We start from the raw sequence: 71,712 nt of genomic DNA, 5'->3' as shown, positions 1-71,712 counted from the left end.
TCTCTTTAATTGATGTTGTACGTTTGTGTTCAGTCTCATTATTCGGTCTTTTATGATATTTCTACTGAGTGGTAACTCAGATATTCTCTTAATAATTGCATCTTTATTCTGCATATCGTGAAATAGAACTGGTGCACATCTTAGGAGAGTTTCTTTAATAAATTCTCCCTCACTGAGTGCTTTTCCATGCTGAGCTATGGAATGAGCAATGCTCAAACTTGCAGATGTTAAATTTGTAGAACCTTTTACAAATTTAAGGATGGAATTAGATTGGCTCTTATAAAAGTGTAGCTGCCTGGAAATGTATTCCTTCCTTTCATCCTCACTTTTTTTCAAGAGCTGGGAATGATTAGTTTCAAAATGTCTATTTATATTCCACGTTCTGCTTACTACCGTTTCAGTACATAGAACGTAAAATGATCTGCCATTTTTTTTTCTATAATGCCATACATCTCGGTCCATGTCTCTTGAAAGGGTCGGCTACTGCTACTACCACTTCCTTTATTTAACCTTGGTTTTTTATTTTTTGGGTTCTCCATCAGGGGGGCAGTGACAGAAGATAGAATTATAGATAGCCTGTTAGCCCTGCAGGCAATTAGGGGTTAACTAGCCTAACTGACCACCTTATGTAAATTAAGATGGCTGCCGCTATTTCTAATGGCGGGAAACGGCACCCATAGCACATGCCCTCGCCTCTCCCAGCCTCCCCCTCACCTATCTCAGTAATGATGGTCAATTAGAAATCCACGACACCCCAGAACAGTAGATTGGATGATGGTTGCTGTGGTTATGTGGTTGCTGGTAATGGCGATCACAGGGCCCCCAGAGATGCGTCCCCCACGGCATTCCGCTGCTCTCTGCTCCGCCGGCCGGAAGTGAGGTCAAAGATCTCCTAACGGCCGTGCAGGAGCCAGGGCAGAGGAAGCAGCAGGGAGGGAACGAGCAGAGGACTCGGAGGGAGCCAATAGGAGCGCACACGGCACCCCCCCCAGCGGGTAAACATGCACCGGGGGGGGGGTGTGAGTTTGCCGGGGGGGGGGGGGAGGTCACGCTGCACCTGGGGGGGGCGCATCGGCGATCCGCCCCGGGTGTCAGCAAAGAACACCACTGCTTCTCTGTATGCGGCCGCGTGTCATCGAAAATGGCTACGCGTGTCATAGGTTCGCCATCAGGGGTTTAGAGCGTGGTAACCTTATTTCTGGGCTTCTGGCCTAGTCTGTCCCTAGGGTTTAGGAGCCATGAACATTTATTTCCCCCTTTCATCTCATCATGTCTTAGTCATCATTACAGCACAGGCGTAGCCAAGGGTGGGCTCAGGCCCACCCAGTACCAGCACACGTATGATGTGGCAGGCAGAGATTCCCAACCCCCACCAGCTGAAAACTCCCAACAACTGTTCCTCCTGCATACCTTGTAAATAGCAGATCTTCGCCTGCCGCAAGCAATGACTGATACATACTGCTCGCACTGCCCCCACAGCCTTCCCTCTGACGTTGCATTGCCCCCCTCTCCCAGTCCACCCCTGCAGGGCTGGCTACACCTGGAGAGAGAGCCTGTTGTTAAAAATGTACCAGCACACCACCGTTAATACCAATCACATCGAATACAAATACTACCCCAGAATATGCAAGATTGATTAAAGCATAAAATAGAAATAATTCTTCTCTACTTAGTTCCTCTTCTGTATTTGGCAAGTCAGCAATACACCTCTGAAGGTTCTTATTCCCCTAACATCCAAGCAGTCCTAAGCGTGTAGTTCCTCATCCTCATACACTTCTCAGTGGAAATGTCTTTATCACCAATTTATACACTGTGGCTGACCTTTCCAGCATATTTTTTGTCTATTATTTTGTTATTTTGTAATTTTTTATTTTATTTTATACACCACCCTGAAGCCCAAAAGCTTTATTACATTTCTCCTTTTCTCAACGTCCACAAGTCACAAGGCTAATGAAGCTGAAAAATGTTTTAACTCTACTGTTCTGTTGGCAAGCAGCTATGCCTAGAAAACCTCCTTATCCTCCAGCAGCACCGTCAATATTTACAGCTTATATAAAGAATACACTCCACTGTTATTACATGGAATATTTCCTTACAGGTTCTTGCAGGTTGTTAGTTATATAACCAGGAAAATATTTAATCTGCAGGCATTCTTGCCCTTAATTAGAATGTCTCCAGGTTAGGAACCTTGAGATAAACATATCTGAGCAGCCTTCATTCCCCCATGCAAGCTGCACTTGCATTGCCTGTGTTATTTTTAGTGCCTGCTCTGCACAGTTACGCCTAGTCCTGGGCTGCTTCTGGTGAATGTGCACAAACAGGTCCTGCTACCTACACAGAGCAAAGAGCTACATCCACAACCATGAAAAACCAGGCTTTGCATATCAGGACAGTATCATAGCATGAGGGAAGGGAGGAAGCTTTGTGTAGCAGAGAAAAGTCACAGTACATTTATTTATTGATCGCATTTGTATCCCACATTTTCCCACCTATTTGCAGGCTCAATGTGGTTTACATAGTACCGTAAAGGTTTTCGCCTAGTCCGGTAGAGAAACAAGGTGGTAGTGTGGTTGAATACAGGTACATGTGTATCAGGTACAATGGGGTTTGATGAGAGGAAAGGTTATAAAGTGTCCATTACGAGCTTTGGTTTTGTTGTGTTGCAGAGTGTAGGTATCTATGTTGGGTCGGTGGGGTATGCCTGTTTGAATAGGTAGGTTTTTAGTGATTTCCTGAAGTTTAGGTGGTCACAGGTTGTTTTCACAGCTTTTAGCAGTGCGTTCCATAATTGTGTGCTTATATAAGAGAAGCTGGATGCATAGGTTGCTTTGTATTTGAGTCCTTTGCAGTTTGGGTACTGGAGGTTTAGGTATGTCTAGATATGTTTCTGATTGGTAGGTCAATGAGGTTTGTCATATATCCTGGGACTTGGCCGTAAATAATTCCCTGTATAGGGGAAAGAGAATCATTGTGCCATCAAGCGTATGGGGACGGACTTAAAGATCTCAACGTGTATAACTTTGAAAGAAATGCAGGAGAGGGGAGATATGATAGATACATTTAAATATCTCTGTGGCATAAAAGCACAGGAGGTAAGTCTCTTTCGGTTGAAAGGAAGCTCTGGAATGAGGGTCACGGGCAGGGGCGTATCTGGAATCCGGCGGTAGGGGGGGCCAGAGCCAGAGAGGGGGGGCACATTTTTGCCTCCCCCCCCCCCCCGCCGCCGCCGCCGCCTCTCTCCACCCCCTCCCCGCCGTCAACCCTCCCCCGCTGCTTACTTTTGCTGGCGCCGAGGTCCCGACCCGCAATCTCCGTTTTTCGTCTTCCTCCGTGGCCATGCTTCCAGGAAGTAACGCTGCAGTGCTGATTCGTTGACTCCAGTTCGACGTCTGACGTCAGACGCCGAACTGGATTCAACGAATCAGCACTGCAGCGTTACTTCCTGGAAGCATGGCCACGGAGGAAGACGAAAAACGGAGATTGCGGGTTGGACCTCGGCGCCAGCAAAAGTAAGTAGCGGGGGAGGGTTGACGGCGGGGAGGGGGGCCAGGGCGAAATCTGCGGGGGCCCAGGCCCCTGTGGCCCCACGCAGATACGCCCCTGGTCACGGGATGAAGGTGAAAGGGGATAGACTCAGAATCTATAGATTCTTTACGGAGAGGGTGGTAGAGACCAGGGGCATAGCCAGACACCCAATTCTGGGTAGGCCTGAGGTCACAGCAAGCAGCGACTCATACCTGCTGCTTGCGCCGGCCCCATACCATCCCTCTGATGCAACTTCCTGATTATATTTTAGACTTTCTAAAGAAACTTCATATCCTTAACACATCAAATGGGACACAGCCAGCAACTAAACAATTGTTTGCACTATTGTAAGACAGTTTTCCTGAACCACATGCTGTTTGACATATAGAGCTACTCACACGGGGTTGGCACGGCCTTGCTAAGATCTCCAGTTTACATTGTGCCATCTGGTTAACAAACTTGGGAGAATTTCATGTTGCATGCTATTTTTGAGATAATCTTTTGAACTTCTAGTACTGTCTTATAATGTCTTTTGCTTTAACACCATCATGTAATTCACCACCATGTAACACAAACCCTCCGTAAACCTAATGTATATTCACTTCTATTTCCAGTACCCATGATGTATTGTAAGCCACATTGAGCCTGCAAAGAGGTGGGATAATGTGGGATACAAATGCAATAAATAAATAAATATACAACGTTAATATAGAGTCTCCTGTTCGGAACGCTTTTGAGTGTTTTATTAAAGGTTTTTAAAAACCTTCTATACCTATTGGTGTTTAGAACTGCAGGGGATTTCCTGCTAAAGCCCTCTGACCAACACATAAGTATTAAGAGAAACTATTGCGTTATTTTCTGCAATTATACATTTTATTAAGGGCCCTGTTTACTAAGGCGCGTTACCGTTTTTAGCGCATGCTAAATGCTAGAGACACCCATGGGTGTCTTTAACGTTTAGCATACGCTAAAAATGCTAGCACGCCCTTAGCACAGCTTAATGAACAGGGCCCTACATGTATATTAAGGCACATCTCAGCTTAGTTCTGTGGTTTTGCAGCCAATATATCATGAACTGTTGTGTTAATATAACACAACAATTTGTGAAAAAGGATCTGCAGAAGCTAGAAGAATGGTCTAATGTTTGGCAATGAAAATTCAATGCAAAGTGATGCACTTAGGGAGTAGAAATCCACGGGAGACGTGTTAGATGGTGAGAGTCTGTTATGTACAGGCAGGGAGAGGAATCTTGGGGTGAAAGTATCTGAGGAGCTGAAGGCGAAAAAACAGTGTAACAAGGCGGTGGCTGTAACCAGAAGGTTGCTAGGCTGTATAGAGAGAGGTGTGACCAGCAGAAGAATGGAGGTGTTCATGCCCCTGTACAAGTCGTTGGTGAGGCCCCACATGGAGTACTGTGTTAAGTTTTGGAGGTCGTATCTTGCTAAGAATGTAAAAAGAATTGAAGCGGTGCAATGAAAAGCTACAAAAATGATATGGGATTTGCTTTACAAGACATATAAGGAGAGACTTGCTGACCTGAACATGTATACCTTGGAATAAAGGAGAAACAGGGGTGATATGATACAGACGTTCAAATATTTGAAAGGTATTATTCCGCAAACGAACCTGTTACGGAGATGGGAAGGCGGTAGAACAAGAGGACATGAAATGAGGTTGAAGGGGGACAGACTCAAGAAAAATGTCAGGAAGTATTTTTTCACGGAGAGAGTGGTGGATACTTGGAATGCCCTCCCGCGGGAAGTGGTGATGAAAATGGTAGCGGAATTCAAAAATACGTGCAATAAACATAAAGGAATCCTGTTCAGAAGGAATGGATCCTCAGAAGCTTAGCGGAGATTGGGTGGCAGAGCTGGTGGTGGGAGGCGGGGCTAGTGGTTAGGAGGTGGGGCTAGTGCTGGGCAGACTTCTACGGTCTGTGCCCTGAAAATGGCGATACAAATCAAGGTCAGGTATACATATAAAGTAGCGCATATGAGTTTATCTTGTTGGGCAGACTGGATGGACCGTACAGGTCTTTTTCTGCAGTCACTTACTATGTTACTAACTCATTATTTCTGAAATGTTGATCGCATTGTTTTATAATATTCCATAGAAGCTAATTGCTATTTAATAGAAACGACTTTACCTGCATATTTATTTGTACTGTTTTCGTCCATTTTAAATTTCCTATCCCGGAATTTGCTATTATTGACTGATTTTTTTATTGTCTCTTTTCATAGTATGTGGATACATCACCATTGTGACTGGGAGATTGACTCAAGAGTCTTGTACAGCTGCCAAATATGGTATCCATATATTTTTTTGTGAATGTTTTTGTATCGTTTGTCCTTGTATTTGGCATGAGATTTTAATTTTTATCATTGACTGTAATCAATTTTTATGTTTTGTCATTGATGGCTTTTTATTATTATTATTTATTTTTATATGTGCAGACCCCTGATGCAGACAATAGCCAAAACATGGGCCATGTCGGGTCGTTGATAAAATTTGAATCCTCCAAAATGTGGCCTCCTCTGTTTTTCCATCTGTGGCGCTCTACACATTTGTTTTCCCTCCTTTCACAAGGAAATACAGGAAGACTGTAAAGTCCCACACTGCAAGGGTAATTTGGTTATTTAAGCCATAAGTAAGCCATTTAAGCCATTGTCCTTACTGAATCAACAAGGAACATCTTAACCAAACATTTCAAGGATTTGCTTCCTCATACAAAACTCGAGAACTCATAATACATCTTCCAAACGGTATTTTCAATATTTATCTTCCCCCATTTAGTATGTTATCATTCTTAACCCCTCCCCCATCCCTGTTGCCCTCACTCTCTATGCCAACTAAAAGAGAAGTTGATAATCTCCAGTTGTCTCTAGGTCTGTAGTCGGGTCCACTAGCCAGTTCTTAGCGTACTGAGAAGGGAACTGCGAAGTCCAACAGTCAATGTTCCCACAAAAGGCTCCCATATTCTGACACACGTATTCATCATGTTCACCCCTTGGCTTATTTGATTCTTCCACAGGTTAACCATGGGAGCTTCTACATGTATCCACTGAAATAATATGCATTTCTTAAAGCAATTACATAAACTTTCTGAACAAATATCATTTTTTCTAAGGAGTCCATCTCCAGCTCAATGTTCTTGAGTTCTGGGGATGGACTCTCCCATTATTGCTCTTAAATGAATCAACAGATCAGTCCAATACTTACTAATCTTAGGACAATCCCACAAGCAGTTCAGATCTTTACATTTAACACATTCTCAGGAAGCGCCTCTTCATATTTTACTGACCCATTCAGGATGCATTATATTATCTATCTCCTACATATACTGCATGTCTCTAAGCTGTATATATATATATATTTTTTACATTTGTACCCCGCACTTTTCCACTCATGGCAGGCTAATGCAGCTTACATGGGGCAATGGAGGGTTAAGTGACTTGCCCAGAGTCACAAGGAGCTACCTGTGCCTGAAGTGGGAATCGAACTCAGTTCCTCAGGACCAAAGTCCACCACCCTAACCACTAGGCCACTCCTCCACAAGCAAGTCTCATCCCAATGACCCCTCTAATAGACCCTCCTGTGTATATTCTTGATGTGAATCCTTAGCTCATTTTTGTACTGTTATTATGAAATGGGTTGATGGATACTGCTTCTAATATGTTCCTATGAGGCTCCTGTCCACTGCCTCCTGAGACCGCATTTTATCAAAAGCAGTAGTTTTCAGGCTATCTGCGTTACATTTTTAAAATGTGAGACACACACTCCCAGATTCTATATATGGTGCCGAGATTTCAGCGCCAAAATTTGCACGCAGATCAAAGATCTGTGCACAAATTAGCTTATGAGCGAACAGATGTTAATTATTGCAGTTAATTGGCAATAACTGAAATTTGTGCATGAATCTCCCTGCCCCCTATTCTATAACCCCGTATTCCTAAATCCCCTAGCACGTAACTCAAAAGGGGGCATGGCCAGGAGAGGGGCATGGGCATTTCTAAAAATTATGTGCCAGGTTAAAGAATAGCTCCATTTCTGTGCCAAAATGCCAGGAGTTACACCAGGTTTTAGTTGGCATAAACACCAGTGGCCAACTTTTGGTGTGGAAATAGGCTTTAAGAACTATTCTGTAAGTGGTGCTCAACCTGCAGCGTTGTTCCAACACTGGCAGCGAACTATTAGGAGGCTGATAAATATGAGGAAAGGCTAAACAGGTTAGGGCTCTTCAGCTTGGAAAAAAAGACGGCTGAGGGGGGATATGATTGAACAGAACGGGTTAAAATGAATCGATTTTTCACTCTTTCAAAAAGTACAAAGACCAGGGGGCACTCAATGAAATTACACGGAAATATTTTTTCACTAAGCTCTGAAACTCATTGCTGGAAGATTCGGTAACAGTGGTTAGTGTATCTAGGTTTTAAAAAAAGGTTTGGACAAGTTCCTGGAGGAAAAATCCATTGTCTGTTATTGAGACAGACATGGGGGAAGCCACTGCTTGCCCCAGGATTAGTAGCATGGAATGTTGCAACTATTTGAGTTTCTGACAGTTACTTGTGACTTGGATTGTCCACTGTTGGAAGCAGGATACTAAGCTAGATGGACCCAGTATGGCTATTCTTATGTTCATATGCTAGTATTTACAATAATTATCTGGACTTTGGGTTGTTATAGCACCCGCTTGAAGGTACAGAAACTTACGGTTTGTTACAAGTTCTTCTGAAAGACACAAGACAGTAATTTAATGTTGGTTCCATTTACTATTAACACTCTACAATTTAGAAGTATTGAGGCCTAAAAATACTATTTGTTATTACACATTTATTACAGGATACCTCTCATGATATTTTGGGAATCACAGAGACCTGGCTGCAGGGACGGCTCAAGGGACTGTGGCACACTGAGCTGGTTTGGTGCCCCCCCCTCCAAAAAAACAGCGTCCCCCTGTGGGTTCAGCATCTCTCCTTCCAATGCAGAACCTCTCTCCCTCCTTGCACTCCCCTCGCTGCATAGGGTTACCATATGGCTCCAGAAAAAGGAGGACGGATTGAGCCAGACGGGTTTTACTTCCATTGCTTTCCATGTAAACAAATGGACAATTACTTCCATTGAAAGCAATTGCTTTCCATTGAAAGCAATGGAAGTAAAACCCGGCTGGCTTAATCCGTCCTCCTTTTTCTGGAGCCATATGGTAATCCTATCGCTGCAGCACCTCTCTTCCTCATTGACCCCCTCCCCATACAACACCTCTCTGCAGAGCCTTGTAAAGGGATGGTAATTCTGAACCCCAGCAGATAGAGCATTCCGAGAGGTTCTCCTGAAGACAAAAAGAGCAGCAGTCCTTGAGAGCATTGCTTGAGGCAGAGGCCTGTGGGAGCAGTTCTGAGCAGAACAAAATAGCCTGCGAGGGCACTATTGGTGCCTAGGGTCGAGAAAAGCAGAGGTAACTCTCTAGTGGGGAACCCTGGTACTGGTGGTTACAGAGCCTGAACTAGCAGCTCAGCAAGGCACAAGGCCTCCGGGGTACGGTCAGCAGTAGGGGCCTAGCAAAGGGAGAAGGCTCCCTGGTTGTGGCCAGCAGAGGAGAGCAGCTCTTGGGAGGACAGCCAGGCCTCAGAGCCCAGGGAAAGCGTCCAGAGAGCCACAGCAGGGACAGGCATAGCTAACCTGGAAGTCCAGTACAGCAGCCTAAAAGACTATAAGCTATTGGGCTAAAGATCTGAGTTATAGACCAATATTATTGGTTTCAGTGCACAAGTACTGGACAAAGTACCAAGACTGCTGAAATTTGTTTGTGTTTGCTTATGATAACTGAATTGGTGTGATAAGAAATCATCATTTCTTAGGTGAACAAGACAGTGTATATAGAGGTCTATGTAAATAGTTCAATAAAACCTATTTTAATTTCTCAGTCAGCCCTGTTCACAGCAGTTTTTTTTAACTTTTCCTGGGGTGGGGGGGAAGAGAAGAGGTTAATCCCCCCACTAATACTTTTCTTCCCCAGGTGGAGGCACTGAGTGCCAAGTGAGTAAGTGATTGATGGAACTGCCCTCAGGAGGCTCCAGCTAGGTTGGGCCCCAGATCCGGAAGCGGGCATTACACTAGAAAGACCTGGCACAGGCAAATCAAGACTGAAGCAGAACATAAGTACTGACATACTGGGACAGACCGAAGGTCCATCAAATACTTGGCAAGATCCCAAAACAGTACAATACATTTTATGCTGCTTATCCTAGAAATAAGCAATGGATTTTCCCCAAGTCCATCTTAACAATGGCTTAAGGACTTTTCTTTTAGGAAGCTATCCAAACCTTTTTTTAAACCTTGCTAAGCTAACTGCTTTTACTACATTCTCTAGCAAAGAATTCCAGAGTTTAATTACAGCTCCCCCTCTGCATAGAGGACTTTACTACAGCTGCTCATGACTGACTGCACTGGAATAGCCTTGCTAAGGATGCCCTTACCATGGCTGTTATAGCAGCTGAGAGACTCTCCTGCCAACTACGGTTCCACAGTACTGGGGCTAGAGTGTTGGCTCGATTTGACACATTAATATAATGAGTTTCATACTGAAAGATCTCATACGTTTGGGGTCACAAATTGAGCAGTGCTCAAAGCTTCAGTTTCCCCAGTTTAGGGGCAAATGCAGTGCCCTAAATAAAGCGGTACTGTCCCCTATGTCCTAACTATGAAAGTAGGGCAACTCTACTGGTCCCTCCCAGTCTGAATGCATTCCTGCGTGCATTCCTGCTTGCAAGAGAATGCGACTCAAGTTATGAGGAAGAGAGAAGTGTTCAGGAAAAATTACAACAAAAAAGAAGCAGCTGATATGAGTAATAAAATAAATTTCATAAGTGAAACACCACAATTCAGTATCATTCCTGTTCCTACCAGAATCTGAAAACCTGCCTGAGGAAATATGTTAAGTAAACAATGGTGCACCTGAAAGTAAAACTAGAAACTCCAGAAAGTTCCACATTGACAGTGGTGTTGTTCTTTTGTTGCATTGTGTCGTTTCATTAGCCAAGAACTGCTTTCCACATCCACCTGACAATGGGCAAGCAGTAACATGACAGGCAACTCTCATTGGCTAATCTGCTGTAGGTCTAATAAGCTTTCAGATTTTTGGCTCCTTCAGACTGGGTACAAAGGGTAAGTAAATGCCCTGTACAAACTTACCACGTAGGTCCCCAAGGGAATGAGAGCCTTTCAGCACTTAAGAAGAGGAAATTTAACAATAACCATAAAGATTTCTTCCCACTTCATTTTTTCACAGGTACTTGTCATTATTTTGGGTAGCTGATTGAAGACTACCTAACAATCATTTACAAGGTTAGGGAACTATGAGGGAAATGGGACTTGATATACCACCAGCTGAGGTTTTTGTAACTACATTCAAAACGGTTTACATATATTCAGGTACTTATTTTGTACCAGGGGCAATGGAGGATTAAGTGACTTGCCCAGAGTCAGAAGGAGCTGCAGTGGGAATTGAACTCAGTTCCCCAGGATCAAAGTCCACTGCACTAACCACTAGGCTACTCCTCCACTCCACATGAGGAACAACTGTATTTAAATTTGGCATCTATATTGTGCATTTAAATAGGACACTGTAATAAATTAGAACAGCACCAAATGAAAGAGAAAACGGTCAGACTGCGTGTGAGAAATAGAGAGGGTGGCAGTCTGGACCAGTACTGAGAATGGGCTTCTTCTGTAGTGGGGTGGGGATCTGTCCACTGGAATCCAGACTGAGGCGGCTCATTTAAAGGGGCCGTCAAGAGCTGCAAAACCTTTGCCACTACCTAAATCATATTTCAACTTTTCTACGAGGTGGAAAGTATTTAGCTCACACCTGGTAGTTCAAGATGAGTTACATTCAGGTACAGGTGGTATTTCCCTGTCCCCAGAAGACTTAATCTAAGGGCCTCTTCCACTAAAGGATGTTTTAAGCCATAATGCACGCTTAGAGCAGGAAAAATAGGCCACTGCCAAGCAACTGAAGCATTTTGCTGTTTGTGTGCATTAAGAGCAGGTTAGCTATTTTTAAAAAGATATTTTTCAAGAGGGGGCATGTCACGGGCAGAGAGTGGGACTTCCCACGATATTCCGCTAGCACATTCACATTAGCACATGCTAACTGGATATAACACAAGGTTAACGTGGGAGCACTTGGTTCCACCTAAATAGGTGGCGGTGGGTGCTCTCACGTTATTTTTATGCAGTTGCTGTGCGCTAATGGGAACATTAGCACATGACCTGCAAAAAGAAAAAGAAAATGCCTGACCTTAATGCCACAGTTCCCATGCAGCCTGGTCCTCGAGGAACTCCAGCCAGTCAACAAAAAGAATCACTTAAACATATATCAATGTAACAATGTAAAGACCTTTTGCCTTGATATTTCATCGAAAATACAGGAAATTATAGCATTTACAGAACCCTTGGCTTTTAAGCACATTGTTTGGAAATCTCTTGTAATGTCTTATTCTCTCTCTCTCTCTGTTTGACCTCCTTAACTCTAAAACTGGTTATTCAACATTGGAAAGATCATTCCAACTTGTCCATTTTTTTTTTTTAATGTTGGAATAGTGTATTATGAAGACATTTCTCTAAAGTTCATTCCCCAATCTGTATAAATGGCTTAAATTTGCTCATTCTTTATCTAAACACTCAACAGCCTCCAGTGTTTCCTCTCACCTGCTCATTTTATATGCTTCATGTTTGAAGCGTTTTGTTCCTTATTATATGCACACATAACTTGTTAATAACGATTACAAATCGGCTCTATATGATCTTGTATTATTGTAACGTCAAATAACCTCAATAAATATAATTGAAACAAAAAAAAAAAAGAAAGAAAAATTTAAAACCTAAACTGAAGAATTGCGGCCCAGCCCAGCATGCACTGCGCACCCAAGATGGCGGCGCCAGCTTTCCCCGGCCCAGCATGCATTGCGCTCTAAAGATGGCGGCACCCGGCGAACCCAGCTTTCCCCGGCCCAGCATGCACTGCGCAGCCAAGATGGCGGCACCCGGCGACCGCAGCTTTCCTAGGCCCAGCATGCACTGCGCTCTCAAGATGGCGGCACCCGGCGAACCCAGCTTTCCCCGGCCCAGCATGCACTGCGCAGCCAAGATGGCGGCACCCGGCGACCGCAGCTTTCCTAGGCCCAGCATGCACTGCGCTCTCAAGATGGCGGCGCCCAGCGAGCGGCGACCCCAGCTTTCCCCGGCCCAGCATGCATTACGCTTTCAAGATGGCGGCGCCCAGCGGCCGGCGACAGCCCGAACTTTTGCCGACTCAGGAACCGGCAGCTAGCGGCAAAGAGAAGCCGGAGAGTAGCGAGCAGCGATACAAGAAACTGTGTCGGGCCTGTACTGATTTCAGGAGTTGGATCAAGGAGCAGCGAAAGCACACGGTAGCCTCGAGTGCGAGTGTACGAGAGGAGAGACAGCTCTCTGCTCATTTATATAGACTTCTGTAGTGCCCATCGCATATAACACCTGCGATTCTCTTCTCTTTATATATATATATACTAGTAAAAAAGGCCCGTTTCTGACACAAATGAAACGGACACTAGCAAGGTTTTCCTCAGAGTGTGTAGTGTGTGAGAGAATGAGTGAGTGTGAGAGAGAGAGAGTGAGTCTGGGTGCGAGTGTGTCTGAGAGAGAGAGTGTGTGTGTGAGAATGAGTCTGGGTGTGAGTGACTGTGAGAGATTGAATGAATGTGCAAGTGTGTGTGAGAGTGTGTGCAAGAATGAGAGTGTGTACAAGGGTGTATGTGAGACACTGAGAGAGACAGAGAGTGTGTTTCACACAGAAACAGTGTGTGCGAGAGAGAGAGAGAGTGTGTGAGACGCAGACTCTCTGTGAGACTGAGTGTATGAGACCAAAAGAGTGTGTGAGTGGCTGTGTGACACATAGAGAGTGAATGTGATACAGTGTGAGACATAGAGTGTGTGAGAGTGAGAGAGAGAGAAAGACATTGACTGTGAGAGAGTGTGTGTGTGACAGAGATACCTCCCCCCCCCCCCCCCCGTCAGGGCCCCTCCTCCCTCTCTCTGGTGTCAGCCTCCCCCCCCCCCCCCCTCTCTCTGGTGTCTGAGTGTTACTGTGCAGGACGCTGAGCTCTGGCTGTGCTTCAAGGAACTGACCGATCCTATTTAATAGAATGCACCTCCAACATTCTGAAGCCGAGAAACCTCGTGTGGTTGGTCACTTCTGCTTGTGACGAACCCGGAAGTACGTGATGTCAATTCAGGAGATGGATACAGAGAGCAGGAATGCCTCAGCCATGCAGTCAGCTTCAGAATGTTGGAGGTGCGTTTTATTATATAGGAAAGGAACTGACCAATCCTATTTAATAGAATGCACCTCCAACATTCTGAAGCCCAGAAACCTCGTGTGGTTGGTCACTTCTGCTTGTGACGAACCCGGAAGTACGTGATGTCAATTCAGGAGATGGATACAGAGAGCAGGAATGCCTCAGCCATGCAGTCAGCTTCAGAATGTTGGAGGTGCCTTTTATTATATAGGAAAGGAACTGACCAATCCTATTTAATAGAATGCACTTCCAACATTCTGAAGCCCAGAAACCTCGTGTGGTTGGTCACTTCTGCTTGTGACGAACCCGGAAGTACGTGATGTCAATTCAGGAGATGGATACAGAGAGCAGGAATGCCTCAGCCATGCAGTCAGCTTCAGAATGTTGGAGGTGCCTTTTATTATATAAGATAGGATATATAGATTAAGATAGAGAGAGAATATGAGTGAATCCTGTCAATACAGGTATCTCACATATAAGTCTTTGCTCTCTCTATAATGTCCATCGCATATAACACCTGCAATTTTTTTTCTCTATAAACCTTTCAGTATAGATATATATCACATATAACTCATTTCTTTCTCTCTATATTGCCATGGGCAGTGTGAATCTGGCACGGATTAGCTCTCGTTCCCTATGTTTCTACCAGTCATATGCAAAAAAAAGAGTCCTTCTTGGGAGTATGAATCTTCTCCCAATCACAGGGTGCTTTATTATAGTTTCCAAAACATAAACCATAGTCTTAACTTTGGCAGATATATTCTCTTTACAGTTTTCCAAACATCCAACACTGTCTTAACTTTAACAGATATATAATTTCTGTAGTAGCTCAACTAAGTCAAACATAACTCTCTGTTAAGTCCACCATTTTCTTAGCACAGTTCAAACAAAAAAAAAAAACACAGTTGGCTTTTTTTAAATTCAAAATCATTTTTATTGAAATTTTCTTTGATTCGTATTAAATTTACTACTTTGTAGCTTCATCGCATGCCCCTTAGTCCTAGTATTTTTGGAAAGAGTAAACAAATAATTCACGTCTACCACTCCACTCATTATTTTATAGACCTCTATCATATCTCCCCTCAGCTGTCTCTTCTCCAAGCTGAAGAGCCCTAAATGCTTCAGTCTTTCCTCATAGGAAAGTCGTCCCATCCCCATTATCATTTTTGTCGCCTTTCTCTGCACCTTTTCTAATTCCACTATATCTTTTTTGAGATGCGGTGACCAGAATTGAACACAGTATTCGAAGTGCGGTCGCACCATGGACAGATACAAAGGCATTATTACGTCCTCACTTTTGTTCTCCATTCCTTTCCTAATAATACCTAACATTCTATTTGCTTCCCCCTCTCTGTATAATAAATAGTAATCTAAGGTGTTGAGTGCTGATTTTATTAATAGATGGATAATATAAATGTGCTTGGCTCTCATCGCACAGAGGTGAGGACACAAGCACGTAGGTGCAATAAAAGATATGGTCACCTGCACAGAAGCTGCCCTCTTCTGCAGTGGCACAGAGGCAGGGGACAGTTGCAGGATTCAAACCAGGGATCCCATTCCTGTTAGCTTGATTTGATAAAATATGAATAGGAAAAGAAGCTGCTTTATCCCGGCATCGGTCATAGCCACTGTTTTTCTGAAACAGGATGAGGAGGTGACAAGACCCACGGAGTGTCCCTTAGACAGAGAAGAGCTCGGTAGAAGCACCTGGGACTTCCTGCACACAATGGCCGCTTACTATCCAGATAAACCAAGCACCGCTCAACAGCAAGAGATGAAGACGTTTATTAATTTATTCTCAAAGTTTTATCCTTGTGAAGAATGTGCAGGAGATTTAAGAGAGAGGTAGGTGGTTGTATTTTTCACTTACAGAAAACACAGTGGTAAAGTGGTTAGCTTAGCGGAGTTTTAAAAAGTTTTGGACGGCTTCCTAAAGGAAGAGTCCATAGACCATTATTAAACGGACTTGGGGAAAATCCACTATTTCTGGGATAAGCAGTATAAAATGTTTTGTACTTTTTGAGGATCTTGCCAGGTATTTGTGACCTGGATTGGCCACTGTTGGAAACAGGATGCTGGGCTTGATGGACCTTTGGTCTGTCCCAGCATGGCATTACTTATGATTACTTGAGGATCATTGGAACCTGCAAATGTTGAAGTCTCCTCACTGTCTTTCCTTCAGAAAGATTCCTTTTCTCTCCTGATTTCCTCATTTTGCCACAGCCCGATCTTTACAGTTAAATGCACCTGTTATACTTTGGGGATTTATTGAAGATATTAATAACAACCTTTTGAAATGGTAAAAAAAAATGTCCAGGGATATTTTTGAAAACAATTTGTCTCATCCTGGAACATAGGACTCGGAATAAGGGGTAATGATAGTGCTGGGGCCGTTTGAGAACAGCAATTGTAACACGATCAAATTTGGCATAATCGCTCCACGGAGGACATACAGGAAATCTACTGTTGGGACATTTAACTATAAAAATGGGGCCGTGGTAAAATGAGGAAATTAGGGAAGAGGAGGAATCTTTCTGCAGGCCAATTCTATTTATCTGTCACAAAGATGACCTTTATTTAATAAACAAAGCAGATCTGTCAAGGAAACAGTTTCTCCTAGAGGCTCAAAGCAGGGCTGATATGTAGTGTACAGACGTGCGTTAGTTCGCATTGTCCCTGACATAAGGCTTTGCCTCGTTCAAGCGGTTATCAGAAACAGGTCCATATGAGGTAAATCACAGTCACAGGTTACAAAGCAACTAGAGAGCTCCCTCTTTCTTTGTGAAAAAGCAGGATAAGGCAGCCACACATAGGAGATGATGTCGGTACAGATCTGTTCCCAAATTGTAGTAAAGGCCTCATTGGGAACACTAAAAGGAGCGATTGGAAAGGTTAAAAGTTTCTACGCAACATGGACAATGTTTAAAAATACTACTAGGGGCGCCGTTGAGCAGGGTATGAAATAAGATGCAGTTTTTTTTTAATGTTTTTATTGATTTATACATATATAAAAGACAATAACACAGTTATACATCAGTAGTGCTAATGAATGACAATGTATGAGATAATAAAAAAAATAATCCAAACTACAAATAAGCTATATTACAGAAGTTAGACTAAATTAGGAAGCAGATGATTCTAGAGATGTATCAAGGGTTTTCCATATTCACAGTTTTTTTGATAAAGGTTGTGTAACTATCAGTTGTAAAACAATTGAAAGTAAAAAATCAAATAAAACTTTGGGGTATGTTTACTAAGGTGTGTTGGCGTTTCTAACGCACTTTTAAATTGAAGGCGCGTTAAATGCTAACGCATCTATACATTTCTATGGGCGCGATAGCGTTTAACGCACATAAACCATTTACGCACGTTAAAAACGCTAACGCGCTCATAGCGCACCTTAGTAAACTTAGGCGTTTGTCGTCTTGAAATTTAGTTTGAAGTGCTAAAGATTTCCAAATGAGATGTTTCACTGAAAGTTGTTCTTGAAATTTCAAAATTTGTGTTAACACGTACCGTATGTCCGGCCAAAGGATCTGGAGATCAGCACATTGGAAGACGATATGAACCAGAGAACCCACTTCAGTTTTACAGGACTAGCATGTATCTGAAGAAGAAGAAGAGCCACTTAGTAAAATGCTTGGTGTAAAAGAAAAAAACACGGATTGAGTAACGGATGGAGAAAGTGAGGCTCAAGGGCACCTTGACCATACCAGTTGCCACAGTTCATCAGAGATGTGATCCTGGATGTCAATTTCCCAAACCTTCTGAGTTTGAGTATTATAGTTTTGTTTGTTTGGTTTTTTTTACAGTTTTGGAATGATTTGTAAAAAATAGAAGCACTATGTGAAATAAAGCAATATTTTGCAATGAAATAAGGTGTAGTTTTACTGATATTTCCACTGATCCAGTTATTTGATTTGAGAGCATGTGGCAGCTGGAGCTGTTGCGAGTGCTTCTTCAGGCCACATTGAAGATTGCAGCCATCAGCAAGTCCTCGGTGTGTAGCAGGTTATGTCTACAAAGAAATCTCACTCGATGTTGTTTTTGCCAAGGCTTCAAGAAGATTAAGCAACTCCTGCTGTCCCCGCACACGATGGAGCATGGGAAGAGAGGGCAGTGCCTTGGCAATTGCAGTACTCGGTGAACTGCATAAGATTAAAGAGATGGTAGTGACTATTGATCATGTATTTATTATTTTGTTGCATTTGTATCCCACATTTTCCCACCTATTTGCGGGCTCAGTGTGGCTTACAATACATTGTGAATGATGGAATTACGATTTGTTACAACTCAGTTATGGATTACATTATGAGAAGTTATGCGGAGACAAAGTCAAAGTATTAAGGGAATAGGACAGAGGAAAAGAACAATGGAACAGTGGAAAGAGACAGCGGGAAACTGATAGGGTAATCGAACATTAGCAAAAGAGCATTTGGTATAACATTTTCTGTGAGTAACGGTATAAATGTGATAAAATTACGGGCGATGAGAGTTCAGAAGAGAATGTATTGGTGTATTTCTGAAACAGTGAGTGTGGACCGTGTGTTTTAATCCTTACAATAAATTTTGTTGAAGAGATGAGTCTTCAGTAGTTTGCGGAAGTTGGTTAGTTCGTGGATCATTTTCAAGTTGCGTAGTAGTATATTCCAGAATTGCGTGCTTATGTAGGAAAAGGTTGATGCGTGCAGCGCCTTGTATTTTATGCCTTTGCAATTAGGGAAGTGCCATTTAAAGACCTGAAACGTGAAATGGCAAATCAGACAGTCGTAACTGCCACAATAATTTGCCCATATTGGTCATTCTGGAAAGAGGCGAGGGTCAAGATGTGGCCTTCTTGAAAAAAAAAAAAAAAAACTACTTGCAGAGCTGATGGACTTTCAAATTAAGACGGCTAACCCTGGACTGTCGCATCATTTGCAAACCTCTTAAGGATCCACATTCCTAAAATGGCAAGGGACTATAATTATGATCCGGATGTTGGCAGCCTGTACTATCCACAGATGAGGATGTGCATTGACATCTTTGAGGACCCGGAGGCCCTGGGCATGTTCCTGTGGAACTCTTCTTCCATTGAGCTGGATGGCTCAGCCCTTCCTGTTCTACGTGGAACATGCAGAGACTCATTTTCAAAGCACTTAGACTTAGAAAGTTCCATAGGTTGCTATGTAACTTTGTAAGTCTAAGTGATCTGAAAATACACCTCTACGTGCTTTGAAAATGAGCACTTCATATCTTAAATTGGTTAAAACCTGGTGCAATGTTATGCCCGAGTTATTATTGCAGTGTGATGTTTACTCTTTTAAATAGGATTAAGACGAGTGGACAGTCCATGAAATTAGTACACAACACGTTTTAAAAAAAAACAGAGAAATTATTTTTCCACTCTGCTGTAATCCATCTTGAGCCGTACTTGGGTTAAGCAGAATAGAAGTGACCATATTAGATTACAATTAAAATCTCTGGAATTTGTTGCCATGGGGTGTGGTGAAAACAATTAACATAGCTTGGTTTAAAAAGAGGTTTAGGCAAGTTCTTGGCACAGATGTTAATAAACCATTATTAGCCATTCAGACTTGGGAAAGCCACTGGGTGTACATAAAGACTGGATCCTGCCAGGTACATTTGACCCGGACTGGTCATCGTCAGAGACAGGATACTGGGCTTGATGGACATTGTTCCGACCCGGTGTGGTGCATCGTTATGTCAGAGACCAGGGTACTAGGCTTGATGGACCAGTCTGACCTGTACAGTGCATCATTATATTGATAGGTGCTTTTAAGAGTTTGTGAACGTTGCTCAAGAATGATAAGAAAAGCCAGTCTGAGTCAGAACAAGGTCCATGAAGCCCAGGTCACAATTACCCAGCACATCCTGCATAGTAGATCTGTTTCTCATAGTGCATTTCAATCTTTTGTCTCGGTGAAAAATACATTATTCGGTCCTCGATCTTTCTGTTGCTGTTTTAATACCTGTGTGAAAATAACCTTAGCACTAAAAAAAAGCACATGAAGTGCAGGGCATCGGATCCCCTTTCTTTCTCATGTGTTCTCCAGTGCTCTGCGTCCTTTTCATCAGATCCCCTCTCTGCCTCGTGTGTGTTCCCCAGTCCTCTGCATCCTTAACTTCATGGCACTCAGGTCCCCTCTCTGCCTCGTGTGTTCCCCAGTCCTCTGCATCCTTAACTTCATGGCACTCAGGTCCCCTCTCTGCCTCGTGTGTTCCCCAGGCCTCTGCTTCCTTAACTTCAGTGTTTTTCGCTCCTGGAGATTTGAATTGCTGTCAGGGTTCTGTCTAATATTCTCTGACCGTCGCTATTTCTTTGTTCCAGATTAGTCAAAGCACAACCGGATACAAGCAGCAGGAGCAACTTCTCACAATGGATGTGTCTCCTGCACAATGACGTCAACCGGAAGTTAGGAAAAGCCCAGTTTGACTGCTCTAAAGTCGATGAGCGATGGCGATATGGCTGGAAGGATGGGTCGTGTGATTAGAATCAAGACTGCCACAATCAAACACTGTAACGAGATTTGGCCTTGATTGTTGTGTAAAAAAATGGTGCAATTTTATTTAAAAGAAACTCGAAATGAGTAGACTCTGCTTTTTCTGCTTTGTAAAATGAAAGATGAGTTCTGTGCTTGTGCTGAGCAAAAGCTTATTTCTAAGAAATTGTAATGAGAAATGTATTTTTGTATAACGGCAGTTGTTAAAAAGCTTGGGGGAGGGGATGCAAAGTGCTGATGTCATGTGATGCATGGGGAAGGTCACTGATAACGTAGTTGGCCACCAGCTGAGGACAAGAAAGCTGCTGATCCTCTTTCTCTGACATCATGGTCCCCTGCACGTGACGCTCAGGAATGAAGTGGAACATAAGGGCCGTGGATCTGGGGGGGGGGGGGGGGGTCAATAACAACACTATTGTCTTTGGAGTGCTGCTGGATGTACACAGTGCTGTGTTATATACAATAGTAAGTTTCAGCTACAAGTCCCTGCCTCAAAGAGCTTACTCTCTGAGGACCCAGGGCAGTAGGCAATAATGGTGATTTTTTTTCCCCAAAGGTCAGAAGGAATGTATGTGCGAGAAGTGAGATTTGAATTTGGTTCCTAGCCTTCTGCTCTGAGCACTGGCTCTCTCCTCGTCCCATTCCCTTAACTTTATATGAGACGTCTACTGGCTCTCTCCCCCCAATCACACGAGCTGGAAACTACAATATTGAAAATCACAAGTGTTTCCAAAAAGAGTAACCACAACTTACTCTGTCGGCACACAACCCAGTGTTAATAACGAACAAAAAGTGGAGGGGAAAAAAAAAGACCTCAGTAAGCAAACCCAAACTCTTAAGAAACATCTTGAGCTAGGGAGTACAACCGGCACTGGCCAAAAAAAACCCTCATACAAACAGGAAATATACAAAGGGCTGCAGATCAGAAGCATATCTTCCAAACAATAATAAGTCCATCAATCTGTACCCGACAGGGAAACCCTGTTTCGCATAACTGCACCAGGGGAAATAGTTCCTGTAACCAGGTCTCCACATACTTTAAAATGGCAATCGACATAAAGATAAGACTACTTACTGTTTGGAAGATATACAAAGGGCTGAAGATCGAAAGTATATTTTCTGTTTATATGATTGCAGCTTCACTCTGCATTTGTATTGTGGAGGTTTTTTGGCCAGTGTTGGTTGTATTCCCAGCTTTATACATTTGTGAGGAGCCTGAATTTACTTACTAATGTCTTTCCCCTCCCTCCCCCCCACACACTTTTTGTTAGTTCTTATTAACACTGGGTTCTGTGCCGACAGAGTGAGTTGTGCTTAGTCTTTTCGTGATTCCGTATTTCTGTTCCCATAACTTTATATGAGACTTCTACTGGCTTCTCCCGTTCCTATATTGACGTCCGCTGGTTCTCTCCTCCCATTCCGATAACTTTATATGAGACGTCCATTGTATATGCATTCCCTCAAAAGATGGGGCCCCCCCAAATGTTTTCACAAAAGCCAAATCTGACAAATAGAGGCAAACCATCAAAACAATGGCACAAGGCCAGATGTGTTGGAGGGCTTTATTGAAAATATAGAGCTTTTGGGAACGGGGCAAGACGGCATCAGAGTAAGACATGCTGAGAAGTCGCTCCTGCTAGATCTAAATATTCTCTTTAAATCTTCTTTTCATGCTGAAGCGTCGGGGCAAGATGAGAGGTTTTCCTCCTCCCTACCTTCTCTTCATTCTCAGCACCAGACTGCTATCACCAGCTTTGCAGTTCCTCTTATTATGGGTGAAGCTGCTGCCACAGAGCTAGGAAGAGCCCCAAATTGGCGAACAATGTTTTGCTTAGCCCAGCCGGTCCTGGGAATAGCGGCATTGGATTGCTATGGCCTAGGGAAGAGTCCGGAATGAGGTTTGGAGAACAGAGTACACCGGTACAATCAGTCCCCAAGGTAATTGATCTGGCTGTGCCATCTGGGAGTCGAAGGGGAGGCACTGTGGAGACCTATCTAATGCGGTTCAAGCTTTACCTTCATTTAGGCTGGAATCCTTGGTGAAGACCCATAGTGGTAAATTTGGTGCTTTGATCAGCCTTTGAAAACTTCATTTATTACCATTACAACTTTCTCAGTGAGTCAGCTGGAGGATATGGAAGTGAAACTACAACAACGTTCTCGGATTGATAAGCTGGAAAAGTCAGTGGACAATTTAAAAACTCAGGATAAGTTTTTATTCTTGAGGAAATTGGAGAACTTAGAAAATTCTAATTGAAATCTCAGTTGGATGTTTATCAGCAAAAGAACTTTGAACTAGGTTCCTGACTACTGTACTGGGTTATCCTGATTGTGCATCAGTGTCTACACCAAACATTTGCTATTTGCCGCAGATTACTAACTCTGATAATGGACAGACATCTTTTAATGTTGGAGTCGTCATCTGAGGATATTAAATTCAGATCTACTTTATTGGTTTTGTTTGTTTTCTATCAAGACAAAGAAGCTCTTCTGACACCAACTTCTATGGGGAAAAAAAGTCCAGGTATTTCCAGATGTTTCTAAATGGACTCAGCTTCGGAAAAAAAACATTTTTGGAATTATGACAGCATGCGCTTTCACTGGAGCCACTTTTTAGCTTAGATTTCCCTTCAAATGTAAAATTTATTTTCAGAGTAATAGATATGTCTTTCTTTTTGGAAGGGAAATGTGTCTCTGATTAGTCCCATCTCGCATTTGTTATTTCAGCATGTTAAAAGTTATGTAAGGGGCAGAAGCTGTTTATTTCTCTTGTAAATAGATACCATCTTCCTATGGGTTTCCTGATTCTTCCCCCCACTTTTTTTCAAATAAATTATCTTCTGATGTAAATATTAAATTTAATAATAAAAAAGAAATATAGAGCTGCTGAGTCAGGTTGTTGCACAACAGTGACACCCAGTGGCCAAATTTAGGACTCATTATTGCAAGTTCTTGAAGGAGTTCAGCTACATGGCCTCTGTCCAGGACTGTGACTGGACTAAGGAGACAGGGAGAAAAAACAACAACTCCTGGGCACTCATGATGTCAGATCTCAGTTCTGAGTGAGTCCAGGGCACCAAATATGTATCTGTCTAGAGAGAGGGACATGCTTGTGAACTGTGTGACTGAGCCTTACAAAATGAAGGTGAGCAGTATTCATCCTCAGGTTCTTCTCTGCTAGACTGCTCATAATCTGATGTCCTGACTTTTAAATGACAATATTCCACAGTGATACGTGCGTGTCTTTCTGTTGATACATCTATAAGACACATTGAGGGGCATAATCGAACGAAAACGTCTATCTCCATGGGTGTTTATCTCCGAGAACGGGTCCGTGAAGGGGCGGACTGAACCGTATTTTCGGAAAAAATAGACGTCCATGTTTTATTCGACAATTTGTGAGCTGGGCGTTTTTGCTTTTCAGCGATACTGGAAAATGAAAGCGCCCAGCTCAAAAACGAATAAATTTGTTTGTGGGAGGGGCCAGGATTTGTAGTGCACTGGTCCCCCTCACATGCCAGGACACCAACCGGGCACCCTAGGGGGCACTTTTACAAAAACCAAAAAAAAGGTCAAAGAGCTCCCAGGTGCATAGCACCCTTCCCTTGTGTGTTGAGCCCCCCAAATCCCCCTCAAAACCCACTGCCCACAAGTCTACACCATTACTATAGCCCTAAGGGGTGAAGGGGGGCACCTACATGTGGATACAGTGGGTTTGGGGGGGTTGGACGACTAAGCATTAAGCAGCACAATTGTAACAGGTAGGGGGGGATGGGCCTGGGTCCACCTGCCTGAAGTCCACTGCACCCCCTAACAACTGCTCCAGGGACCTGCATACTGCTGCCAGGGAGGTGGGTATGACATTTGAGGGTGAAAATAAGAAGTTGTGAAACATCATTTTTTTGTGGTGGGAGGGGGTTAGTGACCACTGGGGGAGTCAGGGGAGGTCATCCCCGATTCCCTCTGGGGGTAATCTGGTCATTTAGGGCACTTTTTGGGGCCTTATTCGTGAAAAAACAGGGTCCAGGAAAAGTGCCCTAAATTCTAGCTACAAACGCATACTTTTTTTCCATTATCGGCGAAAGGCGTCCATCTCTGTTCGGGTGATAACCATGCCCCAGTCCCGCCTTCACCACGCCTCCGACACGCCCCCGTCAACTTTGTACGCTTCCGCGATGGAGTGCAGTTGAAAACGTCCAAAATCGCCTTTCCATTATACCGATTTATTTGTTTTTGTGAGATAAACGTCCATCTCCCGATTTAGGTTGGAACTTGGGCATTTTTCTCGTTCGATTATAAGCAGGATTGTCCCATGGCCTGGCATTCCTGTTCATGGATCTCTAAACAGGAGAGAAACTTGGGGCCGAGTTATAGTTTGAAAAAAAAAGAGAGACCAGTGTTAATCATTCCATTCACTTCTTTCTCTGGGTGTTAGGAAGTTTTCGTTTTTCAACTGTGTTGTTTGAATAAAAAAACCAATGCAAAACTGTACAATCCCATTTAATACTCTTTTTTTACAGTCTCGCTTTTTGCTCTGTAGATTGAGCTGTAGTTAAACAGGATAACTGGTGTTTGTTGGTGGGTCAGGTTTTGGTGATGATTAGAAATTGCATTAAAAAGTGTTACTTCTCTCTGGTGCATTAGATTACATTAAAGGCTTCCGTTCCTCAATGACCTACACAGTTCCATGCAGATCACACAATCATAAAATATACCAGAATATACACAATAGAACTTGATCTAAATACAAATCATTCCACATATTTCTCAAACAGAACGTCCTTAAGCTGGAACGCACCGATAATGATAAAGCATTCCAAATTGTTGTGGCTTGATAGGGAATAGAAACCGATAATCGTTTTAGATATTTAACTGGGGAAAATAAGGGTTTTTTTGCCCTTGTACTAGCTGTCTTACTACTACTACTATTTAGCATTTCTATAGCGCTACAAGGCGTACGCAGCACTGTCTTTAATACAGAGAAAAGTCCCATCGAATTGGAAGGCGCGTTTCCTTGTAAAGTTTGATCATTGTACACAGCTTAAAATTACATCTCGCAGAAACCAGTGTAGTTTAAAATAATAAGGGGGTGATAGATACATCCATCTTTAAAGAGAAAATCACCGGTACATATAGATTCTGGATTGTCTGCAATCATTTCATAGCAAAGGGGACTCCACAAACAGGTACCCTGCATTTTAACTACTCCTCAGAAATGCCTTAAAGCATTCAGAGCTATCAAGATGGTGTGATCTACAAGGTCAAAAGCACTTGATAAATCCAACTGACCACCGAATTTTGACCTTTAATCAGCATGTTCCTTCCTTGGGTAATCAGTGCACCTAAGATATTTTTAAACCCTGATTGAGAGTAATGTAGAAGATCAAACCTAGACACACAATCCTCCAGCTGCAGCGCTACACAACCCTCCGTGATCTTTATTAACAGAGGAATTGAAACCTTTGAGGGGTAGGTATTAAAACTATACTTCCCCCTAATTCCGGGAACAAGCCCCTATTAAAACATAGATTTGAATCAATCTGACAACAGAATGCAGAAGAAGCACTTCTTGTTAAACTATATGGACAAACAGGAGGGTTTTTACATGAATCTAGCCATATTACAAGCTATACTATCAAAGCTGCTCCATCTCCTATCCTAGGATTTATCCAGCAGAGGCCAACCAGGAAGATAGTGTAAAAACTGAGCTGTGTGATCACAGCTGAGGACTGTTAACAGCTGGTTGGGAGTGTTAGTGACTGTTGTATGTAAACCCTTTTGCTGTGAAACCTAAGTGAAGGGGCTTCCCAGCTTGTCACTGTCCTGTGGGTATTTCCATCTCTTACCACGTGCTGGACCTGCAGAGGGTAACACTTTCTCAGATTCCTGAAAGATACTCCGGGGTTTTTCAGGTGTGCAAATTTCCCCTAAAAGAGTATATCAGCTTGTGAATAGTGTGTGTGTTTTTGGATGGGGGGGGGGGGGGGGGGGGGGGTGGAGACCTCACAGTTTTATTCAGCATTATCTAAGGCAACTCTTACAGGTACCAATGAGTGAATTAGCATCTACTGCTCCTAAGATAACGGGATTTCCCAGTCTTACTCAAAAATAAATCAATTAGAGCCTGATATTCATTGCCAGGGACATTCGTTGCTCCCGGCATTGAGTATCCACCAACCCAGAGGTTAATTGGACAATGTCCGATATTCAAACCAAATCAAGTTTTGTATACCGCTCATATCCCCTTTCCAGGGTTTGCTGTGGTTTACATTCTTATATTCAGACTGGTGCCCAGTTAACTTTGCACATAAAGATAGGAAAAGCTTTTGCAGTTACTTAGCTGATTAGCAAACTGAAAATCACCACTAATTGACTTGTTTCCACTCCTCCCTGACTCTACCCCCCAACCTGCCCAAAAACTAGCCAGGTGGGCCGAAGGGATATTCAGCGACACTATTCAGTAAAGTGTCACTGGATAGCCCCACACAAACATATTTAAATCGCTTTGACTATCAACCCCTTAGCCTTGACTTGCCAAATCTCTGCTTTGCATATCTTCAAAACTGAAAACTGGCAACTTGCATTTCAGTAGTTAACCTGATACTGATACTAATCTACTGATCTTCCTGAATATCCAGACGCCATGAAAATAATAGGCAGCACATTCAAAACGAATCAGAGAAAGCATTTTTCATTCTGCAGATAATTATATATATGAAATCTTTTTATTATTATTGCAAGAGCATTTACAGGGAGATGAACTGACACAATATGTAAGATTAACATCACCTGAAGAAGACACATTGAAACCGCATAGGTCTAGGCGATATTTAGAGCTTTACTCTTTGCCGTTAGATCTAAGACGAGAAAGCTCCTATGGTTTATTTCGCTGTATAAGTAATTTGGTTATTCTATTTTGATCTGTGCAAACTGTATTTGTGATTACTTTATTGAATGATTACATATTAGTGTTGTACACCACTTCAGACCCATTTAAGGAATTTAGCAGTGTATTAAATGCAAGATTAGATTAGAAAAATAAACACGGTAGTCCTCAACCCTTCAACTATCTGCTCCAGCAACTCTAACAGGAAGAACAATAAACAAGAGAGAACTGATACTCTTCTAGCTCTCCCTTGAACAAGGAACAGAATCAGAAAGAAGAGCAGAACCTTTCCCACTGAAGCCCTCTCCCTTCCTCCTATCCCCCATCCCCACCTTATATACCAATATGATAGTGAAAACAAGGCCGAAGCCAGATCAACATTCAAACCTGCTGAGAGAGTCCGCCCAAGAGTACTGAGAATGTAGCTTCTGGCTCTTGGTGAAAGGGAGAGGAGGTAAGGGTCCCAGTTAACCAAAAATCTCTGTCTACATTTTGGGATACCTCTCGCCCCTTTAGACTCCAAAACACCCGTTTCTTTCAGCGTACAATTAAACTGGAAGATGCAGCTTTTTCCTAAATAACTTGTAGATGTGAGGGGGGGACGTATCGCTTACTGGTTTATATGTTTTTATTTTCTACTCTCTTGTTAATGGAGAAAAGTCAATCAGAGAGGTTTTAGGTTAGATTTCATTTTAGTTTCTTGTATTTTAATATTTGTACAATGCTGTATATTGCTTTGTATGCTTTTGGAAACTGGGAACATGGGATAGGGAAGGAAGGGAGTTAGTTTTAGAAACAGAGAAACATGACGGTAGATAAGGGTCAAATGGCCCATCCAGTCGGCCCATCCTCAGCAACCACTAACTCTTCCTTTGCTAAGGGATCCCACATGCCTGTCCTACGCGTTTTTAAATTCTGACACAGTCCTCGTCTCCAAGACCTCCACCGGGAGGCCATTTTCCTGAAAGAAAAGTCTCTAACCCACTATTAGCCACCACTGATTCTTGGGATAGAACATTTTAATAAACTTGAAACTTGATTCTTCTAGGTATGTGTGACCGGGGTTGGCCGTTATCAGAGATAGAATATTGGGCTAGTTAGACCTTTAGTCTGACCCAGTATCACAAATCTTATGTCCTTATATCAATGTTATAAAACCAACCTTGATAAATGAGCCCTCGTGAAAAACATGTAAAACCTCTTTTTCACAGTGGAGACCTTAGGACATCTCTTTTAATTCGGCTGATCTTCACAATGTGTGTTCTCTCACACGGTTGTCTCGCAGTGAAGAATTGAGAGCATCTCTTTTTATACTCTGATCTCCGGAATATCTGTTCTCTCGTGTGGAGAACTGAGGACATTTCTTTTCCATTTTCTAATCTCCAGAATATGGTTTCTCTCACTGTGGAGAATTTTAATATATGTCTGTTTTCATTCTCTGATCTCCAGAATATGTGTTCATATATTGCATACAGTTACTTTCTCTGGTGGGCTCAGAATCTAAGTTTGTGTACCCGGGGAATGGAGAGTTAAGTGACTTATGCAGGTCACGAGAAACTGCAGTGAGAATTGAACCTGCTCCCCCCCCCCCCCCCCCCCCCCCCCCCCCTCCGGTTCTCAGCCCACTACTTAGCTCCCATTAACCTCTGGATTCTCTATATAGCGTGACTTAAGTTGTATACACAAATCTGGTTTAGATGGCTTCCTAAAGGACAAGTCCATAGACCATTATTAAAATGGACGGGGAAAATCCACTGCTTATTTCTAGGATAAGCAGCATAAAATGTATTGTACTATTTTGGGATCTTGCCATGTACTTGCGACCTGTTGGAAACAGGATACTGGGGTTGATGGATCTTTGGTCTGTCCCAGTATGGCAACACTTGCTACTCTTTGGGGTTCTCAATGGAATGTGGTTACACTTTGAAGTTCTGCATGGAATCTTGTTATTCTTTAGAATTCTAGAATCTTGCTACTCTTTGGGGTTCTACATGGAATGTTGCTACTGTTTGGGTTTCTGCATGGAATCTTGGTTCTCTTTGAGGTTCTGGAATGTTGCTACTCTTTGGGTTTCTGCCAGGTATTTGTGACCTGGATTGGCCACTGTTGGAAACAGGATACTGGACTTGATGGACCTTCGGTCTGTCCCAGTATGGCAACACTTATGTACTTACTAGTAAAAAAGCCCCGTTTCTGATGCAAATGAAATGGGGGCTAGCAAGGTTTTCTTCTGTGTGCATGTGGGAGTGTGTGTGTCCCTGCCCTCTGCCCTCTCTCCCTTCCCCTGTGCTGTCTGTCCCCTCCCCCCTCGGAGTCGAGTCCTTCAGTGTTAAGTTTCCTGCTGTGCTGTGTTTGTGTTACAGAGATAGTGAGGGCTTCTGGCCTCTCTCCCCTCCCCCCTCTGAGTCCTTCACTGTTACAGAGAGAGCGATTTGATTTCGTGCTTTGCTGTGTTTTCCTTCACTGTTTGTGTTACAGAGAGAGCGAGGGTGGGGCAGACACTCATGGGGAAACCGGTTATCTCTCCCCCTTCACACTTCCGGCTGGAGGCTTCATTTAGAACGTTGGTGGTGCCTTTTATACATAGAGATGTGCTTGGGATTCTGAATGGAATCTTGCTACTCTTTGAGGTTCTAAATGGAATGTGCTTACACTTTGAAGTTCTGCATGGAATCTTGTTATTCTTTAGAATTCTAGAATCTTGCTACTCTTTGGGGTTCTACATGGAATGTTGCTACTGTTTGGGTTTCTGCATGGAATCTTGGTTCTTTTTGAGGTTCTGGAATGTTGCTACTCTTTGGGTTTCTGCCAGGTATTTGTGACCTGGATTGGCCACTGTTGGAAACAGGATACTGGACTTGATGGACCTTCGGTCTGTCCCAGTATGGCAATACTTATGTACTTAACTTAATTAGTTAACAAGCCAATCAATGCCAATAACTGCCACTTAAGCAATTATTGACACTAATTGGCATTAATTAGAATTTACATGCACAACTGTCTTAGCGTATTCTGCAACTAACCAAAATCCAGCAGACTGCACCACCAGAGCAGTGCCAGCGTCCTGTCTAATGGAAACCAAGTGGTTATCAGGACCAAAATTTATTCTAAAACCTGACCACATGTCTCCAGTGATGGAGAACTCTTTTGAACTTATAGACCCTGACTCTGACGCCCGTCCTGAGATGACCATTCTTGCCACCAATATTACATAAGTACATAAGTAATGCTATACTGGGAAAAGACCAAGGGTCCATCGAGCCCAGCGTCCTGTCCACGACAGCGGCCAATCCAGGCCAAGGGCACCTGGCAAGCTTCATCAACCAGCTGATGAAAAATGGACACCAATCACCAAAGTGCCATCAAAGATTCAGAACTGCAGATCATCAATGACATGGGACATCACCACCTGGGAACTTTGACGCAAGACTTCCCTGGAAGATAAGGAACTTCTTCAGCACAGCCATCACTGAGCCAGTGATCTACATCACAAAGGGATGAGGACATTGTGGACCATTGTCCACTCCAGAGACTCAAAGACTTTTCTCTCTCTTTTGTATTGTTTTTTTGTGTTGTCTGTCTCTCATTTCAGCTCCTGCGAAACTGCAAGAGAGAAGTTGTCAGAGCAACAATGAACCAGAGAACAGCAAGATGTTGCCAAGTTTAAGATCCAGAAATTAATGGACTTTTGCATGTTTATAATGTTTATAGTTTGATGAGTTAAATAGTGGTATCTACCAATGGAGAAGAAGGGGTCCCTGAGAAGAATGAGGATTAATTGGCATATAGCACAGTTCCTGAACTGATGGAAAACCGAATAATTAAACACCTCCTTCAAAAACGAATTAAAAGTATCTCAAGGTGACATATATTTAAGACAAGGAAAGTTGAATATTCCCAAATTCAGAAACTTAGCCTCATATTCCAAGTTTTCAATCTTCCGAAGTAAGAAGGGGGTCTTGCAATAACTGGTTTTGAATTTCTGTGGTCTTCAAAATAGATACTTCCATTTCTTCTCTTGGTTATTAAACCTTGTTTCCAAAAGTTTAAACTGAGAGATAACTCCCGAGGTAGTCAAGAGTACAGCCATGCTAAGTTTATGCGAATTCTCCACTGCAGACCAAATTGACTTCAGCGTAATAACAGGTGGTCTGACAAGTGGCTGCAACACTCCAGGATCTAAAATCGGAGCAAGTAGTAAGTCCAAGACCTCACCTTGCTTATTGGGCCGTTCTTCCCATGCAACAAATGACAGCTGCTGAAATCATTGGTCCATCCTCCAGGGTGGCCATTGTTTCACAGATGGAAGTTGCCTCCTCAGAGACACAGACCTCCTCACAGTAGCAGGGATTGTCATTGTTTCAGCTTCCAAGCACCCCTTTGGACCTGGAGGAGTAGCTGGAGATCTTGGTCTGACTGTCAAATCGTCCTTCATGCCAGGGCTCTTCTCTTCCTTGGAAAGAGCAGATACACCTGAAGCTGGAGTGGGCTCTGTCTATGTTGTAATTAGAGTCTGTTTAACCTTTTGGATATCCCAGTTTTGGGGGGAGAGGTCCCTTTCCTTGCCCTTCCATTTCGGCATCAGAAAATTGTTACCAAAGGTCAGAATAGAAACAATCAGTCAGAGCTCTCTCAAAGACACCCTACCAAAGTGCCATCATGGTCACACACCCCTTTACCCATCCAAAACTGAAAACCAAAAGCACATCTCTAACACTATAGTTGACGGGGATGATGACCATTGACTCTCTGGTCTTACAAAGAAGAACGCCACCTTAGGGTCCAGTCTCTGTATTCACCAAAATTGGACTCTTCACCAAAAAACATTAAAATTACTCTTCATGGGACACATAAAGACAGAAATGTATGTGTTTAACGTGGCTAAAAGCATGTTGATGCATGTAACAAAAGTGTGTATGCAGTGTAACAATGCATGGACTTTCACACACTAGGAAAAATGCATGAAACCCAGGCAGAAGTACTGTCTTGTTTTTGAAAGGCTGTTATTCTAATATTTAGAATAACAGTGCGGCAGGTGGTTGGGAGGAGGGGGTAGTGATGGGCAGACTTATACGGTCTGTGCCAGAGCCGGTGGTGGGAGGCGGGGCTGGTGGTTGGGAGGCGGAGATAGTGCTGGGCAGACTTATATGGTCTGTGCCCTGAAAAAGACAGGTACAAATTGTTGGATTATTTGTAGTAAATAATTAGCAGATCTTAGTACACACAGCTTCAGCTTTAGAAATGTTAATTTCTTTCTTCATCTCTCTCTCATTCACCCCTGAATAATTCACTGCTGAGTCACTTTAAAGTTGAAGTAACAAAACATCTGTTTACTCACAGTTTGTAGTTAGATTATAATCAGACAGGCTTATATATACATATTACTATACATTTGTATTATCAGCTCCTTCCATGTGCTTAGATGGTAATGGATGTTCACACCACCATAGATCCTCTCAGGTTAGGAGAGATCATGAGCTCCATGTGCTCCATGTGCTGCATGTGCTGTGTCTAACCCCCACAGGAAGTTGCATAGCTGTGTGACCTCTCTAAGTAATTCACATCAGAGGTCACAGAGTAATCACAGAGAAATAATAGGTGACAGGCAATGCATGTTAAAATACAATACATTCCAACAAACCCCTTCTCATGCATAACTGTCATGCAATTATTTATTCATACAAAGTCCAAGCTTTATACGCAGATTCACAAAATGTTCTCTGGGTAACGGTTTGGTCATGATGTCAGCTGTCATCTCACTGGTGTGACAATAGTGTAGACTGATGACCCCTTCTTTCGCCAACTCTCGCACGTTGTGGTATTTCGTTGCGATGTGCTTGGTGCGTGACTGAACCTTGTCATTCTGTGACAGTCGGATGCAGCTCTGATTATCTTCCATTATCTGGATTGGTCTCTGTTCAGCTATTCCAAAATCCAGCAAAAGTTTTTCAATCCACATCAGTTCTCTGCACGCTTCCGATACGGCCACATATTCAGCTTCTGTAGAAGACAAACTCACAATACTTTGTTTATGACTGGCCCATGAAATTTGTACATTTCCATACATAAACACATATCCACTTGTGGATTTATAATCAGAATGATCCCCTGCCCAATCTGAATCACAGTAACATATTAGTTTTGGATTACTATTGGCTGAAATCTTTAATTTACAATCAATGGTACCCTTTAAATACCTTACCATCCTTTTAACTGCAGTCCAATCTGATTTGGTAGGTGAGCTGACCCTTCTGCTCAAAATTCCTACTGCATTTGCTATATCAGCCCTGTACGTGGTAGCTAGATATAAAAGCTTACCTATGGCTGATCTATATTGGATGTTATCTGGTAAAGGTTCTCTTACTGTTTCATCCTTCAGAAAATCAGTGATCATGGGAGTGCTTACAACTTGGGCATCTTGCATACCTAAACTTTCAATAAGCTCATTTATTTTCTGCTTCTGGCTTAGAAGATAAGAACCATCATTTTGTTTCTCAATTTCTATACCAAGATAGTATGACACATTACCAAGTTCTTTTATCTCAACATTGTGGTTTAAACACTTTACAATGTCCTTGTACTCTTGCTCACTTTCGCTTGCAATGAGCAGATCATCAACAAAAGCTAAAATGTATGCATATTGTCCATTTGTGCACCTAGTGTACAAACATTTATCTGCTTCACCTTGCTTAAATCCTAAATTTGTCAATATTTCATGCAATTTTTCATTCCAACATTTTGCACTTTGCTTTAATCCATAAAGACCTTTGTTTAATTTACACACTAGCTGTCTTTGTTTTGTATTTATGAAACCTGTTGGTTGTTCCATGTACAAGTCTTCAGTTATATCTCCGTGAAGAAACGCTGTTTTCACATCAATGTGTTTGACTTGCATGCCTTTTGAGACTGCAATGCTCAGAAGTGTTCTTATTGTCGTGTGTTTCACTACAGGTGCAAACACTTCATCAAAATCTTCTCCATATTTTTGAAGATATCCCTTTGCCACTAATCTGGCTTTATACCTTTCCACTTTTCCTTGTGCATTCCTTTTTAACTTGAATACCCATTTGCATCCTATAGCTTTCTTGCCAGGAGGTAATTTTGTAAGAATCCAAGTATTATTTTTATCCAATGCATCAATTTCTTCTTGTGCAGCTTTATGCCATTCAGCAGCTTCTTCTGCTGGCATTTTCTCAATCTCATCCCATGTTAAGGGCTCTTGAGCTTCTGCTGACTTAGTTAGGTAAGACAGTCTTGGGGGTGGAACACCTTTGTTTTCCCTGGATGAGCGTCTGACAACAGGTTGGTCTGACCTTTCTGCATCCTCTATATCTGAGAGTCCTTCTCCAATTGATTCCCCTTCTCCAACTGTACTGTCTTCTTCAATGATCCTTTCTGTGTCTGCTTCCTCTGCCTGTTCCTCGTTAGATACAGATGAGTTGCTTTCAGACATCTGCCTTGGTATGGCATTTATATACACTGGCATGTCTATTATTGTTCTAGTTTCATATTCTGGATGATAAGGCTCATCTGGGATAATCCAGCCTTTATCAACCCTTTTGTTTTCATCAAAATATGTAACATGTCTTATGCCAACAATGCCAGTTTTCAGATTCAAAATTCTATATCCTTTGTGTCCTGGAGTATAGCCAACTAAAATGCCCCTTTCTGTTGTGGAATCCAGCTTATGCCTTCTTTGCTTTGGTACATGAGCATATGCTGTACTTCCAAATGTTCTTATGTGTGACAGGTTTGGCTTCCTACCATGCCATGTCTCATGTGGTGTGCGCTCAGCGCCTTTAGTTGGCATTCTGTTTTGTAGGTACACTGCTGTGAGAATGGTTTCCCCCCATAGTCTTTTAGGGAGATTGCTATCTGACAGCATACATCTGGTCATTTCCACAAGTGACCTAAATTTTCTCTCTGCAACAGAATTTTGTTCTGGTGTATAAGCTACTGTTGTGATATGCTGAATGCCTTCTTGTTCTAGAAATGTGCGCATGCTTTGTGAAGTGAACTCACCACCATTGTCGGTCTGAAGAACCTTTGGTTTTCTTTCAAATTTATTGCTCACCATGGCTACGTATTTCTTCAGCATGTCTGTGACTTGACTTTTCTCTTTCAGCAAATAGGCCACACAATATCTAGAGAAATCATCCAAGAATATTAGCACAAATCTGTTATTTCCCAATGATGGGATATTAAACGGTCCACATAAGTCACTGTGTATTAAGTCCAGCACTTTATTACTCCTATTTCCTGTGTATGCAGGAAATGAGGGTCTCACACCTTTTTGAGTAACACAGTCTATGCATTTCTCCATTTTACCAGCATCTGCACTTATCTGAATGCCGGTGGCCAGTTGCTTACTGTAAAGATCCTGGATCACCTTAAAATCACGATGTCCCAGGCGGCGGTGCCAGATTTCCGGACTACATTTACCATCATTCTTCCTTACTTGCGCCATATGTGAGGCTTCACCTGAAATGTTCAGCTTATAAACATCATTATGCATAAAAGCTTCAGCATACACTTCATCATTTTTAGAGATTGTGCACTTACTGTTTTCAAAATGAATCGCAAATCCCTTCTTATCTAATGTAGATACACTAAGCATATTGCAAACTGCTTGGGGAATATACAAGACATCACTTACAGGAATTTCTTTAACTTCATTAGACACTTTGCATTTTAAGAATCCAATACCTTTTGCTTGGATCTTAGCAGTCCCTGCGTTTGCAGTTTTAAGAATACCTTCCTCTGGACACATTTCCTGAAAGAAATCCTTACAATTGGTTAAATGGCATGTGCTCCCCGAATCCAAAATCCAAGTACTTTCATTTGAATTATTATTTACCATAGTCAAAGATTTTTCTGCCATTAGAAAGCCCTTGTGTTTATCTTTGTCCTTCATACATTTCCTGGTTTGAAAATTCTTTAGTTCCATTGGCTTAGGTGAGCTAGAGGGAGTGTTTTGTGTTTCCTTACACCATTTAGATACATGTCCCTCCTTTCCACATGAGTAGCAAATCAGCTTGCCCTTGGGTGGAGTTTTCCCATAGCTCCGCCTTCCTCTGTTCTTTGCCAAGAAATTTGTTTCATTTCTCTCTGACTTGCTTTGAGAACACATCTCCTCAGAATCATTTATTATGCATTCCTGCCTTAGTTTTGATGTTGTCTGTTCAAAAGATTGCCCTTCAATGGCCTCATTTACAGACCTAAAAACATCAAACTTCTTTGATAGTGAGGTAAAAAGAAATGCTCTTTTCAATGCATCACACATGGGAATTCCAGAAAGTTCTAGCTTTTGAAATGAAGACATAAGATGCATAATGTGATCATTACATTTACTTTTATCCCTTAATTTGGTTTCATTCAACTCTGCCAACCAAATTGGTTGCTGCTTTGCATATGTAGTTGCATACATAGTTCTCAGTTTACATAAAATGTCCTTTGGTGTATCTTTTCCCTCCACTAATATGGCTTGTTTCTCTGAGAGAGCTTCCAAAAGCATGCACTTCACATAATAGTTTGCATTGTCCCATTCAGCCATATTTTCAGCTGTTCTGTCTTGGTCTAAGCATATATTTAATCTTTTTGCTCGAAGGAGACATATGAATCTTAATTCCCACTGCCGATAATTAAACTCAGTTAATTTAGGCACCTTGAGAGAATAGAACAATGGTGAATTTCTTCCCTCAGCCATTTTCTTAGCCTTCTGTCTGCTGTGTGGGGGGAGAGAGAGACAGACTGAATCTTTCCTTTAAAACTTAAGAGAAAAATGTGGCCTTTTTTCTGCCTGGTAATATTTCTCTTCTTTTTCAATTCCTGAGCCCTGGGCCCATAACCCTTTTGTTGGATTATTTGTAGTAAATAATTAGCAGATCTTAGTACACACAGCTTCAGCTTTAGAAATGTTAATTTCTTTCTTCATCTCTCTCTCATTCACCCCTGAATAATTCACTGCTGAGTCACTTTAAAGTTGAAGTAACAAAACATCTGTTTACTCACAGTTTGTAGTTAGATTATAATCAGACAGGCTTATATATACATATTACTATACATTTGTATTATCAGCTCCTTCCATGTGCTTAGATGGTAATGGATGTTCACACCACCATAGATCCTCTCAGGTTAGGAGAGATCATGAGCTCCATGTGCTCCATGTGCTGCATGTGCTGTGTCTAACCCCCACAGGAAGTTGCATAGCTGTGTGACCTCTCTAAGTAATTCACATCAGAGGTCACAGAGTAATCACAGAGAAATAATAGGTGACAGGCAATGCATGTTAAAATACAATACATTCCAACACAAATCAAGGTAAGGTATACACAAAAAATGGCACATGTGAGTTTATCTTGTTGGGCAGACTGGGTGGGCCGTGCAGGTCTTTTTCTGCCGTCATCTACTATGTTACTATGTATATTCTAATATTTAACAAAGGAGAAAAACGCCTCTCTCCCTCTTTCACCTAGAAGTACCCAGACATATACTCCCTGCCTACTATTCCTGCCTGACTTATGTTCTCTGATTATTTGGGGTTAATGGCTTCTTCAAACACAGTTCTGACACTTTTCAAATTCCAGAAGCAGAGCCAGCAGAAATGTTCTGCACCAACCCCTCCCTTTCAGGGAAAAAGAGATCAGGGGTGAGCCCAGAGTAGACAGTACTAGCACTACTGCATTTAATTTCTATAGCGCTACTAGATGTACGCAGCACTGTACACTAAACACGTATGAGACAGTCCCTGCTCAACAGAGTTTTCAATCTAGTCAGGACAGACAAACAGGACAAATAGGGGATTAGAGAGTTGCATTTATCATGGGAAGGATTAAAAGCAACGTAGGTTCTGAACAGGTGACCACTACTCAATTCCTCTATCCTTGTTCCTTCTCACCCAGCACTTTCCTCGCCCTTAATTGTCTTGTTTGTCTGTATTTTTAGATTGTAAGCTCTATTGAGCAGGGACTGTCTCTCTGTGTCAGGAGTTCAGCGCTGCGTGTGTCTGGTAGCGCTATACAAATGTTAATAATAATAATAATAAAGAGTTAAAAGCAGCCAATGTACTTTGATCCAATACTGTAAGCAAAGCATATCAAGCAAAATGTACGCAAGTAGGGAAGAGTGCACGCAACACTCTGGAAATGTGCACACAGACATGCACAAACTGCAGGAATCAATATTTTGTGCACCAATGTTTTCAGCACCTCAGAGAGTTGTACACTGGACATTTCACACATGCGTGTGTCTGGCATGATATTCCGTGCATAAAGATGTCTTTAAAATGTTTGTGATCAAGCACTTTGCCCTTCATTTCACAGCTGTGTTACCTCCCCCTCCACCCTGATCCCCCTTCACTAAAAGAAAAACAAAGACGTTGTGGCTAGTTCATGCTGACTTAAGCAACAAATGGCATTGATGCTAATCACAGAAACGGGATCTAACCTTTGACTTCATGAAAGAAGCCTTTTGTTCATGTGCACCTTTTTTTTGCACTGGGGTTTATTCCCTAATGCCTACATTATGGTTGGCTTTAAATGAGCAGTGCACTGCCCAGCCCAGCCACAATAGTGCACAAACATTTGTTACTTTTACTTTCACCAACGTAAAAAGTTCACCAATTTTTACTGCTTTTACTCAGCTACACCTGATGCTTGCAGTTAAAACTAAAAAGCAGAAGCGAGACATAAATGACAATTCCTCAATAAACCAAATGAAACAGCAGGACCTGGAACAGGATTTTGTTATTGCAAACCTTGTCACGCAAACAATGGATCATCTCATCTTAAATTTTCCTGTTCAGTGAATATAACCTACAAAAACAGTGGAGTTGCCTGTGTTTGTGCAACTCACTAGTGGCCCTACCATTAGGCCACCTGAGGCGGGGGCCTCAGGTAGCACGCTTTTGCAGCAGCATCCATCCCCAAGCCCGCTGCGCTCTGGGATCGCCCCCCTTCCTTCACCGAATGTACCTTCTTTTCTTGCTTTCCAAAAGTCAGGGTGGCAGTAGTTCCCATATGCTGCCCTGCTGCTGACCCCTTCTCTCTTATGGTCCACCTCTCTGATGTAATTCCTGTTTCTTCTGAGGCGGGATGGGCCACAGTAGAGAGAAGAGGCTGAGGCTGGCGGCAGGCCAGTGCAGGGCCGCCAAGAGACTAGGCCAGGCCTGGGGCAAGGCCGCCCCGCCTCCGTCCCCCGTCTCTCCCCCTGCCGCCCCCGTCACTCCCCCCACCGCTGCAGTCCGTAGTCTCACCTGCCTGCCTCCACGGCTCCGGGCCCCCTGCATTCAAGGCGGCAGTCGCAGATCACCTCTCTTCTGGCCTTCCCTCCCTGTGTCCCGTTGTCGTCTGATGTAACTTCCGGTTTCCGCGAGGGTGGGACACAGGGAGGGAAGGCCCGAAGGGAGGTGATCTGTGACTGCCACTTCAAATGCAGGGGGCCCGGAGCCAAGGAGGCAGGCAGGTGAGACCGGGAACTGCAGTGCTGGCGGCCTGACCCTGGCGCCGGGCCCGGGGAATTTTGGCCCCCTTTCGGTGGCCCTGGGGCAGCGTATGAGAACCACTGCCATCCCAACTTTTGGAAAGCCAGAAAAGAAGGTAAATTCAGGGAAGGAAGGAAGGGGGGAGATGTCAGACTGTGGGGGGTGGGGAGAGCGGAGCCAGGGGTGGTACGGAGTGGAGCCTGGGTGGCAGACTATCTTGGGCTGCCCTTGGTTCAGCTGGTTACTGGTCTCCAGCCAAATGTTGTTGGGTCACTTTGAAGCGGCGATGAAGCTGAAGCTGGTAGCAATTCTTGGTGAACAGACACAACAGACGGCTGGTTATCCAATGGAAAATGTTACATTGAGGTGACTGTCACTGAATTCAGAAGAGTCTTTAGAGAGGAACCCGGATTTTATATAGCCGATTTATGCGCACAACTTAATTGATTAATAAGCCAATCAGTGACAATAATTAGCTGCTAACAAACAATTATTGGTGTTCACTGCCATTAATCGTTGTTACATGCACATTGTATTATGTACTGTTGTGTGCGGAACTCCTATAGTACGTAATTCCAAGAGGGATGGATGGGGCATTTCAGGGGGGGGGGGGCATTCCCAGAAGTTCCTGGTGGAAAAGTCTGTAGTCTGTTATTAAGGCGGACATGGAGAAACCACTGCTTGCCCTGGGATTGTCGTTATGGAATGTTGCTACTCTGAGATTCTGCATGGAATCTTGTCACTCTTTAGGATTCCAAAATCTTGCTATTCTTTGGGGCACTACATGGAATGTTGCTACTCTGAGATTCTGCATGGAATCTTGTCACTCTTTAGGATTCCAAAATCTTGCTATTCTTTGGGGCGCTACATGGAATGTTGCTACTCTGTGATTCTGCTTGGAATCTTGTCACTCTTTAGGATTCCAGAATCTTGCTATTCTGGACAGTGGCGTACCAAGGGGGGGTGGTCCGCCCCGGGTGCACGCTGCTGGGGGGTGCCACGGCGCGTACCTGCTCCTCCGAGTTTGCTAAACTTTGTTCGTTTGCTGCAGCTCCCTCTGCCCCGGACAGGTTACTTCCTGTTCCAGGGCAGAGGGAGCTGCAGCGAACGAACGAAGTTTAGCGAACTCGGAGGAGCAGGCGCGTGCCGTGGCACCCCCCCAGTGGCGTGCACCCGGGGGGGTGTCATCTAGCGGGGGGGGGGGGGGGGCGGCACATCGGTGCTCCGCCCCGGGTGCCATGCAGGCCTGGAACGCCACTGATTCCGGAATCTTGCTATTCTTTGGGGTTCTACATGGAATGTTGCTACTGTTTGGGTTTCTGTCAGGTACTTTGTGAGCTGGCTTTTAGCCACTATTTGGGAAACAGGTTACTGGGCTACTCTTAAGTTCTTATGAAGACTGGAGGGTGAGAAAAAGAGAGAAGGAATGTAATCTAGTTCTGGATGGACAGAGGCAGACTAGAAAAATAAAGACAAAAAGATGAAAGGAACCATCATAGTTAGAAAGAGATGTGGATGAAGTAGGGAGGAAAGAGAAGACACCCTGGGTCAGGATTAAGGAAAAAACTAGAGGAAAGTAGTAAAAAAAAAAAAAAGAGAGAGACAAGAATAAACCAGATTAGAAAAATATAGAGACAAGAATGGATTTTTTTTAGTTTATAATTTTAATGTTATTTTTTAGGGTATGTGTTGTCTGCACGTTTCCAGTTTGTATTCCCTGATCCTGTATTGGCTGAGATGCAGTATTTCTGCTATAATTTGTTTGTTCTCTTCCCTCAATGTTTGCAGTATTACGTTTCCACTGATAACGTTGCTGCTGTGGGTTGTTTAACCCGTCTCACGATTCTTAGGAACACTCGGAGGCATTATTTGCCAACACTATATAAACAGAGTAGATGATGGCAGAGAAAGACCTGTACGGTCCATCCAGTCTGGATGGCTGAGATTAATCTCGGGGTCACTTCTTTTCTCAGCTCAGGTGGAAGTGCTGTGAAAAGTGAAATCTGACCTGGGGGGGGGGGGGGCGGGGGTAGAGGGTGCTGCTGCTGCTTTCTCCTCCCCTTCTGAGACTGCCGTCTGTGCTGAGTGTCGCTCGCGATCACCTTGTTCTGTCTGGCGCGCAGGCGCAACGCTGCAGAGAGAGAGGAAGCGAGAGGAGCGGGCGAGGCAGCAGCAGCAGAGCAGGTGCAGCAGCAGCAGCAGGAGCACGATCGGCGCTATGGAGGGGGCCTCGTACGGAGCCGGCAGGGCCGGGGGCTCCTTTGAACCCCTCGAGTTCCTCCTGCGGCCTCAGACCATACTGAGAATCATCTGCTGGGTAAGAGAGGGAGGGGGGGGGGAGGCGCCTGCGGTACCTGCACTGGCCCTGGGGGAGGGGCAGAGGGCGCAGCAGCAGCAGCAGCAGACGTGCCTGTGGCTGGAGGGCTTGCGATCGCCTCCCGGTACCCGGCCCACAGCGCACATCTCTGGGCTGGTTATGCTCTGCTGCTTCAGCTGATGGTGGACGCGCAGTGCAGCCGCCTCAGCTATCAGATTCATGCAATGCAGTGCTGGCTACTGATTTAGGCAATCGGGCTAGCAGGGCAGGGTGATGTCTATGCAAGTGCAAGGGCAGAAGGCAGCTACTCTTCCACCATCATCTTATGCTCCCCGAGGGGGTTTCCACTGCACTACATTTTTTTCTAGTTATTATTGTGTTGAAAAAGCAGAAGTGAAAGTGCCTTGTTCTGAAGTATCTGGACTCTGCAGGGAGAGTAGAGTGGAAAGTCCCTGCCTGAATGTGCTTTTCTTCTGTCCTGGCTCTGCTGGCTTATGTTGTGCCTCTGTGCACCGAAAGTGAAACTCAGGGGCTGATGCTCAAAGCTTAGGAGGTTTGTAACAGGCCATTTTGAATTGTTTTAGCCGCTTTTGCGCGTACGTTATTGTGCGCCTAATGCTCTAAGGGTTTCGGCGCTGCTTTTACCGGTCGCGAAAGCAGCGGCCGAAAACCAGATGCAAATGTATTAAAACGAGCTTTCCGTGTGATACACAAAATTTTTCATGCAGTGCACAGAAGGGAACACCTACCTGTAATGTTCAAGGTCCGAGGTGGCGTCGCATGTAAAAGGGCAGCTTCTCGGCATGTGCACTTTTCATGCGCATGCATCGTATGCATGCGTTTTCTGCCCAGAACAGAACTGTAACCTTAAAAAATAAAGACGGAAAGGGTTCTGTCATACAAAAATAAAAATAAAAATACACAAATTACAACAGTAAACAAACAAAAAAAAAACCCAATAGAAAGACAACAACAAAAAAAGCAACCAACAAGAATCGTCCACGATCGTTCACATATGAAGGCCGTCTATGATGCACGCATAGTAATGGTTCACTTTACGGCACATGACAAAGGATTTAAAAAAAAAAAAAAACCACCACCCTCACAGAGTGAAATCATATATAGATTCATACCGAAAAAATAGAAAATAATAGAAAACAAAGCTGAAAAACAAAAAAATACCCAAACTAAAGTCTATGGAGTACTGCTGCAAACTGCAAGGAAGCACTGGCCCGAAAGCTAACGTAGCTGATGTGAACAGCAAAGAGGCCGGTATAAAATCACAATAAACACCTATGACACACGCCTTTACGGCAGGGTCCAAAGAGCAGTTGTTGCCATTTTTCAAGCCAAGTTCTTTTTTTATTTTGTCTTGTTTTGTATTTTATTTGCGCTTTTTTTCCTGAGTAATTCAGCACATCTACTTCACTCATTTTGCCCCGCCTCCCATTCCTCTGGCTTGGGCATGTGCGTCCATCAACGCTTCGGAGTTAACATGCTGCTCTCTGGGGCCGAGATGCCACCCCCCCCCCTTTCCTTCACGGTGACGTTCCGATTCCCAACGCTGCCCTGCCACCGCTGGCACCCGCCTCTTCCCTTTACTGCGGCTGCCTGAGCCTCTTATGAAACAGAGTTGGCCTAATGGTCAGGCTGCCCCTACTTACCACAAGACTGTTCTGCCCATGTGACAGGGTGCTTTCCCTACCGAACAGACTTTCCACGCATCTCAACATTTGCATGCAATTTCCTTTGAGCATCGATCGCTATTCTTTGGTATGTTCAGTCGCAGACATTAGTGACAACGTTTGAGCATTGGCCTACTACTACTACTACACATTTCTAAAGCGCTACTAGGGTTACGCATTGCTGTACAGTTTAACATGGAAGGACGGTCCCTGCTCGAAGAGCTTACAATCTAATAAGGCAAATGTACAGTTAATCATATAGGTCAGACAGATTGGGGCAACCCCTCTAGGAGCTGCGCTAATGGTTTTCTTTGTGTTTACTTAGAACTTGATATACCGCCTTTCTGATGAACAGTCTTTATAGCATTTAGATCTGTCAGGGCCATGTGTCTCCACCTTTGGGGGGGGGTCAAGACTCGGGAAGGTCTTTCACGTGTCCGTACATGGAATGCCTGCCAGTGGATGCATTGGGTCCACGGTATAAGTACATAAGTACATAAGTAGTGCCATACTGGGAAAGACCAAAGGTCCATCTAGCCCAGCATCCTGTCACCGACAGTGGCCAATCCAGGTCAAGGGCACCTGGCACGCTCCCCAAACGTAAAAACATTCCAGACAAGTTATACCTAAAAATGCGGAATTTTTCCAAGTCCATTTAATAGCGGTCTATGGACTTGTCCTTTAGGAATCTATCTAACCCCTTTTTAAACTCCGTCAAGCTAACCGCCCGTACCATGTTCTCCGGCAACGAATTCCAGAGTCTAATTACACGTTGGGTGAAGAAAAATTTTCTCCGATTCGTTTTAAATTTACCACACTGTAGCTTCAACTCATGCCCTCTAGTCCTAGTATTTTTGGATAGCGTGAACAGTCGCTTCACATCCACCCGATCCATTCCACTCATTATTTTATACACTTCTATCATATCTCCCCTCAGCCGTCTCTTCTCCAAGCTGAAAAGCCCTAGCCTTCTCAGCCTCTCTTCATAGGAAAGTCGTCCCATCCCCACTATCATTTTCGTCGCCCTTCGCTGTACCTTTTCCAATTCTACTATATCTTTTTTGAGATACGGAGACCAGTACTGAACACAATACTCCAGGTGCGGTCGCACCATGGAGCGATACAACGGCATTATAACATCCGCACACCTGGACTCCATACCCTTCCTAATAACACCCAACATTCTATTCGCTTTCCTAGCCGCAGCAGCACACTGAGCAGAAGGTTTCAGCGTATCATCGACGACGACACCCAGATCCCTTTCTTGATCCGTAACTCCTAACGCGGAACCTTGCAAGACGTAGCTATAATTCGGGTTCCTCTTACCCACATGCATCACTTTGCACTTGTCAACATTGAACTTCATCTGCCAATGAATGAAAAAGTGATAGTAAAGCCAGAGATCAAGCCTGGTCTGTGCCACTGCTCCAGAAATTAAACTGGCCAGCCTGGATGGGCCTCACAAGCCCTTGTTTCTTTCTTTTTACATTTCCACCCAGTGTTTGGGAAGAACCCTTTGGTTTGGAAAGCGTCATTCACTTCCGTGATATTTGTATAAGTCTGGCAAAGAATCCAAAGACATTTAGCACTGATCAGCAAGTTTGTATTTTGAATTCTGGTTGGAAGTCATGGAGGGGCTGATGCAGAAGCCAGGTGATAGAGTCATGTGCCAACGGCTGAGTGCATAGCGTCTAAGGCAAACCTAACAAAAAGTTTTGCCTACTGGTGCAAGAAGCTAATCATTCAAATTGAAAGCACGCAGAACTTGTGCACAAATCAGGGTAAGCCTATAGGGTTTCCTTAGCATCCCTCCGGACCGGCCCAGGATTGGACTGATGGGTTGTGCTCTGTACTAACCACTAGGCTACTCCTCCACTAGCAACGTTCCATGTAGAATCTCAAATAGGGAAAGGGAAATGGGACTTGATATACCGCCTTTCTGAGGTTTTTGCAACTCCATTCAAAGCGGTTTACATATATTCAGGTACTTATTTTGTACCAGGGGCAATGGAGGGTTAAGTGACTTCCCAGAGTCACAAGGAGCTGCAGTGGGAATCGAACCCAGGTTCTCAGAACACATGCAAATGCTATTTTTTTCTGTTCAGACTTGTGCATGGAACCCTCATAATTTTTTGCAGGCTCGGCACCACCATTTTGTGCAGGATGGGCCCAGAGCTGCCCTCCTGCCTCCAACGTTTTAAAGTATGTTGGGGGGGGGGGAGGAGGTCAGTAGACCACCAAGGAGATTTTTGCTTGGGGTTGGGAGGGGCTGCGGGGTGGAGGATCGAGGTCCACCAGGGAAGTTTTTAGCTTGGGGGGGGGGGGGGCCTGAGCACCTACCATGGGGAGCAGTCTACTTGCACTATACATTGCAAGCAGGCTGCTCCCCATAACGACAGGTCCAGACCTCCCATAAAATTTTGCACAATAAAGGTAAGCGCTCAGGTCTGTGCATTGGCCGGAATGCTCATTTTAATACTAATAAGCTCCTTGCAATGTATTTGCATAGGGTTTTGGGTAGCTGTTAATGGCATACGCTAAGGCCACGGAAAACCTATTTGTGCATTACTTGCTAAATAATGTTTGCCTTATATCGGCTACAACCAGTCTAAAGCGAATGTTCAAAGCTCAGCAAGTTTTGTCCTCAAACCCTACTGCAGAAGAATGAACTAACCCTTCAACAGATTCTAGAATTGTGCTCGCTTTAAAGTCTACCATGCACTTCTCATAACCTTATTATTGTTCATCTTAACAGGCTGTGTGCCAGTGTCTACGGTTGGATTTTTTCAGCCTTGTCTGTTGCATGAAACACTTCTCTGATCTTGTGGCCATAATACTGTGTGCAGACATTATTCTGACCGGGTGCTTCCGCCCGTGCTGGATTTCTGCATGAGCCCCAGAGTTTCCCCAAAGAGAGCCAACAGCTGGAACTGATGAATATTAAAAGAATGACTGTGATGTGTTGCTTAAAAAAAAAGTGGTCTCACCCTCTGCAAAAGGTGTGAAAATGTGATGCATCTCTGGGAGACTGAATGCCGCGGTCTAAAGAGAATATTCTTGCTTGTCATAACACTTTGATTTCAGGCTAAGATAGTAGACAGTATCTGTTTATTGGACTAGAATCATTTTTTTTTGTGGGTAGCGTGGCTTCCCAAAGGTAGTCCAGAATTATGTTAAATTAGTCCAAGTGTCGCCTATCAGGGCCAGCGTTGGGGGTGGGGGGTGGAATCAGGGCAGTTGCCCTGGACCCCATGCTGTAGGAAGCCTCTAAGCATGCTTAACGCTGAAGGAGATGTAGTTTCTGTCTTGAGCCCCAGAAGGTTTAACACTGTCTCTGTCGCTTATGTGGCACCATTTCGAAGTTTTTAGCTTCCTGCTGGATGGGTGACTGAGGGTCCAATGCTCAAAGCCTGGAGCAGAAGAACATTACACAAATCCCATAATGCAAAAAAGGTGTGCAAAGAAATTGCAAAGCGATGCTAAAAAACATCTTATGCAAATGATATGCGCGGTTAATTGACGCTAACAAACTAAAAGCAAGGGGGGGACTGTGTCTGGTACATGCGCACAAAGGATTCGAAGTAAACGTGGCTTTTGCGTGCATGTCCAGACCGACCCAGAAGTTCAGGCACACATCGGTGCGTTTCTTCTGCGTCCTTAAATATGAGCCTTTTAAAAATAGTTTGCACTTTGATTTTTTGAAACGCTCATATTTAAGCACAGAAACCCAGGCACTGATGTCTGCTTTCACTCTCGGTTTTGCTCAGACTCACGTGCATGCAGACCTTATTTAAGCATGTTTTTATTAAGATTTTTATGATAGTATTATTTTAATTAATGTTTTTATGTAATTGATTTTCTTATGCAATTCGTGTTTTTCATTATGGCTTTTATTAAAAATTTTATGTTAATTTAGACAATTACATCGGATAATTTATTTTTCAAATCATGTATTTAAATGATAAATTATTTGATTTATATTTATAATAGTTTTAAGTTCTTTTATACTATTCTGGACATATAGTTGATCTTAAACATTTATCAGACACTAATGGAGCTTCGTGAGATGCTTCCCCGTTTCTATGATGTCGAATTCGTCATTGAAATGCATCCAAGATGGCTGCTGGAACGCGTGGAGGGGCATAATCGAAAGGGGCGCCCAAGTTTTCCTGAGGACATCCTCGCAGGACGTCCCGGCAAAGGGGCAGGGAAACCCGTATTATTGAAATAAGATCAGCGGTCATCTTTCGTTTCAATAATATGGTCAGGGACGCCCAAATCGCAAAATTTAGGTCGACCTTAGAAATGGTCATCCTTAGAGATGGTTGTCTCCGATTTTTGGCGATAATGGAAACCAAGGACACCCATCTCAGAAGCGACCAAATCCAAACCATTTGGTCTTGGGAGGAGCCAGCATTCGTAGTGCACTTGTCCCAATGACATGCCAGGACACCAACCGGGCACTCTAGGGGGCACTGCAGTGGACTTCAGCTCCCAGGTACATAGCTCCCTTACCTTGTGTGCTGAGCCCCCCCAAAACCCACTCCCCACAACTGTACACCACTATCATAGCCCTAAGGGGTGAAGGGGGGCACCTACATGTGGGTACAGTGGGTTTCTGGTGGGTTTTGAAGGGTTCACATTTACCACCACAAGTGTAACAGGTGTGGGGGGGGGGGTGGGACTGGGTCCGCCTGCCTGAAGTGCACTGCACCCACTAAAACTGCTCCAGGGACCTGCATACTGCTGTCATGGAGCTGGGTATGACATTTGAGGCTGGCAAAAAATATTTAAAAAGTTTTTTTTTTTTTTAGGGTGGGAGGGGGTTGATGACCACTGGGGGGAGTAAGGGGAGGTCATCCCCAATTCCCTCCGGTGGTCATTTGGTCAGTTTGGGCATCTTTTTGCGGCTTGGTCGTAAGGAAAAATGGACCAAGTAAAGTCGCTCAAGTGCTCGTCAGGGACGCCCTTCTTTTTTCCATTATCGATCGAGGACGCCCATGTGCTAAGCATGCCCCAGTCCCGCCTTCGCTACGCTTCCGACACGCTCCCGTGAACTTTGGTCGTCCCCGCAATGGAAAGCAGTTGAGGACGCCCAAAATCGGCTTTCAGTTATGCCGATTTGGGCAACCCTGTGAGAAGGATGCCCATCTTGCGATTTGTGTCGAAAGATGGGCGCCCTTCTCTTTGGAAAATAAGCCTGATAGCGTTTTTAACATAGTGATTTTTTTGAGATTCCAGCAGTGATTTTGTATAATAATTAGCGATTTTAGGAGGGCACTTTGAGTAGATTCTAAAAATATAATTGGTTTTGTGAAGTGTAATTTTGATTTTGGCGCTTTTTTTAAAATTTACTTTTAATAAAGGAATGTTTTAATAAAGTTTAAGTATGATTATTATGCTAAATAATGATGTTTAATCATGGTTTAAACTGCTTATCCAGTAAGTTCAGTATGTGACGTATGAACTCTTCAGCCAGTATTAAAATGGCCTTTTTCACTGTCAGACAAGGTGAGCAGCTTGGATGACAAATAGTTTGATGTCCTTAGACCACTACTAAATGGACTTGGTAAAAATCCACAATTTCGGGAATAACTTGTATAAAATGTTTGTACGTTTGGGTAGCTTGCTAGGAGCCCTTGACCTGGATTGGCTGCTGTCGGGGACAGGATGCTGGGCTCGATGGACCTTTGGTCTTTTCCCAGTATGGCATGTACTTACTAGTAAAAGAAGCCCGTTTCAGAGCAAATGAAACGGGCGCTAGCAAGGTTTTCGTCGCCAACACCCCCCTCCCTGAGCAACCCCTTCGTTGTTCTGGCATTGCTCCGCCCCCAACGTCATGACGTTTGATGCGAGGGCGGGACCGGAGCGATTTCCCACCCCCCCCCCCCCCGCGTCCCTGCCTCCCTCCCTGTCAACCGCTTCGTTGTTCTGGCATTGCTCCGCCCTTGAGGGCAGGGCCCAGAGCAATTTCCCACCCCTGCCTCCCTCCCTGCCAACCCCTTCGTTGTTCTGCCATTGCTCCGCCCTCGAGGGCGGGGCCCGGAGTGATTTTGGTGGCTTCACCACCACGAACCTTCGAACCTTTTTGAAGGAAGTCAGGGCTTGGCTTCACTGACGTCAGTGTCCTCAGAATGTTGAGGGTGAGTTTTATTATAGTAGATATGGTAGCAAGTACATTGATTTTGTTCCTATTTTGTTGCTTTTGTTTAGAAGTCGATGTATTACTTAAAAAAAGGGTTTTTATTAGGAGGTCTTGAATGCACAAGTCTACTAAGGGGAAGTATTCTTGAAACCCTGTATGTGTCCCTTTTGGATATGAAAACATTTGTGACTTGTCACAGTCATTCAGATCATTTTAAACACAAGTATGCTTTGAAAGGTTTTAAAGCACAAATTGATTGATTCACTATAATATTGTTATGTTTATTATTTGATTTGCTTATGATTTATTTGAACACCTTTGCATGTCTTATGCATTTGGACATGTCATGTTCAAGTGTACAGCGCTGCGTACGTCTAGTAGCGCTATAGAAATGATAAGTAGTAAGTAGTAGTAGTAGTTTTATTAATTTTAAATGTCTGTTCACAAATATGTTACAGAGCTTTCATGTGAGAAGTACATATGATTTTAAATAATTTTTTTAATATATTTTTAATATTCATGTTATTAATATTACTTTAGTTGTTCACAAATTAATGTTACAGAGCTTGCATGTAAGAATTATATATGATTTCTAATAATTTTAAATATGCATGTTATTACATAAGTACATAAGTACATAAGTAGTGCCATACTGGGAAAGACCAAAGGTCCATCTAGCCCAGCATCCTGTCACCGACAGTGGCCAATCCAGGTCAAGGGCACCTGGCACGCTCCCCAAACGTAAAAACATTCCAGACAAGTTATACCTAAAAATGCGGAATTTTTCCAAGTCCATTTAATAGCGGTCTATGGACTTGTCCTTTAGGAATCTATCTAACCCCTTTTTAAACTCCGTCAAGCTAACCGCCCGTACCACGTTCTCCGGCAACGAATTCCAGAGTCTAATTACACGTTGGGTGAAGAAAAATTTTCTCCGATTCGTTTTAAATTTACCACACTGTAGCTTCAACTCATGCCCTCTAGTCCTAGTATTTTTGGATAGCGTGAACAGTCGCTTCACATCCACCCGATCCATTCCACTCATTATTTTATACACTTCTATCATATCTCCCCTCAGCCGTCTCTTCTCCAAGCTGAAAAGCCCTAGCCTTCTCAGCCTCTCTTCATAGGAAAGTCGTCCCATCCCCACTATCATTTTCGTCGCCCTTTGCTGTACCTTTTCCAATTCTACTATATCTTTTTTGAGATACGGAGACCAGTACTGAACACAATACTCCAGGTCATGACGGAAAATTGTAAGCCACATTGAGCCTGCAAATAGGTGGGAAAATGTGAGATACAAATTAAATAAATATTTTATTTTAATTTTGTTGTTGTAAGTAGTCTTAATGTTTGTTTCGTCCAACAGTGTGTTGTAAGCCCCTGATGCAGCTGTTTGGCGAAACGTGGCTACGTTGGGTAATTTTCATATTAAAGAATATTTCATTACAAGTTGGCCTGCTTGTTGCTGTTTCTTGCCATTTTCAGGGCACAGACCGTAGAATTCTGCCCAACTCTGGCCTTGTTCTTCAAGCTGTGATTGAAGCTCCACTCCAGCCCATCCAAATCTGTTCAGCCATGATCAGAGCACAGACCTTAGAAGTCTACCTGGCACTGGCCTTGCATTCAAATTACTCGAGTCGTGATCTATTCACCTCTAAGCTTGTTTGGTTCCATTCTTTCCATACAGGATTCCTGTGCGTTTATCCCACGCATTTTTGAATTCTGTTACTCCTTTCATCTCCACCTCCCGTGGGAGGACATTCCAGGCGTTTACCATCATCTCCGTGAAGAAGTACTTCCTGACGTTATTCCTGAGTCAGCCCCCCCCCCCCCCCGAAACCTTAAATTCACGTTCTCTAGGTCTTCTGCCTTCCCATCTCTATCACCGCTTCCTTCCTCTTGCAAAAGAAAACAACAACAAACAAAAAAAACGCAGTGCAATGTGAAAAACTGACAAGAAATCTTCTCCTGAAAACCTTCTATGCTGCCCCTGACCTGGCCTTAAATTTTTGGCATTATGGGCCCTCGTTTCCGTCTGTACGTTGCAGCTCTTTTGTTGTGCATTAGGAAGGAATAGTTACTGACCTTTAACATCCCAATTAAATGCATTTCAGTACAATTTGCAGGAATGTTTAGTGCACATGTTAACTCCCACACTCGAGCCCTTTGAGCATTCTGTGCATAACGATGTGTGCGCAAATCAGGCGCTAACCGCTTTTTAATGCGGGCATTTTATTTTTAAAATTTATTTCCCCAACTTATATTCCGTATTACCCACAGTACTGGGTGGTTTACAAAATAACATGCATAATAAAGAAAAAACATACATAAAATAAGTAAAAGCAGTTAAAATACAAATAAAAAACAATATAAACAAACAATAATCTCAAGACCTTAAATTCTCAACCTGACTCGTCCTGTGAAAAATTTGGCAGAGTATAATCTCCACCGAGCTAGTCTCATCTATGTGACTGGTAATGCAGCTAATATGAAAGCAGCATTTCGGGATGAGATCTGGATAGGTTGAACAGGTCGTAATCTCAGTCTCGTTCTCTTTCATGGACTCCAGCCACGAAAAACTTGAAGCTGATCCCAGTGAGGTAAGAGAGCTTATAACATTGTGCAAAGAGGTGATTTCACTCACTAAGGGAACAAAAGCCAACTGTTCACTGAAGAAAACACTCGAGCAGTGCGTGTCAACTCGGTGGAACAGCTTCTACGGACGTTGAAATCTGTGGCAGAGAATATGGAGAAGGCAAACAAGCAATTCCTGACCAAATTGTGTGCAATCGAGGACCCCTGCTGGCAGAAGTTGTTATGGTGTTGGAACTATTTGATAGGAGTACAAAAGGACTGTCGGCAGATACTAAGCCTTCGCTACATCTGGTGATCCCAACAAAATATCAGTTGTAAGCTCAGGGGTCCTTTTACTAAGGTACGCTGAAAAATGGCTTGCAGTAGCGTAGGTGCGGGTTTTGGGCACGCACCGATCCATTTTTCAGCGCGCCTGTAAAAAAAGACTTTTTGAAAATTTTTGCCGAAAATGGACATGCGGCAAAATGAAAATTGCCACGCGTCCATTTTGGGTCTGCGACCTTACCGCCAGCCGTCGACCTAGCGGTAAAGTCTCACGCGGTAACCGGCCGATAATGACCAACGCGCGTCAAATGCCTCTTGGCGTGCATCCAATACGCGTGTCCGAAAATAAAAATGATTATTTTTGTCCGCGCACCAAAAATGAAATTACCTCCAGAGCCACGTGGTAGCCGGGCGATAACTCCATTTTGGCACGCGTAAATGCTTGTGCAGCTTAATAAAGGGGCCCCTCAGACAGCTATGTGATAACATCCTTAAAGAATCGTCTTGCAGATCACCCGGATCGATATTTTACAGTTACAGAGACACACTTAGCAGCAACTGTTGCTGGATCCAAGGCTGAAGGTCATTTAGATCTGATGATAGTCCAAGGGTGGAGCTGAACCATTAGCAGACTGCAAACACTTGCAACAGATCCAGCTGTAATTGAGGTGCAGCCAATTGCTGAACTGTCAACAAAATGTCCAAAACAAGAAGAATCAGAGGTGGAATTTTTTTGGGGGGGAGGCTTATTCAAGAGCCAGGAAACAGCTTCAGTGATTGAGCAGCTCCTTGAGACTCTGGGCAAGTCACTTAACCCTCCATTGCCCCAGGTACAAAATAAGTACCTGAATATATGTAAACCGCTTTGAATGTAGTTGCAAAAACCTCAGAAAGGCAGTATATAAAGCCCCATTTCCCTTTCCCCCCCTTCCCTTATGACATCACAATATCAGAAGTGAGCCAAGTATCGGGCAATCAAGCCATTGTGACATCACTGATGAGGTTGGCTCTTATTGGTGGAATGAGTGGAGGAGTAGCCTAGTGGTTAGTGCAGTGGACTTTGATCCTGGGGAACTGGGTTCGATTCCCACTGCAGCTCCTTGTGACTCTGGGCAAGTCACTTAACCCTCCGTTGTCCCACAGTTTTGAATGTAGTTGCAAAAACCTCAGAAAGGTGGTATATCAAGTCCCATTTCCCTTTCCCCCTTTCCCTTATGACATCACAATATCAGAAGTGAGCCAAGTATCGGGCAATCAAGCCATTGTGACATCACTGATGAGGTTGGCTCTTATTGGTGGAATGAGTGGAGGAGTAGCCTAGTGGTTAGTGCAGTGGACTTTGATCCTGGGGAACCGAGTTCAATTCCCACTGCAGCTCCTTGTGACTCTGGGCAAGTCACTTAACCCTCCATTGCCCCTGGTACAAAATAAGTACCTGAATATATGTAAACCGCTTTGAATGTAGTTGCAAAAACCTCAGAAAGGCGGTATATCAAGTCCCATTTCCCTTTCCCCCTTTCCCTTATGACATCACAATATCAGAAGTGAGCCAAGTATCGGGCAATCAAGCCATTGTGACATCACTGATGAGGTTGGCTCTTATTGGTGGAATGAGTGGAGGAGTAGCCTAGTGGTTAGTGCAGTGGACTTTGATCCTGGGGAACCGAGTTCAATTCCCACTGCAGCTCCTTGTGACTCTGGGCAAGTCACTTAACCCTCCATTGCCCCTGGTACAAAATAAGTACCTGAATATATGTAAACCGCTTTGAATGTAGTTGCAAAAACCTCAGAAAGGCGGTATATCAAGTCCCATTTCCCTTTCCCCCTTTCCCTTATGACATCACAATATCAGAAGTGAGCCAAGTATCGGGCAATCAAGCCATTGTGACATCACTGATGAGGTTGGCTCTTATTGGTGGAATGAGTGGAGGAGTAGCCTAGTGGTTAGTGCAGTGGACTTTGATCCTGGGGAACTGAGTTCAATTCCCACTGCAGCTCATTGTGACTCTGGGCAAGTCACTTAACCCTCCATTGCCCCAGGTACAAAATAAGTACCTGAATATATGTAACCCGCTTTGAATGTAGTTGCAAAAACCTCAGAAAGGCGGTATATCAAGTCCCATTTCCCTTCCCATTAAATGGATACATTGCTTATCAAGCTCGGACAAGGAATTCTGTTCATCTCTTGCTATTTGCTGTAAACAAAGGTCCCGCGTGTGGCCGAAACGTGACAGGTGTTGCCTGCTCCCTGCTTGGAACTCCTGCCACCAGCAGGTCATCAGAACTTTCTTTTCAGTTGTAGGATGAACAATCGAGGAACGTAGAATGAAACTTAGTGCTGGGCCTTTAGATGGTTATATTTACATAGTTTGAAATGATTGTTAAATATGCAAGAAAAACGTATTATTTTTGTTTGAATTTACAAGAACTTTTAAGTGAGGGTTGGGTACGGGGAAGGGAAAGAAAACTTTGGGGATGTTGAGGGGAAAGTACGAATAGAATTAACTAGGGACCAGATCATGTTTTTATGCATACCTCTGCCGTGCGGGATTCCTTTGCATGCATTCCTGCTAGTGGGGCAATGTCTCAAAACTGAATTTTCAATCACGAGGGACACGCAAGTTCTGCAGGACTCCCAGGGGACATTCCTGCCCCTGGTGAATGAAAATGTGATTTTGAGGCACAGCCGCCACTGGCAGGAAAGCAGGCGAAGGACTCCTGCAGAGTTTAGTGTAGGTTAACCCAGTCCTCGGGACACCCCTAACCAGTCGGGTTTTCAGGATATCCAGAATGAATATGCATGAGATAAATTTGCATGCGCTACTTCCATTCAAATCAGATCTGTCTCATGCATATTCATTGAGGGTATCTTGAATAGTTGACTGGATGGAGAACCCCTGGAATGCTGATCTGAATTTGATTCATAAGCTAGAAGGGGGTTCTTTGGAGGCAGCATTCACAGCCCAGGGAGAGGGTACCTCAGTCAGTGCTCAACAGTACCACCTAGTGGCCATGCTCAGGATCCATGTTAGTCAGGCTCTTGAGGGAGCTGAGGTTTGCAGCCTCTGACTAAGGACTGTTGCTGAGCTGGGACGGAGGAAACACCCCAGATAGGTGAAATTGAAGGTTCATGGCTCCACAGCACAATAGAAATTGGATCCAATTGAGCCAGAAGCCCAAAGGAGTAGGAGGCGATAATAGCCAGAAGTACCTGTCCATGTAAAAGAGTGAGGCAAAGCCAGGACTGCCGAAGTTTTCCCCCAGAGAGTCATCTGTAAATAGACTGGGCTACTGTGACTCCCTTTTTTATAGGGCTGCCAAAGAAACAGATTCAAAGGCTTCAGTGGATTCAGAATATTGCTGCCTGCCTCCGTTTAAAGTTTAATTGGTCAGACCATGAAAATACTGCACCGGCTTCCAGTGAACTTTCGCTGTTGATTTAACATTTTCTTTCACAGTTTAGACCCTTGTGCGAACGGGCCACAGTATTTAACAGATTATGTTGATTTAGAAATTGGTTTATCAACTTTCATCATTCAAGCATTATTACATAAGTATTGCCTGACTGGGACAGACCAAAGGTCCATCAAGCCCAGCATCCTGTTTCCAACAGTGGCCAATCCAGGTCACAAATACTCGGCAAGATCCCAAAAAAGTACAAAACATTTTCTACTGCTTATCCCAGAAATAGTGGATTTTCCCCAAGTCCAATTTAATAATGGTCTATGGACTTTTCCTTTAGGAAGCCGTCCAAACCTTTTTTTAAACTGTGCTAAGCTAATCGCCTTTACCACATTTTCTGGCAATGAATTACACGTTGAGTGAAGAAAAATGTTCTCCGATTCGTTTTAAGTTTTCTACTTTTCTCTCTCTCTCTCTCTCTATTTTCTCTACATCTTGCACTGAAACACGTTGGTTGTTTATTTCATACGTGTGTATTAGAACTTTACATGTTTATGGACAATTCCTCAGTCTAGATACTCCAGTGCTCTGCACACAGTATTTTGGTGCTAAGATTCCGTTATAGAATAGTGGTATATGCAGGGCTTTTTTTGAGGGGGTACTTGGGAGTACTGAGTACCGGCACCTTTTTCATTGTCTGCTAAAATTGACCCATGATCACCAAGTTTTAATGAAAGAGCTCAGGCTCTACACACCAATTCTGCCCTGGCTATTGTGGGGTGGGTCCCTCAGTGATCACCCCACCCCGGAAGGGTGGCCTGGCATTTGAGTACCGGCACCTTTTCCATTGTCTACTAAAATTGACCCATGGCCCCAAGTTATAGTAAAAGAGCTCAGGCTCTACACATCAATTCTGCCTTGTCATAGGTTCTGCGACTGGTTGCAGGGGGCCTGGCTATTGTGGGGCGGGTCCCTCAGTGATCACCTTGCCCCTGAAGGGTGGCCTGGCATTTGAGTACCGGCACCTATTTTGCTAGAAAAAATGCACTGGACCGTATATGTGAACTTTGGCTTGCCCATGTTTAGGTGCCCCTCTTACGCCATGTCAGTGGCAGCAAAAGCTAAGTGTGCCAATGGAGTGGAGGAGTGGCCTAGTGGTTAGAGCACCGGTCTTGCAATCCAGAGGTTATTGCGCTTTTGTTCTCGTTTCTGCCACTGATTGGCTTGTATTCTTTTGACACCTCCCCCCACCCCCACACACTTTGGTTTCTTGAGGCTTCATTATTTTTCTTGGCCCTTATTTGTATTTTTGATTCTATGGTTATCTTTATTTCTTTTTCCTCCCTCTCCCCACATTATTTTAGGGTCCCTTTACCAAGCTGTGGCAAAAGGGGGCCTGCGCTGGTGTTGGAACATGTTTTTGATGTGCACTGCAGGTCTTTTTTTTTTTTTTTTTTTTAAGAAATGGCCATGCGGCAATTGAAACACTTGCCGTGCGGCCATTTCAAGGGGGTGGGGAGGGCCCTTTCCGCCAGCCATTGAGGTGGTGGTAAGGGCTCCAGCGCCAACCCGGTGTTAACTGGGCAGACTACGGCACTGCCTGATCACTGCCACGTACACATCGGTGCTACAAAAAGAAATAGATTTTTGTAGCGGCGGATAAGATGGCGTACTGGGGGTGGGAACAACCACCGGGCTGCTGCAGTAGCCGCTGGTACTTCCTTTTCAGCCAGCGGTAAGCCAACGTTGGCCTTACTGCCGCTTTGCAAAAGGGGCCTTTAATTTTCTAAACTGCTTAGTTACTACTCAATTTGTGCTATCCTATATAATAAAACGCACCTCCAACATTCTGAAGCTGAGAAAGTGAAGCCTTGAAGCATTCCTGCAACGTTCCGGAACTACGTGTCATCAATTGAGGAGATGGAGCCTTACAGAGCACACAAATGCTTCAAGGCTTCACTTTCTCACACACACACACTCACTGTCTGTCTCTCACATACACTCTCTCTCACACACTCTCTCTCTCACACACACAGACTCACACACACTCTGTCTCTCACACACTCTCTCTATGACACAAACATACACTCTGTCTGTCTCTTTCTCACTCATTCTCTCTCACATACACACTCCATCTCTCACCCACACACTCGCTCTCAAACATACACACTCCGAGGAAAGGGGGGCATGGAGCACGCTGGGGAGGAGAGGGAGGGGGGGCATGGAACTTGGAGGGGAGGAGAGGAAGGGAGGGGGGCCTGCACCTCAGACGGAAGGGGGGCCTGGAACTTGGAGGAGAGGGAGGGAGGGAGGGAGGGAAGGAGGGGGTCATGGAACTCGGAGCCCCACACACACTCACTCTGTCTCTCACATACACTCTCACACATTCTCTCTCTCTCTCTCTCTCTCTCACACACTCACTCTCACACACACATACACTGTCTCTCACACACACTCCATCTCTCACACACACTTTCTCTCTCACACACACACACACGCTCTCTCTCAAACATACACACTCCGAGGAAAACCTTGCTAGCGCCTGTTTCATTTGTGTCAGAAACGGGCCTGTTTTACTAGTATTAAATAAAGATGGACCTTGAACTGTAACACCTAAATATAAGCACCATTTGCGTAGTAAAATTATAGGATGCTAGTGCTTACGTAGGCGAATGTAGTGAGTTGTAGCTGCACGCTCAGCGCTGTTCTGTAATTTAGGTGCATAGTTTGCTTGTCATGTAAATGCACGGGGGTGGGGGGACAACACAAGGGCGGGGCTCACATTTAAGTGCGTAACTTACAGAATACTGTAAGTTACGTGCTAAAGCGCTGTTTTTAGGCGCAATGCATATGGCTTATCTAATGGTTGGCGCGCAGATGCTAATTTATGCTGGTAATTCTATAACAGAATCTTGGCGCCCAGATGACATTACAGAATTTGCGCTCAACGGACCGCATCTAGGCGCCTATCTTTGATGCCCTGTTGTAGAATGGCCCCCTCTGTAAGTCTGTGACCCTGTAACGCCTGGGAGGTGAACTAGAGCAGACCGCTGGCTGCTTTTTCTCTGAACAACACAGTTGGCCGCAGCCAGTTACAGCCTCCGTCTCTTTTACTCTTTCAGATCTTCTCCATTGTGGTCTTTGCATCCATATTGAACGAGGGCTACGTCAACATAGACACTGAGCAGTTGCGATGCATTTTCATTTCAGAGGCCGCCTGTAACTACGGCGTCTCAATTGGCTTCATGGCCTTTTTTGCCTGCGTCTTCTTCTTTATTCTGGACATATACTTCCCCCAGATCAGCAGCGTGAAAGACAGGAAAAAAGCCGTGCTGCTGGACCTGGCGTGCTCAGGTAGGTTGCAGAAGCAAAATGAAGCCAGTTGGGCAATTCAGCCTTGGAGAAACAATTATTAAGAGAGTCACATCATTTATTAATTTATTAGGATTTATTTACGGTCTTTCTGAAGGAATTCATTAAGGCAGGTGCACAGCAAGAATAAGTCGAACATAAGCAATAGAGAATTACCGCAGTAAAAATATTCAAAGTATGGCATAGAGGGGAATAATCGAACGTCGCCAGCGATCTATTTTGGCGGCGGCGCAACAGCTGGCCGGAACCATATTTTCAAAAAAGATGGCCGGCCATTGTTTTTTTTCGATAATACGGTGTGGCCCGCGAAATGCCTTGGATTTCGCCGGGTTTGAGATCGCCACTTTTGTTTTTCCGCGATAATGGAAAAAACTGCCGGCGATCTCAAACCCGGCTAAATCCAAGGCATTTGGCCGTGGGAGGAGCCAGCATTTGTAGTGCAATGGTCCCCCTCACATGCCAGGACACCAACCGGGCACCCTAGGGGGCACTTCAAACATCTTTTATAAACAACCAAATTAGCTTCCAGGTGCATAGCACCCTTCCCTTGTGTGCTGAGTCCCCCAAATCCCCCCCAAAACCCACTGCCCACAAGTGTGCACCATTACCCTAGCCCTAAGGGCTGAAGGGGGGCATCTACATGTGGGTTTTGGGGGGTTTGGGAGGGCTCAACATTACCCACCACAAGTGGAACAGGTAGGGGGGGGGGGGATGGGCCTGGCTCTGCCTTTCTGCAGTCCACTGCAACCAACAACAACTGTTCCAGGGACCTGCATACTGCTGTCAGGGTGCTGGGTATGACATTTGAGGCTGGCATACAGGCTGGCAAAAAAGGTTTGTATTTTAATAATTTTAGTGTGGGAGGGGGTTGGCGACCACTGGGGGAGTAAGGGGAGGTCATCCCCCATTCCCTCCGGTGGTCATCTGGTCAGTTGGGGCACCTTTTTGAGGCTTGGTCGTGAAAATAAAAGGACCAAGTAAACCCGGCGAAATACTGCTTATCGCTGGGTTTTATTTTTCCATTATCCGCGAAAGCCGGCCATCTGGTAGCCACGCCCAAGCCTGCCCATGTCCTGCCTTCGCTTCGCTGCCAACACGCCCCTTTGAACTTTCGCCGGCGAGGCGAAGGGAAAGCGGCGAAGCTGTCACAAATGTAGCTTTCGATTATACGCTTTTCGCCGCTTTTGCGAAATCGCCGGCCATATCCCGATTTGTGTCGGGAAATAGCCGGCGATTACTTTCGATTATAAGCTGGATAGTCTGCAACATTACAGTGCCAACACAATACACATTAAAACATTTTAATAGACAGCATAGAGCATAAGCAAAGATGGAACATATGGATAGGTAAGATAGAGTAACAGGAGTAAGAAAATAAGGGGATTAATTTAGCCACTAAAAATGAATTGTTAGCACTGAACAGGCGATTTAACTGGCCAGAAGCCGTTTCTGGCTGGTTAAACACTTTGAATATCGACCCCTAACATTTTATTTATAAATAGATTGAAGATTCTTTTGAGACATAGAGAGAACCTGCAGAAATTTGGGGTTTATCCTTAGCGCTGCTTCTTCTCCAGCCTCGCCCTATTTTCTGGGATTCCAACCTTGTAGGGAAGTGTTGCAGATTACTATCGCCATGTCCCACATCCCTCTTTAAGCAGGAAAGACATTACACAACTGCCGGGTTTTCTTTACAGAGAAGATGTGGTACTGCAACCTCAGTCTAGACGAACCTGTACTCTCCTGCCCTTCTGTAGTCTGTTGACCGAAAGGCAGGCATGGGATTTTAATATTCCATTTGGGGGCAGTCAGCCACTCTTAGAAATGAATTCTGAGCAGTACCTGGTTGGAAATTTACTATCTTCGGTAAATATTTCAGGAAGAGAGGCCGAGCAGAGAGCCAATGAGGCGTATTTTCAAAGCACTTGGACTTGTAAAGCTGCATAGTAAGTGTAAGTGCTTTGAAAATGAGCCCCTGTAACATTTCTTGTATCATTGCTATGTAGAACTCTTCATCCTGTGGACATTTTCACATTGTGTTATCTAAAAAAAAATGTAGTTCAAAATGCATTAAAAGGGGAGTTTTGTTTAATTGGTTTACACAACAGTCTAAATTTTTGATGTAAAAAAACAATCACAGAAATATGTTTAAAAATACTACTACTACTTATCATTTCTATAGCGCTACTAGACTTATGCAGCGCTGTACACTGGACATAAAGAGACAGTCCCTGCTCAACAGAGCTTACAATCTAATTAGGACAGACAAACAGGACAAATAAGAGATAAGGGAATATTAAAGTGAGGATGATAAAATAAAAGTTCTGAACAAGTGAATAAGGGTTAGGAGTTAAAAGCAGCATCAAAAAGGTGGGCTTTTAGCTTAGATTTGAAGACGGCTAGAGATGGAGCTTGACGTACCGGCTCAGGAAGTCTATTCCAGGCATATGGTGCAGCAAGATAAACCTACTACTACTACTACTATTTAGCATTTCTATAGCGCTACAAGGCGTAAGCAGCGCTGCACAAACATAGAAGAAAGACAGTCCCTGCTCAAAGAGCTTACAATCTAATAGACAAAAAATAAAGTAAGCAAATCAAATCAGTTAATGTGTACAGGAAGGAGGAGAGGAGGGTAGGTGGAGGCGAGTGGTTACAAGTGGTTACGAGTCAAAAGCAATGTTAAAGAGGTGGGCTTTCAGTCTAGATTTAAAGGTGGCCAAGGATGGGGCAAGACGTAGGGGCTCAGGAAGTTTATTCCAGGCGTAGGGTGCAGCGAGATAAAAGGAACGGAGTCTGGAGTTAGCAGTGGAAGAGAAGGGTGCAGAAAAAGAGAGATTTACTCAGTTAACGGAGTAGTAGCAGGGGTGTAGCTACATGGGGCCATGGGGGTGTGGGCCCCTGTAGAATTGGCCCTGCCCCCCCCCCCCCCCCCCCCACCGCCAACCCCTTCGATCTCCACCGCTGCCGCCGTTGGGTACCTTTCCTTAACCTTTAGGGAAATTGTCTGATAGAACGAGTCAGGCTTTTGCTCCAAATCACTGGTGAATGGGTTGGAGGGGGTGTTTTTTAAAAACCCTAGATTGATGCAAGTGAAGGCTCATGCCTGTTGCATCTGAGCTGAAAGCCCCAAGGAGCGGCAGGAAACTGCCAGGCCACCCCCCAAAATAATCACAAATCCTAGGGAAATCGATTAGTGATTGTTGTAGAGCAAAATCTGTTTGCACTTTCTGATGCCGTTCTGTTTGTGTTGACAGTGCTGTGTGATGCTGTTGTGTTGTAGGGTTCCTGGCATTCCTGTGGTTTGTAGGTTTTTGCTTTCTGACCAACCAGTGGCAGAGGACAGGAGACAACCCAGTCATCCTCCAGAAAGGTGATGCCGCCAGGGCAGCCATTACCTTCTCTTTCTTCTCCATTATCTCCTGGGTAAGTAGAGCAGAACATTGAATATCTAATGCATATCTCAAACGGCAGGGTCTGCATTAACCACTGGACATTGGCAAGTCATACTTATGGCTCCAAGCTTCTTGGTTGGGGATGCAGTGAAGACAGCAGACACAGGGGGAAGGAGAGTGATGGTTATTGCTCAAGGGTGACACCTGTGGGCCAGATTTGGTCATTCCAGTGGCCAGACAAAGGGAGAGATTTACTAAAATGTGCTAATGCTGTTAACGCGCATTATTAGTAAATAGGTCCCACGCCATAAAATGGACCTCCTGGTAAATACACGTATTTATTTATTTGTTGCATTTGTACCCCACATTTTCCCACCTATTTGCAGGCTCAGTGTGGCGTAGGCGGCCTCCGGTGATGAAACAAATACAGAGCGATGTGGTAGAGAATGAGATGCACTAATGCGTAGTAACGCTCAGTACTGCAGTAGTATCTTCTAGTAAATCTAGCCATAACTATGTTGGGGGCAGGAGAAGGATATAAACATGGCAGATCCCTAGGTCATTGCACAGGAATGCCAATCACAACCCTCGTTTCAACTGAGCTGTAAATACAAAGTTGCAGGAGGAAAGTGCTAAGCCAAAAGAAAAGGGACGGTAGCAACTGACCTCCCCGTTAATGTCTTTCAGGAATCACTGTCTCATGCTGTGATGCAGAGTTATAGGGCTGGTTAACAGAGACACCAATGAGTGAAGGTTTTCTTGTAGTGCATTCAGGTTATAAATTTGGAGATGTGCCTATTGTATTCCTTTGTGATTATCTCCCTTCTCTCTCTTAACCCCCACCCCCATTCTAGCATCTCACCATTCTCTCTCTTTCCTTTCCTAGTCTATCATCTTCCCATCTCCTCTCTATTCCTTCTCCCAATTCTCTCTCCAGTTGCCTCAGTCGAGCATGTCCCCTCTCCCTCCCTCTGCAGTCCAGAAACACCTTCCTGTCCTCCCCAGTGATCCAGCATCTCCGTGTCCCTCATCTTCCTCCCCTGTAGGTTCCAACATTTCCCCATCCCTTCTCCCCTCCTTCCCTCATCCGTCCCCCGTTGCTGCCACAGTCCAGTATTTCACTGTAACCCTCTTCCCCATGCCATAGACTAGCATCTCCCTGTTTTTCTTCCCCAGTGCTTCCCCTATCTTGCTGTTGCAGTCAGGCAACTAGAGCTCATCACAAGGGGAGATAAGATAGAAAGGCCCAGAGGCTTGTTGTGTCCCCACCCACATTGCCACAGACATAAGTACATAAGTATTGCCATACTGGTACAGACCAAAGGTCCATCAAGCCCAGCATCCTGTTTCCAACGGAGGCCAATCCCAAAAAAGTACAAAATATTTTCCCCAAGTCCATTTTAATAATGGTCTATGGACTTTTCCTTTAGGAAGCCGTCCAGACCTTTTTTAAACCCCGCTAAGCTAACCGCTTTTACCACATTCTCTTGCAGCGCATTCCAGAGTTTAATTACACGTTGAGTGAAGAAAAAATTTCTCTGATTTGTTTTGCATAAGCACATAAGTATTGCCATACTGGGAAAGACCAAAGGTCCATCAGGCCCAGCATCCTGTTTCCAACAGTGGCCAATCCAGGTCACAAATACCTGGCAAGATCCCAAAAAAGTACATTTTATACTGCTTATCCCAGAAATAGTGGATTTCCCCCATTTAATAATGGTCTATGGACTTTTCCTTTAGGAAGCCGTCCAAACCTTTTTTAAACTCCGCTGAGCTAACCACCTTTAGCACATTCTCTGGCAACGAATTCCAGAGTTTAATTACATGTTGAGTGAAGAAAAATTTTCTCCGATTCATTTTAAATTTACTACATTGTAGCTTCATTGTATGCCCCCTAGTCCTAGTATTTTTGGAAAGCGTAAACAGACGCTGCCATCTACCCGTTCAACTCCACTCATTATTTTATAGACCTCTATCATATATCCCCTCAGCCGCCTTTTCTCCAAGCTGAAGAGCCCTAGCCGCTTTAGCCTTTCCTCATAGGGAAGTCGTCCCAACCCCTTTATCATTTTCGTCGCCCTTCTCCGCACCTTTTCTAATTCCACTATATCTTTTTTGAAATGTGGTGACCAGAATTAAACACAATATTCGGGGTGCGGTTGCACCATGGAGCGATACAAAGGCATAAGTTCCTGTTGCGGAGTGGCAGGGACACAGCAGGCCTCTCTAGGGTAGTGTAGGCTGAAAGGTCCTGGGCTTCCTTTCTGACTGAACTACCCTTACAGCACCGCAGCGGTGGCTCAGAATGCGTTAGAGGAGGGCCCCTTGACATGCGTGCTGGGCCAAACGTGTGTGATTGGGTATGTGTGGGGTAAAGTTTCTGTCAGGTCTTCCTGCTGTCGTAGGACTGAAAACCCACAAAGATGAAGAAGAAAGCAAGAGAGGCCACCAGTCCTCTCAGGAAAAGATGGGTGATGGCATTCATGCTGTTTAATACTGAAATGTGTGACTTATTGATGCCCTGATGCTCAGAAGCAGATGTGGACGCTAGAGGCGATTGGCGCCGGTCTAACACCCACATTTGCTACCGCTGAACATTCAGAGCCTGCGAGCGCTTGAAATAATGAGCTCCCCAGCTCTGAATTCCATGAGCATGCAAATGAATGTGAAAGAGGGTGTCCCACATTCCTCCCCAATACTCAGTGGGCAGCGCACCAAGCAAGGGCGCTCCTCCCACCGCAAACCCGACACAAACTCGGAGCTGGCGTTAGGGTTGTGCCAATCGGGGGAATAGGGGAGACCGGCCGCCACAGCCCTGGAGGTCTGGTGGACCCCCCCCCAAAAGCAAATAAAACCTTGGTGGTCCAGTGGGACCCTTAGCCAGGACTCCAACCTCCCCTGTCCCAAAGTCTAGCCCTGGTGGTCTAGCGGTGGCGCTCCCCCTACCTTGAAGAAAGGAGGTGGGACTAGCAGTCTCTCCTCAAAATGGTGGTTCACTGCCCTGCCTGGTGCATTCTGGGATGCAGCGGGCAGGGTTTAACTACCACATAAGGCTAGCCTTCGGGGGGTGGGGGGGAGCTTGGGGTCCGGGATAAGTGTCCCACTGAATCACTAGGGTTTTATTTATTTTCGGGGGGGGGGGGGGGGAGTGCAGGTTCTGGTATCCACCGTACCACCAGGGCTTTTGACAGGTCTGGGAGAAAAGTCCGGACCTGTCAAACCTCTTCTATAGGAGGACTGTGCCTGGGCTTGCTCTTCAGCACGTCCCCTTAACGCTCCAAGAATTCCCTCATGATCAACGCTATGACCACGCTTAAATTTGCATGTCATTAGCATTGCTGTTCCGATCACCAGGACCTGAATGCACAAGATCCCTGTCGCTGAAAGTTGTGCTGGGTCCACTGGCGTTCCTAGGGGGGGTGCGGTGGGTGCGGTCCGCCCCGGGTGCACGCCGCTGGAGGGGGTGCCGCGCGCCTGTCCACTACGTTCGTTCTGTGCTCTCTCTTCCCTGGAACAGGCGGCGTGCACCCGGGGGGGGGGGGGGGTGTTCCTTCGCCGGGGGGGAGGGTCGCACTGCACCCGGGGGGACAGGGCACATCAGCGATCCGCCCCAGGTGTCAGCCCCCCTAGGAATGCCACTGGCTGGGTGAATGGTTTGCAGAAACAGCATTTGTTGGTTGAAGTGGGGGTTGAATGTCTGACCTCATTTAGTTTTATGACTCATGATCTGGGATTAACACACCCCTCACTTTTTACCTTTAATGTTCTAAATTTAACAGATCCATATCTTACTTTTTTTGGACTGCAGTGTTGAGGGTCTCTGACACAACCCCCCCCCCCCCCCCCCAACTGTCTAAAGAATATTTAGTGTTATTTATTGTCTGTCTGTCTTTATTCCTCCGGTTCAGCTCCTATCAGCCTTGTGCAAGGCCTATATCCGTGTTTCTTCCCAAATCTGAGCAACCGTTATGAACATCCTGTTTCTCTATTCCTTCCCTTCAGGGGCCCCTCTTTCTTTGCTTCTGACCAGCTCTGCTAGAAAGGCATGCACACATCTGCCTCTCATCAGGGAGCCATCATGCTGTGGGTGCAGAAGGGGAGATGCTGGGAAGCAGTGGCGTTCCTAGGGGGGCTGACACCCGGGGCAGATCGCCGATGCGCCCCGCCCTCCGGGTGCAGCGCCCCCCCCTGCGAAAGGACACCCCCCGTGAAGGAACACCCCCCCCCCCCCGGTGCACTCCGCTGGGGGGGTGCCGCGCGCGCCTGTCCTCCGTTCGTTCCATGCTTCTTCTCTGCCCTGGAACAGGAAGTAACCTGTTCCGGGGCAGAGAAGAAGCATGAAACGAACGGAGGACAGGCGCGCGCGGCACCCCCCCCCCCCCCCACTAGGAACGCCACTGCTGGGAAGACTGGATCCTGCTCGATCAGCTCTGTAATGTTTAACACCATCCTTTTTTTTCTTTCTTAATGTGCTCACAGGTGGTTCTTACCGTGAAGGCATTTCACCAGTACCGGCTGGGGACCGACATGTCTCTCTTTACCTCGGATCATTTGGACACCGGCCCCAGCAACGGATACCAAGGATATTCGACCGGAAGCGGCGTTGCAGGCACTGAAGCCTATCAGAGCCCACCCTTCACTGAGACCCATAACACTGGTCTGGAAGGTTATCAAACGCCAACTTATTAAAAGGACAAAAGGTTTACGTTATGTAAAAAAAAGGCCAAGTCTAGCCATGGTTCAGTACAGGTAACCCGGCTGATCACACGCGTAATAAGTAGCGTTTCCTTTGTGTGGGTGACGTCCTATTAGCTAGTTGTGCAGTGAACTCTGTACAGTGGTAATTGGTTTGGTGTCTTACCCCTACTAAGGGTGTTTCTCTTAACTAAGCAGTGTTCCCTCTATGTTTAAAAGAGTAGGAATCATTTTTCACTTTGTGAAATGCCAGGTGACAAAATTTCTCTGAAATATCTTGGGAAGGAAGAAAAACCACAGAATGCTAGGTGTGCATCTGCTTTTTACTCTGAGCTTGTCAGACCTAAGTCTGAGACTTGCTCGCATCCCTATAGAGATGAAAACCCGCTCTGCAGCCACGGCCACCTCCTCTTCCACGGCCACGTGATTTGATCGATCCGTTGTGCACATTCCCAGCTAAACCAGAGGTAATTGGCTTCGCCAGCTCTAAATGTCTCTTCTCAATGAGCAAAGCCGTCTCCAGTATGGTTTTAGATTTTTGCAGATTCCAGCCGCTTTCGTCTTAACGTTCATGTTGGTTTTATATGACCCAGGTTGAGCTTGGATAAATGTTAAACAAGGCAGGGAGCTGAGCAGTACATGAGTTCGATTCCCACTGCAGCTCCTTGTGACTCTGGGCAAGTCACTTGACCCTCCATTGCCCCTGGTACAAAATAAGTACCTGAATATATGTAAACCGCTTTGAATGTAGTTGCAAAAACCTCAGAAAGGCGGTATATCAAGTCCCATTTCCCCTTTCCTTCCCAGGAGCTACTGCCTGAGCCGTCTGATTCAACCTTCTCCTAGGAGAGAGGAAAAAAGCCCTGCTTTCTGAGTTTGCTGGGGAGGGGGGGAGATCACCAGTCCAGGGTACCCACACATTCTTCTTGCATTGTACATCATACAGTACATTCAAATTAGCGCAGCCATCTCGGGGGTGGAATGGCTTTACTGTATGTAAAGCACGCTCCCTGCAGAGAAATAAGTTTTTGAAGTGATAAAAAGGAAGACAAGATCCAGGTATAGTCACACAGTACAGAAATCCCACCTTCCAGTGGGAAGAGAGGGACATGCAGAAATGCTCATTCCCAGGCTTCAGCTATAGCTGCCCCAGAAAGACAGATGGTCATTCAGGATCTTCAGCATTTAGTAATCCTGACACTATGAGAGCTGTAAGAAAGGAAACATCGAATACATTCCTACAGTGTCCAAGCTTAGGTTGACTTTTGCCTCTGCCAGTCATGCTGCGACCAGATAAACTAGGTTAAACCGCACAGGACATGAGGGCGAGTGATAGTTTCTTAGAGGGAACGCTGTTGCAGAGTTTGGAAACAGTCTTGGTATTATCCCCAGAACACATAACACCTTCCCCTCATCTCTGACCTAGAGTATCCTGAGAACCTGCAGGGCTGTGTCATACTGCAGCTCTCTCTTGCCATAATATATTACCTCTGTGAGGACAGTAAAAGAGCTGCTGGCAAATGCAGCTGTAGCAGATCTTCCACTGAGTGTGAAATAGATGAAATCAAATTAGTTTCATCTATCAATAAAAACATAAACAAGCCCCCCCCCCCACGAGTTTCTAGGGTTGAGAAATGTGAGGCTCAGTCACCTTTGCCACTCTCGTACGCAGTATCTGTTCACCAAGAGCAACATTGCCAGTCTATTTGTAGACCTGCTCCGTCGTGGACCAGCCTTCTAGTATCTGTCGATTTGAAATGTCCGACCTGCACTGAAGTAGGCTGTTTTTGTGATTGTACGAAACAGCCCATGAAGATGCTTTTAGGATGCCCCCATTGAATCTTGAAAAGTGGGAGAAAAACTGATAAACGGAAAAGAAACTGGTCTGTTTCTTTTCGCTGTCACGGAAGGAGTATTTACTCACCTGTCCCTGTGCTGTGTTGCCAGATTGAGATGTTCTTTCGTTGTAGAAGTTTCTAAGGTTTGTTGTTTAAAGACTTTTCCCATATGTCTGCTTCACCAGTGATTTCGTACACACAAAGCATGTGATTCAGATCTGTCAGGGACTTTAGTTAGAAGAACCCTAAACCTGCCCTCTTTGGAGGGCTTCGTTATTAGTCTCTACAGGTCAGTGACTATTACAGGTGTGGTACAAGGGATCACTCACAGCTTCTCTTTGCCAAGAGTAAGGTCTGAGCTTTAAGCCAAGGGCAGGCCTTCCTCAGCTTTTGGGTGGCGATGTGAACCTTGGTGGGGGGGGGGGGGGGGGGAGGGAGAGGGTTCAACATCCTGCCAACTTATCCCATAAGGGCCAGTGCCAAAACAGGAACATTAAAGCTCCTGATTAAAAAGAAAAAAAGTACCATGGGGGGGGGGGGGGGGGGGGGCAAAGTTACTTTCAAGCCTTTTATTCTTTGCTCTGTAAGATTGAGGGCTTTATCTTGCTTCTGTACTTCAGCAACCCTAAATCCTGAGGGGCACAGAGGCCCATATAAAGACATTTTGAGGGTGTGCCACTTGGAAGAGCTGCTCCTAGCAAGGAATTCTCTGGGGCACGTGAGAGCGTAATGTTGTAACGTGAAAGTGGGCCAGAAGTCCTTCTGCTGGGGTCACTGATCACACACAAGCTACAGCTGTGGCAGCTGTAAAGAGATTCTTGACAGGGGCGTGAACAGGGTTTGGGTTCACAGAGCAGTACATTACTTAAGAGTAATTAACTTTTACTTTAAAGTGGATGAAGCGGACTTGTTTGTGCTTGGAGTATCTCATGTTTATTTTTGCCTCGTGCCCTACAACCTTTCCCATATAAAGTGGGGGAGATCCTCTAGAACAGGCTTGTTCAGCCTCTTTTTTTTATTGGGGGGGCTAGATTTAATACTTTGTAACATTCGGAGGGCCAAGACGCACGTGTGCATTTGTGAACACACTCATACATTCTCTTTCTGTCCCGTGCTACCCTGCCTTCACCCAATCTCTCTCTCTCTCTCTCTCATTTATATCCCCCTCCAGCCTTCACTGAATGCATTCCATGAATTAAGTGCCAAAAAAAAAGAAAATCAAAATAATACAACAGTATTCACAGTATTCAGGAAATATATACAAGTATGTTATCACTTGGCTCCCAAACAGGGCTAGCTCCCCAGTCCAGCATCTTCCCGAACTCCCAAGAAGCCGCACTCTGAATACAGTACAACATCAGACAAACAGAAAGTGACGCATGTCCCTCTGTACTGCACAAGTATAGAGGGCAGATCTAAATTTCAAAAACTGACATATTCCAATTGCAGTATCATAAATTAATAATTGGCTGTGAATCTATCAAGTTTATTATCATTAATCACTCGCTGTCTCATTATTTGCCTTCACAATCGCTGTTTAACAATACTGAGCTTAAAATCACACTGCAGCACCAGAAATGAAAGCAAATATGCTTTGGTGATTTTGTAAATTTCTGTTTCTTGTAACATCCCATCCCTTGTCGTTATAATCCCTTCCCCCAGTACCCCTTCCCATTCCTAATCCCATGTGTCCCCCATCGGTTCCAGTGAGCACAGCCAGTGTAATTTTTTTATGTTGCAACATTCAAAAACGGAAGGCAACAAGATTCTCCGAAAAACATAGCTCAGCACCCTGCCAGACACCGCCTTCACCCTGTCTCGTTCCCCTCACCTGATGGAGACTTGCTTCCCTGCCACGAATGGCCCGCAGAAGCACCCGGTGACGTCCTCAGATAGGATCCGCTTCCCTGCCGCGACTGGTGTCTCCACGAGGTTGAGCCGCGGGGCACCATAACTTGAGACTGTTCCCGCACGGCTCAAACATCATGAAATCAGTCGCAGCAGGGAAGTGGATCCACCCGAAGCTTCTGCAGTTCGACAGAAAGAGGTGGTCGAGCTGTGGGTTGGACAAGCCTGCTCTAGAATCATTGTAGGTTTTTGCAAAATTTGTGTACCACCCTCTTACCTGCTCCTGCAGCCTCTGACATGTTAGCAAGTCATTTGGAATGAAATGCCTGGCCAGAAAACCTAGCACCCGGGCAAGTTCTGAGATATGAGAACATAAGACATGTTAAGTGAGACAAAAGGTCCAGTAGCCAGTCCTGGTCACTAA

At 44.5% G+C, this 71,712-nt stretch overlaps 2 protein-coding genes and 1 long non-coding RNA gene across 3 annotated transcripts; 2 read left to right on the top strand and 1 right to left on the bottom strand.

The window, feature by feature from the left end:
- The first annotated feature begins 12,791 nt into the window (after positions 1-12,791).
- On the top strand, positions 12,792-23,652 carry GFER (growth factor, augmenter of liver regeneration). Its single transcript, XM_030211994.1, has 3 exons — positions 12,792-12,971; positions 15,505-15,704; positions 20,191-23,652. Exons 1-3 carry the CDS (start codon positions 12,792-12,794, stop codon positions 20,351-20,353), a joined length of 543 nt encoding a protein of 180 aa, XP_030067854.1. The 3' UTR covers positions 20,354-23,652.
- Positions 23,653-41,870: 18,218 nt separating this feature from the next.
- SYNGR3 (synaptogyrin 3) lies at positions 41,871-68,302 on the top strand. The gene is made up of 4 exons (XM_030210989.1): positions 41,871-42,046; positions 59,263-59,494; positions 62,796-62,938; positions 67,387-68,302. The coding sequence occupies exons 1-4, from the start codon at positions 41,948-41,950 to the stop codon at positions 67,594-67,596; spliced, it is 684 nt and encodes a 227-aa protein (XP_030066849.1). The 5' UTR covers positions 41,871-41,947; the 3' UTR covers positions 67,597-68,302.
- On the bottom strand, positions 45,584-69,690 carry LOC115475346. Its single transcript, XR_003943011.1, has 4 exons — positions 68,552-69,690; positions 66,935-66,937; positions 63,770-63,773; positions 45,584-45,606 (listed from the first exon to the last, which is right to left on the bottom strand). It is a non-coding gene; the product is annotated as an uncharacterized LOC115475346 (long non-coding RNA).
- Positions 69,691-71,712: the final 2,022 nt, after the last annotated feature.

Source organism: Microcaecilia unicolor, chromosome 8, assembly GCF_901765095.1.
Source record: "Microcaecilia unicolor chromosome 8, aMicUni1.1, whole genome shotgun sequence".
In the NCBI taxonomy this organism is placed as follows: Eukaryota; Metazoa; Chordata; class Amphibia; order Gymnophiona; family Siphonopidae; genus Microcaecilia; species Microcaecilia unicolor.
This window is presented reverse-complemented; position numbering and strand designations above follow the sequence as displayed.

What these genes read in the sequence shown, in the direction of transcription:
- SYNGR3 (XM_030210989.1), top strand. Translation starts at nt 41,948, where the DNA reads ATGGAGGGGGCCTCGTACGGAGCCGGCAGGGCCGGGGGCTCCTTTGAA. An exon ending in GCTGGACCTGGCGTGCTCAG is followed by an intron (nt 59,495 to 62,795) that starts GTAGGTTGCAGA and finishes GTTGTGTTGTAG; the next exon opens with GGTTCCTGGCATTCCTGTGG. An exon ending in TCTTCTCCATTATCTCCTGG is followed by an intron (nt 62,939 to 67,386) that starts GTAAGTAGAGCA and finishes ATGTGCTCACAG; the next exon opens with GTGGTTCTTACCGTGAAGGC.
- GFER (XM_030211994.1), top strand. Translation starts at nt 12,792, where the DNA reads ATGGCGGCGCCCAGCGGCCGGCGACAGCCCGAACTTTTGCCGACTCAG. An exon ending in CGGTAGCCTCGAGTGCGAGT is followed by an intron (nt 12,972 to 15,504) that starts GTACGAGAGGAG and finishes TTTCTGAAACAG; the next exon opens with GATGAGGAGGTGACAAGACC. An exon ending in GCAGGAGATTTAAGAGAGAG is followed by an intron (nt 15,705 to 20,190) that starts GTAGGTGGTTGT and finishes TCTTTGTTCCAG; the next exon opens with ATTAGTCAAAGCACAACCGG.